The 55935-nt window shown below is 42.2% G+C and overlaps 2 protein-coding genes across 2 annotated transcripts; both read right to left on the bottom strand.

Moving 5' to 3' along the window:
- Nucleotides 1-4720: 4720 nt before the first annotated feature.
- LOC308670317 (ryncolin-3-like) lies at nt 4721-42326 on the bottom strand. The gene is made up of 16 exons (XM_081331787.1): nt 39112-42326; nt 37621-37758; nt 36993-37064; nt 36688-36723; nt 30101-30234; nt 29543-29672; nt 28568-28702; nt 27413-27658; nt 21273-21377; nt 14384-14521; nt 13542-13604; nt 12800-12835; nt 12035-12168; nt 10936-11065; nt 9948-10082; nt 4721-7409 (listed from the first exon to the last, which is right to left on the bottom strand). The coding sequence occupies exons 1-16, from the start codon at nt 39227-39229 to the stop codon at nt 7159-7161; spliced, it is 2001 nt and encodes a 666-aa protein (XP_081187913.1). The 5' UTR covers nt 39230-42326; the 3' UTR covers nt 4721-7158.
- Nucleotides 42327-44503: 2177 nt separating this feature from the next.
- On the bottom strand, nt 44504-53694 carry LOC308670258 (ryncolin-4-like; the record flags this gene model as incomplete). Its single annotated transcript, XM_081331660.1, has 6 exons — nt 44504-44754; nt 46532-46666; nt 47867-47996; nt 49891-50024; nt 53127-53229; nt 53650-53694. The coding sequence occupies 6 exons, from the start codon at nt 53692-53694 to the stop codon at nt 44504-44506; spliced, it is 798 nt and encodes a 265-aa protein (XP_081187786.1).
- Between the last annotated feature and the right edge of the window lie 2241 nt (nt 53695-55935).

Here is a 55935-nt window from a genome sequence, read left to right as displayed (position 1 = left end):
CTGCCAAACGTTAGCCTCAGTGGGACAAAATACCTCCTGAGATGTGTGCAAACCTGGTGGCCAACTACAAGAAACGTCTGTGATTGTCAACAAGGGTTTTGTCACCAATTACTAAGTCATGTTTCGTGAAGGGATCAAATACTTATTTCTCTCATCAAAATGCAAATCAATTTAAAACCTTTTTGAAATGTTTTTCTGGATTTTTTTGTTGTTATTCTGTCTCTCACTGTTAAAATAAACCTACCATTAAAATTATAGACTGATCATTTGTCAGTGGGCAAATGTATAAAATCAGCAGGGAATCAAAATTTTTTCCCCTCACTGTAATATTCATAAGGAAGGCCTACTTGAGACATGTCAAACACAAGGCCCGGGGGCCAGATCCGGCCCGCAAAGTGGTTTCATGTGGCCCACGAAGCCATCCTGGAAACAGTGAGGGAACGGCCCCACTGCCTTGGCCGACCCAGAGACCCTCCTTCTGCCAGAGACCCTCCTTCTGCCAGAAACCCTCAGATCTGTCCCACTCCTGCCCAGGCCCCCATAGGCACCCTTGATGCGAATGATGTAGAGCTGGCCACGCCCACCCAGTAGGCCATACACACGCTAGCCACACCCACCCAGTAGGCCACGCCCACCCTGGCCCCCTGAGGGCGACCGCAATGCTGATGCGGCCCTCAATGAAATTGAGTTTGACACCCCTGGACTTTGTTTTGCTTCAGCTCTGCCTTCTGTTCCTGGAAAGCTTTTTTTAAAAAAATATGTCTCAAATTTGCATATTTTTGTAATTAATATACAGTGGGACAAAAAAGTATTTAGTCAGCCACCAATTGTGCAAGTTCTCCCACTTAAAAAGATGAGAGAGGCCTGTAATTTTCATCATAGGTATATACCTCAACTATGAGACAAAATGGGGGGAAAGAATCCAGGAAATCACATTGTAGGATTTCTAATGAATTAATTCGTATATTCCTCGGTAAAATAAGTATTTGGTCACCTACAAACAAGCACGATTTCTTGCTCTCACAGACCTGTAACTTCTTCTAAGAGGCTCCTCTGTCCTCCACTCGTTACCTGTATGAATGGCACCTGGTTGAACTTGTTATCAGTATAAAAGACACCAGTCCACAACCTCAGTCACACTCCAAATTCCACTATGGCCAAGACCAAAGAGCTGTCGAAGGACACCAGAAACAAAACTGTAGACCTGCACCATGCTGGGAAGACTGAATTTGCAATAGGCAAGCAGCTTGGTGTGAAGAAATCAACCGTGGGAGCAATTATTAGAAAATGGAAGACATACAAGACCACTGATAATCTCCCTCGTTCTGGGGCTCCACACAAGATCTCACCCCGTGGGGTCAAAATGATCACAAGAACGGTGAGCAAAAATCCCAGAACCACACGGGGGGACCTAGTGAATGACCTGCAGAGAGCTGGGACCAAAGTAACAAAGGCTACCATCAGTAACACACTACGCCGCCAGGGACTCAAATCCTGCAGTGCCAGACGTGTCCCCCTGCTTAAGCCAGTACATGTCCGGGCCCGTCTGAAGTTTGCTAGAGAGCACTTGGATGATCCAGAACAGGATTGGGAGAATGTCAGATGGTCAGATGAAACCAAAGTAGAACTTTATGGTAAAAACTCAAACTCGTCGTGTTTGGAGGAGAAAGAATGCTGAGTTGCATCCAAAGAACACCATACCTACTGTGAAGCATGGGGGTGGAAACATGCTTTTGGGCTCTTTTTCTGCAAAGGGACCAGGACGACTGATCCGTGTAAAGGAAAGAATGAATGGGGCCATGTTTCGTGAGATTTTAAGTGAAAACCTCCTTCCATCAGCAAGGGCATTGAAGATGAAACGTGGCTGGGTCTTTCAACATGACAATGATCCCAAACACACCGCCCGGGCAACGAAGGAGTGGCTTGGTAAGAAGCATTTCAAGGTCCTGGAGTGGCCTAGCCAGTCTCCAGATCTCAACCCCAGAGAAAACCTTTGGAGGGAGTTGAAAGTCCGTGTAGCCCAGCGACAGCCCCAAAACATCACTGCTCTAGAGGAGATCTGCATGGAGCAATGGGCCAAAATACCAGCAACAGTGTGTGCAAACCTTGTGAAGACTTACAGAAAACGTTTGACCTCTGTCATTGCCAACAAAGGGTATATAACCAAGTATTGAGATGAACTTTTGTTATTGACCAAATATTTATTTTCCACCATAATTTGCAAATCAATTTGTTAGAAATCCTACAATGTGATTTCCTGGATTCTTTCCCCCCATTTTGTCTCTCATAGTTGAGGTATACCTATGATGAAAATTACAGGCCTCTCTCATCTTTTTAAGTGGGAGAACTTGCACAATTGGTAGCTGACTAAATACTTTTTTCTCCCACTGTAGAGAACCCCAATATTTACTTCTATCATGAATAATGCATACTGGTTTTTCAAAATAAAAACTTGGACTTGCTGTTATGAATTTTCAAATTTTAGTTTTAATAATGCAAGCTTCTGGGAATAGCAAATATTGACATTTTCTTCTTCATGACCATGTTCCCAAAGCTTTTTTTTATCATTTAATGTAACTGTCCAGATTGCCCATAACCCAACAAATTGGGAAAAAGCCGCCAGCAAAAATCACTGTGAATCCAATGGCGTTTTCCTGTAAATTGAAAAAAAATGTGTGTTAATTATATACCTGCAGCATACGAAAGATAACAGATGCTCATTAGGGGAGAAATGTGACTCTTTAGCTGTTCATTTCTAGTGTATATATGAAATCTTATGGGCTGTGTGCAAACTTCTAAAAATTACTGTACATGAGATTAATTTATAATTCATATAGCAAATAATTTATGGCATATACAATATTCATTATAATCTTAATGATCCTCAGTTTTCTCAGTAGTACTAATTCCTGTAGATTCCTTGAGGTAATTTTACAGAATACAGTCTAGAAATACTTTCTAATTAGGTTCCATCTATTACATTACACTTATTTCTTGCAGCAAACAACACAATGGCAATATAAATCTCAGATGTGTTACAGCCTATTTAAAATGTATACAGTTAGTACTTTGCTGCAGGGAAATCTTGAACAACATGAAAAATAATTCTCATGTTTGCTGCAAATAATTAAAATTTGGTCTTGAAACAGAGTAAGAATTCTTCACAATTAAGACTCTTACCAGTTTCTTGTGAAATGAAAAAGATGGGATATATGATGAGAATGTAGAAGATTGAAACTGAAAAAGGCCACCATCTAGCCTACTCTCATAAAATTCTTTATGAAACATGTACAAGTGTGCCGAGTGGAAGAATTCCAAACTAAGAAATCATAATGTTTTTTAAACAACTAGCTCAAACCACTCATCCTATTCTTCATGGTCATTTCATCTGTTACATGGCAGCCTCTGGGGAAATACAGATTAGTACAACATTGGGCAAGGGGGGGGGAAGATATACGGTAATGCCTCAGATTGTAAAATGTCGGGTATAAACACTGTCTTAAAGTGACAAGCAATTAACAGAGTTAACTGCTGAGAGCAAATCTCAGATATTTAATGAAATTTCAGGGGGAAAATAATGGTGTGTGTGTGTGTTTGTTTGAGGGGACAGTTAATCTCTCCTGCCTTCATATTGCGACCTCTGATTTTAGTAAGCAAAGTGAGTGCAAGAGTGCAGACAGGATTTAAGGCTTATATCTGTTGGATTTTCATCAACCATCCATAAGACCTTCTGTAATTATATGGTACCCATGTAACTACAGAGGAGGTGGTAAAGGTCATCTGCCTAATATCATAGGCATTGGAACGACCATTTTTCCTTTTAAAAATAAGGCATAAAAAAGGCACGTGACACTGTCCTTGGGAGCATTTCCTCTTTTACCTCATATTTCAGTCCGTCCGGAATAAGAGGTACAATATACGGCCTCGTATATTAATTAAATGTAATAATTAAAATGTAATACTTAAAATGACTAATTAAAATGTAACCCTTTGACCCGTGTTCCTTTCGGACGTTCTCTAGCACTGGCCTAGCCAGGGGACTGATTTCAGATGCGACTGAGCTCTTCAGAAACCCACTCCTGAAGGCGAGAGTCATTGCGGGGGAGGGGGGGAGGGGGCTGGAAGCATTAAAGAAAAATTAACTCTCACCAAGAAACTGTTTCCTGGCTTGGTGGACATCTTTGCCCTTGGGAGGATCTGGCTCCTCACGGTGCCGTTCAGCAACCGCAGCCCCTTCTGGAAAGCCAGCATTGCTGCGCCGGTGGCTGCCTGTCACCCTCTTGGAGAGAAAACGCGCGGACGGCCTCGCCCTTGACCCGCAGCAGCGCCGACAGAAACCGCGCCTCGGCCTATGCTGGGAAGGTCTGCGCAAGGTCGGTAGGGCGGGGCGGGGGGGGGAAGAGAGAGAGAGAGAGAGAGAGAGAGAGAGAGAGAGAGATTGCCGTAGGCTAGCCGAGAGCAGCGCCGCCCGCAGGTGCTTCCCTCGGAGCGCGGAAGATGTGACGACAGCACACGCGCTGCGGAAGAGGAGCACCCGGAAGGGAGGGGTCGGGTTGAAGAGACTAGTCCAGGGGTAGGCAACCTCGGCTCTTTTCTGACTCATGGACTTCAACTCCCAGAATTCCTGAGTCAGCTGACTCAGGAATTCTGGGAGTTGAAGTCCATGAGTCAGAAAAGAGCCGAGGTTGCCTACCCCTGGACTAGGCAAAAGTGCGCAGGCGGGGTGGCGCTTTCGGAGCAGCGGAGAAAGGAAGGCGTGCTAGATTTTCATGAATGATTGAATGAAACTTTATTGTCAAAGTACAACCATGTATACATTGAGATTGGCTGAGCCTCCCTTCGTGCCCTCCCCCCACCATAACTCTTAGTGACAACAAACCCACCATCTTGTTACATCTTGTTTTCTTTTCCCATCGCGTTCTAGATTAGAAAAGGATAGAGCTGGAAGGACCTTGGAGGTCTTCTAGTCCAGCCCCCTGCTCAAGCAGGAGACCCTACCATTTCAGACCAGCGATTGTCCAGTCTCTTCTTAAAAACCTCCAGTGATGAAGCACCCATAGTTTCTGAAGTCAAGCTGTTCTACTGGTTAATTGTTCTCACAGATAGGATTGTCACTGTGAAATAGTCACTGTGAGTCCAAAGAGTGAAAGATGGAATAGCCAGGGCTTTTTTTCTCATAGAACACTCAGAATGGAGTTCGGCACCTTTTTTGGATGGAACCTTGTAGAGTAGGCAAGGTGGGTTGCATGACATGTGTGAGTTCCGGCACCTTTTTCTTTTACAAAAAAAGCACTGAGAATAGCCATTCCTGAAAACGAGCTTATTCAGGTAAGAGAAAATGCCTTGAAATAGCCGGATGATTAAAAACAGGACTTCACACACTACAAGGCTCTAGTCACAATATTGTTTGATCACTAGGGTGGGGGAGGGCTCACCTCATGCCTAAATATGTACAGGGAGTCCTTGATTGGCAATTGCAATTGGGACCAGAATTTCCATCACTGACTGATGTGGTCGTAAAATGTAACCGCATTGCTTAGCAACAGCAATCCTTGTTGTCCCAGTTGCCATCCATTAACTGGATCCTAGGGTCAAGCTACTTCCTGCCAGCTTCCCACAACCAAAGTCAGTGGGGAATCTGGCAGGAAGGTAATTAAAAGAGTATTGCAGTGTGGGTTTAATGTTGCACACAATGCATGAGAAGAATGTTCACAGAAATTTACAAAATGAGGTATCCAAATATGAACATTAGGATGTCATGACATCCCCATGTAATATGGCAAAGAAACAACAAAATTTGAACATTAGGAATTCCATTTATTTCCAAATAATATTTAATAAGTTGTACATCCAAAGATGACAAATGAATTGTTCCTTTTCACCATTACTGTGATATTAAGTGGAGATGTGCCTTATAAAATACAGTGCCAGTGGCAGGGAAACTGAACTGCAGGTATCCAGATAGCTTTGAATTGGTCACAGCACTATAACTGCTGGGAATTTGGCTTCAGCATCCTCTTAAAGTCCCCTCTCCTCACTGCACTACACAAAGCAATGCAGAGGTGATAGTACTAATAGTACTAATAATTGCAGTAAAGGTAAAGGTAAAGGTTCCCCCGCACATGCGTGCTAGTCGTTTCTGACTCTAGGGGCCGGTGCTCATCTCCGTTTCAAAGCCGAAGAGCCAGCGCTTGTCCGAGGACGTCTCCGTGGTTAATAATTGCAGTAGGATCCTGTTATGATGTGCTTCTGAAGATTTGATAAAAAATACCAATAAAGAAAAAAATCTGCTTGCTGTTTTCGGATTGTGAGAATCAAGTTGATATTTTTAGTAGAATAAGATCCATGTATCTTACATGTTTTCAAGAATGAGTATGGATATTTCCTTTGGTGTTCCCCTTTCCAAGTTGCAATACAGAAAAATAAACTATTTCGAAAGAAAAAAAAATCTGTTCACAGATTGTTGGTTTAACTATCTCAATTAAAATGCATCTCTCTTGGGTGATATCTGTGTTTGGAGAAACTGTCAAGATTCAGTTCCTTCCATACAATACTTTCCCTTCTTTCCTAAAATGATCTATTAGTTAAAAGTAACATCCTCAGGTTGCAAAGCCTCACACAGCTCAACTCTAGTGGATCAATAATGCTCATTTGCTCTCAGTTTTATGGTGATACGAAGTAGCCTTATATCAGAACCCCAGTAATGGGAAGATTTTGTAAGAGTACTAAATATTTCATGTAATTGAAAGATTATATCACTGTTTTAAGGTTTTTCTGGAATACCCGATACATCCAGGGATGATACAATAACTGCTTTGCATTTATAATGCGAGGATTCTAGACATTCAATCAAAATTTGTTAGGCTAGTGGCCTTCCTTAAGATAACAGTGGATAACATCCCAAATTGAAGATGCTAAATTCTCAAGCAAGAGACATCTTGTACCCTCCATCGAAAAACTAGGTTTTTTCCTTTCAGATACCTTTAATTCCCAAATGCATCCCCCCACCACTTATTTTTATTTATAAATACATATACAATTGTTTGGATAGCCACTATTTAGCCTTCTTTTTTCAGGAAGAGAATTCAGGAAGATATTCAAGTGCTAATTCATTCAGCAAGTCAGAGTTGAATAATTCCAAATATATTGATATTTCACCTATTGAGGTCTAATTTTCATGTCCACATATTTGTAGGAATAATGATGCCCCCTCCCAGTACGCCAGTTGATGCCATCAGCATAAGAGGTATGTTCCCCTTTGTGATACAGGCCATTCAGGTTGGAAGAGTGGCAGGCACCATACCACCAGCCTCCCTTGTAATTTGCAGCACAACTTGCGGGTTCATAGGTATCATTGTCTTTGTCTTTTGTAGAGAATGCCAGGCCCTTATGTCCTGAGAAAGAATCACCTGAGTGAAGATAATCAGAGGAGAAAGTCAATGATTTACTGTATTGTTGCTTTCAGTCACAGTGCTACAACAGTGAAAAATGCATATTCTCTGCTAGGAAGAATTTGGCAGGAAATCAAATATAATAGAATGCATGACTTATATGCAGAAATTCCCAAGACAGTCTATCACATTACTAGGTAGGAATTCCTTATACTTTGCTTAACCATGGTTTATTAAATAAACCCCAATTGATGAATCATGTCACATGCCAAACTACTAACCATGGTTTACAAACACAGCTAGACTTCATAATATCCTAACTAAAAAACCAGCCAACATAGAACAATGTAATAAGATCACCAGACACTATTATATGAGAAATATATAAATTATATATAATTTGTATACAGGGGAAAGTTACAAAAACTATCCATATGGTGTTGCAACAACAACTTGCACCTGAACATCAGCAAGACGAAAGAGATGGTGCCAGACTTCCGGAGGAAAAAGGAGGAACCTGCCCCACTTTACATCGGGGGGGGGGACAGTGTGGAGAGAGTTTCCTCCTTTAAATTTCTGGGAGTCTACCTCTGTGAAGATCTTACTTGGAAAGTTAATACAACTCAGGTGGCCAGAAAGGCCCAACAGAGACTTCACTTTTTCAGGGTCTTGCGGAAGATCAGGGTAGAACAACAGCTAATGACCCTCTTTTACCGGTCTACTATAGAGAGCGTCCTCTCGTACTGTATTTTGGTTTGGTATGCTGGTCTGACAGCCGCGGATAGGAAAGCATTACAGAGGGTGGTGAGCACAGTACAAGACATTGTGGGCTGTCCCCTGACACCACTGGATGACATTGCCAGGGCTCGCTGCCTTGGAAGAGTGAGGAAAATTCTCAGGGATGACTCACAACCTGGACGGTATCTCTTTACTCTCCTACCATTGGGTAGGAGATATAGGAGTATAGCCAGCCATACCAACAGGCTGAAAAACAGCCTTTATCCATGGGCTGTTAGGCTTTTGAACGGGAAATAATTTTATAAACTTTATGCATGATTGACTAGCGAGGCCGGTGTGTTGTGCAATTAGCTCACATGGTGTAATAAGATGGAGGGTTTGTGTCACTTTGAGTTGGGGGTGGGGGCACAAAGGGAGGCTCAGCCAATCTCAATGTATACATGGTTGTACTTTGACAATAAAGGTTCATTCATTCAAAGCATGTTTAAAATTCTAGATGCAGGTCTAGAGCTTATTCATTCATGATTAAAGATCAAAAATGAGAAAGAGTCAAATATATACCACGGTTAGCAGAGATTCATTTAAAAAATACAGTATGAAACAAAATAATGCAAAATAATAGAAAAGCAATGTTAAGGCCAAATTTAAACCTTTTTCTTCCTGGTGGCAAAGTGCAACACAACAAATTCAGCTCCTTTCATAGATGTATGAATGGATCGATCTTTTAACAGAAAATAAACTATTTCTGCTTCATGACAGATAGCCAGTTCTGCATGGAGCTTAAGGACCAGTCTTGAAACAAAAAAACCTGAATTCTAGTTACACCTTTGGCACAATGACAGGGCCAGTCTCTCTCTCTCTTTCTTTCTTTCTTTCTTTCTTTCTTTCTTTCTTTCTTTCTTTCTTTCTTTCTTTCTTTCTTTCTTTCTTTCTTTCTTTCTTTCTTTCTTTCTTTCTTTCTTTCTTTCTTTCTTTCTTTCTTTCTTTCTTTTTCTCTCTCTCCCCACCCCCACCCCATCCCACCTCAGGAAGCTAGCACAGGCAAACCACTTCTGAAATCTTGCCAAGAAAATTTCAGGGACTTGTCCACATGGTTGCCAGGAGTCAAAATGGATTCAATAGCATAAAGTTGGTTAGTTCATTAGGCCAACCTAAATGGTAAAGAAGGAATTGTTCATTTGGAGCACTTCTTGTCCTAAAAGGTCAGGGCAGCAATACACACGCAATACAATTAATCTTCATTTAGCAGTTGTCTCAGACAGCAATCATTCACAGTTACAATAAAGATTAAAAAGTAACTTTGTAACCAGTGTCCACATTTATCACTTTTACAGGTCTTCTAAAGCAAAGGAAAGCTGAAGTAAGATCATAAGCACAGTTATAGTTTCACTTAGCAACCACTTTGCTTAACAACTGAATTGCTGGTCCCAATTATTGCTAAGTGAGGACTACGTGTAAAATGAACATAGACATAATTGTTTCAAGAAAAGGACTCTTGATTTGTTTAAAGGATGAGAGAAATCCATGAAGTGTAATATTATATGTGATAGTAGCAAAATAATGCGTTTTTTTTCACCATCACTGGAAATTCTAAAATTCACTTATCAAAAATAATGTATATCTTATGAATAGAAGTGGAAGACAAAACCATAAAAATGTTTTATATATTCATATGGTGCCTTGAGGTTCATATGACTTGACTAAATGCCTTCAGAAAATCAACTGCTATATGACAGATGTTTAACTGTCTTAAGATAATTGTATTTTATGATCTATACCAAGATACTGAAATAAAGAGGAAATCTTTGTATTACTTACCCATGTTACCATCCAAATGGGAGCCCAAACTTAGCTTGTAGTTTTCACTTTCATTTGCGATTCTGAAACTGGAATATGTTGCAAAAGTTGTGGAACCATTGAAATCTTCCACATCAATTCGTAGTTGATGTGTACCTGAACACCGAAGGGGTAAATGTTATTAGAGAATGAATACTAGAGATACAGAAATCCTTGAAGGGAAGCATATTGATCATTGCAGCAGACTTCCATTCCACCAGGACATGACCACAGTGGAATTGTGAACCATGTCCATCCAAAAGCAATGATAACCAACAACATGGAGGAACAGAATCCAGGAGCACAAGAGTTGGCCCAGGAAAATTAAACCACTGTCCTGAAGTCACAATCTTTGTCTGGCCGTTTTGCACAATTAGCCAGAAAACGATCCATGCATTGCCACTTTTTCCTTTGCTTTCACAAAGCCAATATTTTTAAATAACTTTCTACTTACATATGGTGAGTAAGGCAGCAAGGAGGGATACAGATTGCTGCTGGGGTGTCCTAGTTCTATATATAAATATATTAGCCAGGGACTGTGCATGTGTGTGTGAGAGTGTGTATAAAAGATAGTGATGGGCCCTCATGAGAAAGAAAACAACTTTCTCTTTTTCCCTATTTTTAAGCATTTTATTCCTGATGTTATTTATTAACTGCCTTGGGGAATCATGCTACATAAAGCTCTGAACAAATTTGCAAATTACAGAAAAAAGTTTATTTTTCTCAGATTTCGTTTAAGAATTTGGAATGTACTTTATGGAAGGAACTAGAGGTTAAGTCTTATGGACCAACAGGAACAGATCAGAGTCTTTCTTTTATGCATATTGTGTCCCTGTGATGCAAAGAGAGTCTCTGGTAATATTAGAGACTTAAAGGATTGATATTCATCTTTCCTTATAAATTAATTCAGATAAAGATAAGCATTGTCTGTGTATCAAACTGAGCATCAGGTAGGAGATTTTGGACTTACCAGAACTGGTGAGAAGATGGATCTTATCATTGCCCAACCAGAATTCTGATTCTTGCCTCCCAAATCCTTTCTTGTATGATTCCCAGTCACGATAGAAATTGACAGACCCATCCTGCCGCTTCTGGAAGACCTGGTTGAGAGAGAGAATCTGCTTTCTTAATTTTATACCATTTCCATTTGGGTCTCTCATACTGGCTTAGTAAGTTCTTATCTTACTAGGCTACTTGTTTAAAAGTAAAGCATTGTGGCAGGGTGACTGCTTAATTAAAAAGTTGTTTGGAAGCACTAGTACCCATATTATCTGGACCTAAAATGCAGTGTGAAAGGCCACCTACACTCTCATCTGTATGCAGGACAAAAAAAAAAAGAAAGCAAAAAAAAAACTGAGGTGGAATAGGGATTGCCTATTTTTCTCTAGTCTAGAATAAGGATTGCCTTCTCTTCTCTGCAGAGCTTTTGGAGATGTATGCCGAGGAAGGGGCGACCCAAGGTCTCCTGAACTCTGCTTCAGGCAGGTAGAAGGGAGATTCCTATGATTTCCTCCAAAGCTCCTGAGGGCAAGACAAGAACTAACAGATGGAGAATGATCAAAGAGAAGATCCCACCTAGAACTAAGGAGAAATTTCCTGTCAGTGAGAACTATTAATCAGTGGAACAGCTTGCTTCCAGAAGTTGGGGTTGCTGCGTCACCAAAGGTTTTTAAGAAGAGACTGGACAACCATTTGTCTGGCTGGCTCAGGAATTCTGGGAGTTGAAGTCCACCAGTCATAAAAGAGCCACGGTTGCCTACCCCTGGCATAGGGCCTCCTGCTTGAGCAGACAGTTTGATTAGAAGCCCTCCAAGGCCCCTTCCAACTCTGTTATTCTGTATTCTGTGTTCTGTACATAGGTTCTCTAACCTGGCCCCCTCCAGATGTGCTGGACAGCAACTCTTGGAATTCTTAGCTAGCATGACAACAGCTGGGAATCCTAGATACTGTCACCCCAATAGATCAAGAGGGAGCCGGGCTAGAAAAAGCTGGGAGCCTTTGAATATTATTAATGAGTTAAAATATTTTTCCTGTTTTCATTATGTTGGAAGCAAACATCTCTTACTTACCAACCAGCCCCCTCCATCTACTTCCATGTCACAGAAAACCACCATCTCTTTCCCTGTGACTGGATAGATGGTGTACCAGCCACTGAGGGTCTCTCCATGTTCACGGAGCTGCTTGCAGTTCCTGGCTCTTGCCTCTGAGAGAAGAATTGGGGGTTGGGGGGTGGAAATGTGTGCATCAGTTCAGATTCTCTCTGTACTGAAAATATATGTGGTGGGACGATTACGGGTCTCATGCAAGAACCTCCAGTGAAATTAGCATAATCCCTACTGTAAGAGAATGGATATTCCTTGGTATGCAATAATATTTTTTTAAATGAAGAAAATATTTATAAAATTTATATGCCCTCCATCTCATATCCAACAACTCTGGGCAGCTTACAACATATAGGTATAGATGGATCCTCCAAGACCTGAATAAGACATACATTATTTGAATATGTAGCAGCTTTCTCCAAACTAGAGCCATTAATTATCAGGGGAGGGGGGATTATGGGAGGTGTAGTCCAACATTCTTAGAAGACACAGGTTGGGAAAAGCTGATAGGTGCAGATGAAATGCATCACAGTGATCCTTAAATTGTGATCAGAGAATTTGTACTGTTCCAAACATCTGTTCTAGCCCGTTCAGGCTATTTTACATTTATTATCCTGAGTGATAAAGGGCAGACAGAGGGAGATCAAGAAGAAGATGAAGTTATTTTTGCCAATTATCTGGGGAAGGTTGAAGTGGCTGAGTAAGCAAGGGGAGAATGCTTAGACAACATACCTTCCTGCTGACAGCCTTCTAAGCGGCAGGGTTCTCCTGTGGAAAGCGGGGGGAAAACTGCTTTTGAGCTGAACAGACTCAGGGCTCTCCAAGTAAAAAGAAAATGTGAACACGAGAACTATTTCACAAACTCTGAATACAGGTAGTCCTCAACTTACAACCATTCATTCAATGGCCATTCGGAGTTACAACGGCACTGAAAAAAGCATCTTACGTCTGTTCTTCCCATTACAACCATAGCAGTATCCCTGCAGTCACACGATCAAAATTCTGAAGTTTGGCAACCGGCTCGTGTTTACAATGGTTGTAGTGTCCCAGGATCTTGTGATCCCCCTTGGCAACTTTCTGACAGACAAAGCCACTGGGGAAGCCAAATTTACTTGACAATCATGTTACTAACTTACAACAACTGCAGCGATTCACTTAACGACTGTGGCAAGAAAGGTCATAAAATGGGACAAAACTTGCTTAACAACTGTCTTGCTTGGCAATGGAAATGTTGGACTCAATTGTGGTCATAAGTCGAGGACTCTCTGTATAACAACCCTTCTTTTTATGCAAGTTTGTTATCTTTTTTCTTGCTCAGAGGAATAGAGGTATAGAAAATAGGCTGCGAAGAGCTTGTCTTGCAAAGTGATCGCCAAAGTAGAAGCATGAGTGAGAATATTTGTTTGGAAGCCAAGAGGTTTGGGATTTCCATATATCTCCCTCATTAAAAAATGGATTTCTGGAGATATGTTACCTTTGTCTCCTTTCTCTCCCTTTGGTCCAGCTTTTCCAGGTATCCCAGCAGAGCCCTTTTCACCTAAGGAGAACAGAACAATGCTTCTTAAAAGAACATCTGTAGCATACCAAGAGCTTTCCAAATCTTGTCCTGGTAAAAACCAAGGTCATCACACAGGGTTCTCTCTTTCAGTTTGCAAAAAGGAGGCAACAACCCCTTTTTTATAAACAGGAAATCTACCTACACACTTTCCACATAATGGAAGCATGTATAACTATTCTGAACTTGCATTGTTTTTCAGGTTTTCCTCATCTTTCTGAAGCACTGCAAAGACCATAACATCTTGCTAGGAAAGAACTGACTAACCCCTGGAAAGGAAGAAAGCTGGTGGGCATAAGAATAGTTCCTTTAACAGAATGACACATTCCATCCTCCCCCCAAAAGGACAGAAGTTCCAACTATAGGAGCACTCCCAACTGCTACTACTGTACAGTCATCGGCATTTTTAAAATCCCCTTCCCGACCTGAAATGCAATCTTATTAGTATGGCACCCTCCCTTCCTAGCTGGAATTTGAAGGGTGGGGCATGGTGTTCATCCCTCTGCCTGTAACCTTAATGATGCTTGCCCCAATATCCTTTCTTCTAGACCAGGGGTAGGCAACCTTGGCTCTTTTATGACTCATGGACTTCAACTCCCAGAATTCCTGAGTCAGCATAGCTGACTCCATGAGTCATAAAAGAGCCGAGGTTGCCTACCCCTGTTCTAGACAGTCCAGGCTATGAATTTCCTAGTAATAGAACAAATAAGCTGCTAGATCTCCTTGGCACCAATCGTCAACAGAGGTAGGCATCAACTTACCTGGGGGTCCCTGAGGTCCTGACTCACCCTTGGACCCAGGAAGTCCATTTGTTCCGGGCACACCTGGAATCCCAGGTATCCCTGCCTGGCCCTGGAGTACAGTCTTGTCATGCCCACATTGTGCTAAGCTCTTCAGCTCTGGAATAGAAGAAAGAGCAGAAACTGAGTGAAAAACTAGAGAGAAGCAAGAAGGTTTTTCCCAGAGTCTAACAAGTCACACTAAATCAAGGTGGCCGTAGTTTGGTTGCTAGAATACCAGGATGATGCAGTAGATAATATTGGATTTCTAACGTAGGGAATTCTGGACAAGTTCACTCTTTTTTTTTAACTGAGCCTTCACAAGCTTTTAAAGCCTGCATTTTTTTTAACTGCTAGAGGAAGGGTGAGAAGGGCAGGAGAAAGAAGAATAATGACATGTACAGGATACTCTTAGGAAACAATCCCTGACACATGTACACATTTTCCTTTCAAATATTCTAGTTGATTACCTTACACACTTTATATAGGGGGAAATCAAGTATTTCCACAAAAGTGCAGTTCACCAGGAGCCCAGAAAATATTTGTTCTCTAACGAATCCATCTATACATATAAAAATCAGACTTCTTTCTTCTCATTTACATTTTTGAATGTATATTTAAAACTTGTTAGCTAAATTCTTAGATAATGCATAGGTTATACATTCGTTACATTTAAAAACACACACATGTGAGTTACTGTGTCTTTAGTGATTTATTTATCTGTCAATTATTGGCAGATTTCACGCAATTTTCACAAAATGCGTAATTAGGCACCTCTTTCACTGCAGTCTCGGGCCCCATCCAGCCTAGGTACAGTAGCATGTTTCCTCTCCAATCTGCATCAAGCAATCTTATCAGCTGCTTCATGAGCCACCCACATTCCCTGCAACCAGTCAATGGCAGAATGCTAAAAAGCAAGGACCCTGGTGGGACCCTAACCCTCTTCCATTCCAGTATATGCTTCTTGCAGCAAGTAGAATGGCAGAGCCCCATCTCGGGGCTGTGGGGGAGTAGTGGCAATGAACCAGGGTAACTTTGAGTCAAAATGGGACAATTTGCCATGGCTAACTTGCCATGGCTGACTCACCGTGGCTGACTTGCTGCGGGCGACTAGCCCCAGCTGACCTGCTGCAGGAGAATTCAATGTGGGACAACTCAAGAGAGAGACAAGAAGATTGCAGCTCACCCCTGCCTCAAGGACGTCTAATCTGAGAAAGATAGAAGCCAAAGCAAGACACCAGACCCTCTGCAATTCACTTGTCTCTCTCTTGCCTTATTCTGTGTTGATTGGTTCCATGGTGAGTTACCCCATGAGTTGCCCACAGCGAGTTGTCCCATAGTGAGTTGCCAACAGTGACTAAGCCATGGTGAGTTGGCCTTGGCAAGTTGTCCTAGACCCACCAGGAGTTGAGGGAGCTGTGTTTCTGCTAGTGAGGAACTCCAGCAACTATGAAAATCATTCAAAACTGTCTTTATTGTGCTTATTTTAGAGTATGAGCTACTTCCAAACTTATTGACTCAACACATGAAGCCCAGCTGGATTAGCTCTGTTCTTGGATCAGTTCAGCTTTTATGCATGAAAGATGCTTTTGACACAAAGCATCTGATTAGGAGAATCTTTTCAGGCTGGGAAGCACTATATGCTACAGAATAGAGCACAGATGTTTTTATAAGACATGCCTTTTTGGCCAAAGACAAACTCCACTGGTCAATGCTGGTGATGACCTATAAAGCCCTAAATCCTCACATCCTCCTAATTAATTAATTATGGGACTGCCTTCCCCTGGATTTGCTCGGACTCTTATGCCTCGTTTTTGTTATACCAGCATGGACTTGTTCACCCACAAGGGTGCCCCCCCTTCCTGGGTGCGACCCGCCTTTGTTGCCACTTTTAATCTTGATGAAGGGCCCGATTGTTGGGACCCTGAGAGATGGCTGGGCAGGGGCAGGGGCCTCCGATATAAATTTAATAAGAGGCCCCTGGTTAGTTTTTTAGTTAATTTTTTTGTGGGCTTAGGGAGGGGGGCGGGAATTTCTTATGGTTGTTTGGAAATGGGGGGGTAGTCCATCAACCGTTGTTCAGGCCAGGTCCGGGATTGGTCGCATGGGGGGGCGGGGGTCGGTTGCCTCCGGAGCTCTGGAGCGGGTCGTGGGATTACCTATTCCCACGATGTTAGGGAATGGCAGCAGGTGTACGAACAGAGGGCCGTATCGACATCCGGGAGGGCCTCTCCACTGTTTACAAGCGGTGAGGCGCTCCGACCCTCTGCTTCTGCCCCGGGGTCCCGGGAGCGAGGATGTGCAGCCACCTGAGCTCCGGTTGGTGTACTTCAGGGGTCTTCAAACTTGGCCCTTTTATGACTTGTGGACTTCAACTCCCAGAATTCTTCAGCCAGGCATGCTGGCTGAGGAATTCTGGGAGTTGAAGTCCACAAGTCATAAAAGGGCCAAGTTTGAAGACCCCTGGTGTACTTGAATGCCAGGTCCATTGTTAATAAGGCTCCTCTTGTCCGGGATCTGGTCGAGGCATGCTGGCTGAGGAATTCTGGGAGTTGAAGTCCACAAGTCATAAAAGGGCCAAGTTTGAAGACCCCTGGTGTACTTGAATGCCAGGTCCATTGTTAATAAGGCTCCTCTTGTCTGGGATCTGGTCGAGGGTGAGCACGCGGACCTGGCTTGCATCACAGAGACTTGGTTGGGCCCAGAGGGTGGCATTCCTCTGGTTGATCTTTGCCCACCAGGTTTCCGGGTGCTACACCGGCCTCGGGCTCAGGGTAGGGGCGGGGGAGTGGCGTTAGTTATGAGGGAGACCTTGTGTCCGCGGGAGGCCACCGTTCCCCAGATAGTCGGGTGTGAGTCTCTCTTCCTGAGATGTGGTACTGGGGCGCAGTTGGGCTTGCTGCTGGTGTATCTTTCGCCTAGTCACGTAGCAGCAGCCCTGCCTGAGCTTCTCGACATCCTCTCCAGGTTGGTGATTGAGTTCCCCAAACTTAAAGTTTTGGGTGACTTCAATCTACCATCCCTGGGAGGATCAGCTGAGTTAGCTCGGGAGTTCATGGCTTCCATGACGGCCATGGACCTGACGCAAGTAATTCATGGACCGACTCATGTGGGAGGCCACACCCTTGACTTGGTTTTCTTATCTGGACAGTGGTTAGATGATCTTGGTGGGGGCTCCCCAATTGTTATGCCCCTGTCATGGACCGATCATCATCTCCTACGGCTGGTCTTCCATTTTGCCACTCCCCGCCGTGGGTGTGTGGAGCCAATTAGATGGTACTGCCCCAGGCTTTTAATGGACCCTGATAGGTTCCAGGCAGCGCTGGGGTCCCCACGTGCCTCCGTTGCTCACAACTCGGCGGATGCCTTAGTGGAAGCCTGGGAAAGGGCAGCCACGGAGGCACTTGACTGAGTTGTACCCTTGCGGCCCCTGACCCAGCGCAGATCCCAGCGAGCTCCATGGTTTTCCGTGGAGCTTCGGGAGATGAAGCGTCGGAGACGGGGCCTAGAGAGCTGTTGGAGATCCAGCCGATCCGAATCCGACCGATTGCAACTAAGAACCTATATTAGGTCCTATCTCGCAGCGATAAGGGCGGCGAGGTCTAATCACTTTGCTACCCTTATCGCGTCCACAGATAACCGCCCGTCCGTCCTGTTTAGGGTGACCCGCTCCCTCCTTAATCAGGAGGTGAGAGAGGAACCCTTGCAGGGTTGTGCCGAGGAGTTTAGTCAACATCTGTCGGACAAAATCGCTCGGATTTGGACCGGTCTGGACTCTGACTGGGCAGAGTCTGATGATCAGGACGCGGGCGGTCTTGTTGATATTATCTGGGAGGAGTTTGATTTTGTGACTCCGGAGAAAGTGGACAGGATTATGGGGAGGTTGAGCTCCACCACATGTTTATTGGACCCATGCCCTTCCTGGCTGGTTTATGCGGCTCGGGAGGGGACACGAGGCTGGTTCCAGGCAGTTATATCTGCCTCTTTGAGTGAGGGCAGTTTCCCTGCCGTCTTGAAGGAGGCGGTGGTGAGACCTCTCCTCAAGAAGCCTGCCTTGGACCCAGCTGTGTTAAATAACTTTCGTCTGGTCTCCAACCTTCGCTTTCTTGCGAAGGTTGTTGAGAGTGTGGTGGCGCATCAGCTCCCTCTGGTCCTGGATGAAGCGGATTATCTAGACCCGTACCAATCGGGTTTCAGGCCCGGGTACAGCACGGAGACGGCATTGGTCGCTCTGGTGAATGATCTCTGGAGGGTTCGGGACAGGGGACATTCCTCTGTCCTAGTCCTATTAGACCTCTCAGCGGCGTTCGATACCATCGACCATGGTATCCTGCTGCGGCGTCTCAGGGGATTGGGAGTGGGAGGCACAGTTTTTCAGTGGTTCTCCTCCTATCTCCTGGTACGTTCACAGTCGGTGTTGGCAGGGGGGCAGAGGTCGGCCTCGAGGCCTCTCGCTTGTGGAGTTCCTCAGGGGTCGGTCCTCTCGCCTCTCCTGTTCAACATCTACATGAAACCGCTGGGTGAGATCATTCGTGGTTTTGGAGTTGGGTATCATCAGTATGCTGATGATACCCAACTTTTTATTTCGACCGCAAACCACCCCAGTGATGCCCTCGACGTGATGTCCCATTGCCTGGAAGCGGTTCGGGTCTGGATGGGGAGGAACAGACTTCAACTCAACCCTGACAAGACTGAATGGCTGTGCATACCAGCATCCCGGGATATTCAGAATATTCCATCTCTTTCTATGGGGGGTGAGCTATTACCCCCCGTAGATAGGGCTCGCAACTTGGGAGTCCTCCTAGATTCACGGCTTACTTTGGAAGATCACATAGTGGCCGTGACTAGGGGGGGCTTCGCCCAGGTTCGCCTGGTGCGCCAGTTGCGGCCCTATCTAGACTGGGATGCCCTGTTTACGGTCACTCATGTGCTCGTGACCTCTCGTTTGGACTACAACGCTCTCTACATGGGGCTCCCCTTGAGGACCACTCGGAGGCTCCAACTGGTACAGAATGCAGCCGCGAGAGTTGTGTTGGGAGTCTCCTGATACTCTCATGTTACACCTCTGCTCCGTGAGCTGCATTGGCTCTCAGTTGTCTTCCGGGTGAGATTCAAGGTACTGGTAATGGTGTTCAAGGCCCTACATGGCATGGGTCCGGAGTACCTTAGGGATCACCTGCTGCCGGCATCAACTTCCCTCCGCCCCGTGCGTTCCCACAGAGAGGGCCTCCTCAGGGTGCCACCGGTCAGAGAATGTTGTCTGGTGGCCCCCAGGGGGAGGTCCTTCTCTGTGGGTGCTCCAGATTTATGGAATCGGTTGCCGGTCGAGCTCTGGATGGCGCCTGACCTTTGCTCCTTCCAACGCGATCTGAAAACGCACTTATTCGAACAAGCCGGCCTGGCCTGATGGGGGTTGGGTTGGGATTTTTATTGTCGCTTTTAATACATGTATTTACTGTTTTAGCTTGGGCATTGTATTTAATTCTTTTTTAACTTTTGTATTTTTGTATTTTTATATGTTTGCCCTGTTCACTGCCCTGAGTCCTTCGGGAGAAGGGCGGTATATAAATAAAATTAATAATAATAATAATAATAAATGGCATGGGTCCGGGTTATTTACAGGAGTACCTTTTGCCGGCGTTAACTTCCCATCGTCCTGTGCGCTCCGACAGAGAGGGCCTCCTCAGGGTGCCGTCGGTCAGGGAATGTCGACCGGCAGCCCCCAGGGGGAGAGCATTCTCTGTGGGTGCACCTGCCCTTTGGAATCAGCTTCCTGTTGAGTTCCGGATGGCTCCCGACCTTCGCTCTTTTCGCCGCGATCTGAAGACATGGCCATTTGAACTTGCTGGCCTGGACTGAGGGACTGGGATTTTAGATCTTAAATTTTAAAAATTTTAAATTTTAGAATGTGTTTTATTGTTTAGGGCTATTTGGTTTAATTTCATTTTAATTTTTGTATATTATGTGTTGTTCATAGTGTTTTAATTGCCCTGTACACCGCCCCGAGTCCCTTGGGAGGTATATAAATAAAAAAAAAATTCTTTCCCAATCCATTAAACCCTTCTCCTAGAATTGCTCTAGCTTCACTAAAGCTTCTACTACGGGTCTGCTAACTTTGCTCTTTAAACATCGATTCCTCCCTCTGACCAATAACAAAGCAGAAAATGGCCACTAAACAATGTCTTCCCCACATTGGTGCATTTGTTACAATTAGGAAAAAAAATAAAAAACAAAATTAGCCATTGTCTGGAGCTCTGGCAAATCCTCCAGCAGCACTTTCCCTAAAGGGAGGGGGAAGTCCCAGGAGCTGGAAGGTGGATGGAGTTCCCACTAATGATGATGTGCCCTACAAGTCTTCCCAGTTGCAATGTATGGCAGTGAAAGCTGGACCATAAGAAAGGCTGAGCGCCAAAGAATTGAGGCCTTTGAACTATGGTGCTGGAGAAGTCCCTTGGACTGTGAGTCCCTTGGACTGCAAGGCGATCAAACTGGTCAGTCCTAGAGGAGATCAACCCTGACTGCTCTTTAGAAGGCCAGATCCTGAAGCTGAAACTCAAATACTTTGGCCCCCTAATGAGAAGGAAGGACTCACTGGAGATGAGCCTAATGCTGGGAAAGGTTGAGGGCAAGAGAAGAAGAGGACGTCAGAGAATGAGGTGGCTGGATGGAGTCACTGAAGCAGTAGGTGTGAGCTTAAATGGACTCCAGAACATGGTAGAGGACAGGAAGGCCTGGAGGAACGTTGTCCGTGGGGTCGCGATGGGTTGGACACGACTTCGCAACTAACAACAACACAGTTTTGAGGGAAGCCCTCTAGACCAATCTATCTTAATTAACTAGCTCAACACAGAAAGGACCAGTTGAGACTCACGTGCACAGCAGTTGGTTTCTGTCTCCTCCTGTGTGGATAGTCCTCTCTGTGCAGACAGAGCAATCAGGAATATGAAGCAAAAGCCAATCCAAGTTGTCATCTTGCCTCAGAGAACCTAGTTTGCTGTCCTTTTAATATGTCTTTGAGCTGGTCTATGGGATTAAGTGTTCTTGTATATGTAGCAATGCCCATTAGTTCTGTAAACAGAGAGATGTGGAAATAATAGAATTTCCTTGCAAAAGTACAGGAAGAAACTATGTTGAAAGTCTCCTTTTGCAACACCTGCTTTCACAAATCTTGGCACCATTCACAATATTTACAGAGGAGGGACGGAGCTCTAGAAATAACAGAAATCCTTGCAATGCATTGCTTTCCCCACCCTTTGTCCTTTGTTGAGCATTTTCTGTGGAACAATGTGGATCTTTTAAAAACTGTTATCAGAGGGAGAGAAGAAACATGAGTGAGCTGAACTTTGGGTAAACAAATACTTCGGCCTGATAAGGCTGATGGTATGTAACAAACGACTAAAAATTAATAGGTGTTCATTAATCTCTTCTGCAATTTTCATATGTTCTTATGGATTATAAATGCATTTTACACCTAGACAAGTATGAGTATAGGCTAAATTGCTTTTTTAAAATATACAGAGTGAAAGAAAGGCTGTAGAGTAATATCTAGAACAGAGGTCCCCAGCCTTTTGGGCACCAGGGACCGGTTCCGTGGAGAAAAGTTTTTCCGCGGACCGGAGAGTGCCTGGGTTTGTGTGCTGCCTGCATCCCACGGATGGGGCTTTGCTTGTTTGTGCAGACCGGTTGCCGATCTAGAAAGTAGATTAATATCTATCAGGCTTTTGTCCAAAAGCAATGTATGCTAGCCTAGCCAGTCTTGCCATAAAAACAGAACAAATTAAAAATAAAAAAATTCTCTTTTTTTTAAATAAATAAATAAATAAATAAAAATCTCTTGTAATGGTATGTGAGAAAGATCTTGGGACAGTAGGTGAAGGGATGTTGCCAAGGGACAGCATAGCCTGCAGCAAGATAGCGGGCAGAGCAAGAGGCTCAGAAGAGATCCTCCCTAGTTTCTCAGTTGTAAAGGAGATGGGTGGGAGAGAGAATTGTCCTTTTGTAATACGTGACATCATGCTTTACAACCACATCACTTCGCAATGGAAATTCTGATCCAAATTGCCATTGGTACCTTTCCCTGCTATTACTGTGGAAAGGTGAAGCTTGCGTTCTCTAACAGTCAGTTAAGACGACAGTCTTCTTTTCACACCTCCAATTTATTTATTTTTCCCCATTCCAGGTAATGGTTAGTTTTCTTCTCACTTCAACTGCAACCTCTGTGTAATTGGTACTTGAGGATGAGGGGTAAATGGGGGGACGGAAACATGCAATTGAAATCCCACATCTTTTTAATTTTTAAAGTGTCATTTGAAATTGGATAACAATATCAATTTTGAATGAATGGATAAATAAATTTGCCATGAACATACTTTAAAATGGGTGCAGCTTTGATTGTGCAGCCATGGTTGCCAAGTTGACATTTTGATTCCATTGGGACACGGGACAAAATGACAATGTGCCAAATGTTTTATTAATAATGGTAAAGGAAAATAAATAAAGGTTATTCTTTTATAAATTGTATAAAATGTAACACCAATGAATTGTATCAAATGTAACACCAAGATGTGGGACTATCTATTTCCTGCTCAGGCAGAGGACTCACAAATGGTAATCAACCAAGTCTTTTTTTTTGAAATATTAAAAAGCTTCAAAGAAGATAGGAACATCCCAAGGTTACAAGTAAACAAGATAAGATAGTGACTGATGTAAGGAAGGTGTTACAATAAGTCTTTTGAAGTGTTAAAAAGCTTCAAAGAGGATCTTTTAGAAATGTAAATGACTTCAAAGACTAACTTAAGTTTCTTGGGGGGGGGGCATGTATCGAGAAAAGAAAGTATAAATGCCTGGTTTGAAACTTGCTCAGTGCGCTCTTTGAACCCAGTCCAATTTGGGAAGGGTCTAAGAGGCCGCGTTTGCAAACGCTTTTTTTCTTTATTATTTTCAATTTTCTTTTCAATAAATCTTTGTTTTTGTTAACCAGACTTGTCTTTGAGTTCTGAGCATAAAATTTTGGGTTTTTAAATCTCACAATGGTTTGTTTTGTTTTCTCTGGGTTAGGGATTGGGAGAGATAAAAGCAGTGGTGGGATTCAGTTGGTTCGCACTGGTTCAGCAGAACTGTTAGCTAATTTTTGCTGCATTCAGAGAACCAGCTGGCTTACAGAAGTCCAGTGTAGGCTTCAGAGGCCTGGAGCAGGCTTTCCAGGCATAGAACTGCCCACTGGAAGTGCATGGATGCCACTTCTAGAAGTCCATTCTAGGCTTTGGAGGCCCAGAGGAGGCCTCCCAAGGCCTAGAATGGCCCACCGCAAATGCTTGGATGCCACTTCCAGAAGTCCGTTCTAGGCCTTGGAGGCCCAGGCCTGCATCAAATAAGAGAACCGGTTGTTCAGGTATTTGAATTCCACCACTGGATAAAAGTATGCAGTGAGAAAGGAATGTGCCTCCGGTCATCTGCCTTATCTCTGGGCGGAAGGAAGATAGCATGAAGAGACCTAACAACCTTGAGAGCGGTGCCTTATCGGTTCATTCCCACAACAATTTGACATCTTTGGATTGGCTCTATTCGAACCGACCGGATGGACAGTTGGGGTGAGGTTTTTGATTCCTAATTTGAATGTATTGCTTTCTGCAGGAAACCCTCAGATCCTGCCTTACTTTCCTGTAGTCAGCAACCCCAATAAAAGTTCCTGTTGAAATGCTACACATTCCAAGAGTTCTGCTTCCTTGGGAGGATTAGCTGAGGCAGCTCCTTACACTTTATAATCTTAGAAGAAAACATCAGAAGTCATTCTTTGTATATATTCGTGGGTTTTTTCTTTATACTTTTTTTACACTTCTGTCCCTGTTCTTGTTTTACTCTTTATCATTTCTTTTGATCATTAATTTATGTTGTTTTTAATGTTTATGCTTTGTAAAATGCAGCAAAATTATTTGGAAAAAAGAGTTGCCTTGCTAAGGTGAAAGTTCAAGTGAAGCCCCTTTGAAGCTGTTTTATAAAGTCAGAGTCCACCATCAAACAGAAACTGCTGTGTTGCTTGACTTACTTCCTCCAGAGCTTCCTCTGTTGTATGACTTATTCTACCTCAGTTTCCTCCATATCTGCAATACCAGGCAAATTTCTAAGCAGCGGTTCCATATGCCCACAGAATTATTCTCTTTGGAAATGCTCTACATTTCAAATTCTGTTTATACAGATCAGATTCGGCCATTTGTAACCTGTGGCACATGTTATTCATTTTGTCTTCTGAATTCTTTGTTCCATAACATGCAGTGATTATATCTAGTCATAACACTATTGAAATGAGCTGATAAGATGCTGCTTTAATTCACTTCACTAATCCTAACAATCAAAATATATTTACTTCTTGATCAAAGTCAAAGAGCAAAAAAAATCCATTTTTGTTGCTTCTGTCTGTTACATCCAAATCTACATCACAGTTTAGCGGCATCTCGTCTGTAATGATGATTTAACCATTCCCATTTTCAGAGGACTCAGGCAGAGCTGTATCCTTGTTCTTTAGTCAACTTCTATATAAATGACATCATTATGGTTCTTTCTAAACTAGAATTTTACCCCTTGCCCACCATCCTAGATCTATCTTCTTGTAAAGAAGGTTGAAATCATCTTCTTAAGTTGGCACCTTATCCGTAACTCAAGTGGGCCTAGGTGCTTTAGTGTTTTATTCTTCCAGGAATTTCTTGAAATCAATTACTCAAAAATGAAGTTTCCGTTTTTCTCTAGAATGCACTTTAACTCCTCCATTACAAGGGGAAATCAATTTAAAAAACAAGTGGTTCTAGTTAAGAACTTCAAGTAACTTGGTTACCTTTACCCACTGAAATAACCAAATGAGTGAGCTTTCTATTAGAGCTCAAAAAGTTGCTAACATAGTCTTCCTGGCAATAATAACATCTCTGCAGCAATAAAATTGTACAAAGCAAAGATTTTGAGTCTATTGCTATGTAGTCCACAACTTTGTTTTTATAAGACTGTCTCTACTCTAGAAACTGCTCAGTCTAAGTTCCTCAAAGCCAAACTCTGGGTCCTTTGGCCAACTTCAAATGCTATTGTTTGGCTAGAGTTTGGCTGAATTTCTCTTGGGACCTACCTGAGACTTTGCCATCTCAGGTTTTGGCTGAAACAAATCTTTTATTGGAAAGATTTATTTCTTCTCTGAGAAAGCAAATTAATTCTGATCTAGCTGATTACTGTATGTTTTTTCACCCAGGCAATTCTGTTAATTTATCTCAACCCAAATAAAATGTTAACTAGTCTTAAATAGAGAATCTGGGATTTAGATCTATGAAATAAGAAGGTGAAAATCATTCATCTCTATTACGGTGCAATTGTAAATTATCCATGGACAATTCCTACCCACCTGTGCATATCCTATGCAATTCACATTCATCTTCATAGGATACTTTTTAACTTGGTTGAATAGATGCACTACTATAAAGGAACACAGGAACACATTTGCTATAAACAAATGTATTAGTGTCTTGTGTAACAATTATATGTGTTTGGCTCAAATACAGGCACAGAGTCAGTAATTGTATTATTTCTCTGGGGCTATAGATTCTTACTAAGTTGCATACAAAATCAACTATACTGTACACCGAATTTCTGTACCAAAACATAACAATGCAGATAATTCAATTATTCCAGCAATTATTGATATTCATATCGATGCCGCCACCACCATCATCGTCATCCTGGCTTAAATGAATGCATCAATTTGAGGGGGACACAGCCCCACAATTTTTGACAATCACTAACGTGTACATGACATAATTTATAAATGTGTAAAAAATAGAAACAAACATGGCTGTGCTATTTTAGCAAAATAAAAGTTAGTATAAAATCATAAGAATTGGCTGTAAAATTCCATCCTAGAATTTTACATCCAGAAAGAATTCTGTGAAAGTTCACACATGGGATATGAAAAGAGCACTCTGGAGCTGTGTGATCTCAGGATCAATTATGGAGAGAGGGTTCTTCATTATGTAGGACAAAACAGCACGTCTGACTAACCTTCAAGGGATTACAGTCATACTCTGGAGATTCAAACACTCTGTTGCCAGCCATTAGGGATTAGAGACAAGCTCATTTCCTTCTGGAGGCATTTCCCTTCAGCGTTAAACTGCATTGTATGTGTTGAAAACACTTTCCAAAAGGCTGCAACTTTTGTAAAACACCAGGTCCTGCATAAAAATGATCATACAGATACAGTAAAATGCCACAGAAATAAGTCAGATCAATTTATGTGAGTTAGACTTCTGATTCAGTGTGAAATAGAAGGCTGAATCTGTAGCTGAAAAGAAGTGAATTTTTTCCCTTACAAGTTGATTCTCAAGTTTGATCTGAGTTACTTTCCACAGATTTCCTTTACTATGAAAAACAGTGACACAGCTGTGTCAGATATTGCTTCTGTGAACTTAGTTGTTTAAGGCAGGGGTCTTCAAACTTGGTCCTTTTATGACTTATGGACTTCAACTCCTAGAATTCCTCAGCCAGCAATGCTGGCTGAGAAATTCTGGGAATTGAAGTCCTCAAGTCATAAAAGGGCCAAGTTTGCAGACCCCTGGTTTAAGGCAATAGGTTTATGAAAACCTTCCAAGGATGCTTTACTAAGACAGAGGTCCAATTAATCCTGTTACTGAAGTTGATTCGTAAGGCATAGGCACACAAATGAGTAGAAACTATTGTGTTACTTTACCTACTTATGGATTATAGATCAATAAATGTCAGCTTTGTAGGACATTGAGGAACACCTTTTTCCTCAGAAAAAAAACAGAGGATGAAGAAGTAAAAATTTTTGAACCCCATCCCCATGTAAATAGAAAAGGGATTACAAGAAGAGAGAACAGTCCAATGAACACACGAAGGAGCAGTTTCAAAGATTTGCTGCATTTATTTTTTTCCCCAGAAGAGAATATAGAAGAATAGTAATTGCTAGTACCGGTACATTTTGGGTCACATTGAAGAATCTGTCAAACTGTGGTTTCATTTACTGTGGTCTAATTTTCATATCCGCATACTTGTAAGAATAATGGTACCCCTTTGCAGCAGCCCAGTTGATGCCATCAGCAAAAGAGGTATGCTCCCCTTTGTGATACAGGCCATTCAGGTTGGAAGAGTGGCATTTAGCATACCACCAGGCTCCTTTAAAACTTTCGGCACAATTTGCATCATAGATATCATTGTCTCTTTCTTTGGTAGAGAATGCTTGGCCATTGTGTCCTGAGAAAGAATCACCTAAAGGAGGAATTCACAGGGAAGCACTAAGTTCATCTCTTCCAGGAATACAAACCTGCTGGGTATTTCACCACTGAAAAATGTTCCTAAGTCACTAAGAATTAGAAAGGGATTAAATATAAATGATAGAGCATCTGGTTTATTTGCACAATTTCCCAAATTTGAACTTTGGCATCACTAGCCAGCCTAGTCAAGATGATGCAATGTGTTTGTCAATGGCTTTACCTGTTTCTTGAAGCCATGGCTTGCTTACACCACCCTGAGGTCCATCTAACAGGCCACGTTATAAATCATGACTGATAAACTGAATGCTTGAACCCCATTAACACATTAAGCCAAGGAATGGATAGGTTCCCTGAATCTGGGATTGTGTTTGCTCCGTGGACCCAATGGAAGGGCTGTTTCTTCATATTCACACTCCCATATTATCCCTCTGATAAGCTAGAAAGGAATTAGGCAGCCCCCTGATTTAAATTGTTTCTGCGTTCTGTATCAGGTCATGCAATATTATTATGCAGTCAGATGTTTAAATTGGAATTGGCATTTTTATCCACCTGTCGATTCCTTCTGAAGGGCCTAATATAGGCAGATACTGATGTTTGATTGTGTTACAGTTATTGTTGCGAGATGTAAGCTGTTCCAAGTAAATGTGCCTTTACAACTGTCCATGCCAGTGGTGTTCAAGTGGTGGTACTTGAATAGGTACCAAAGCACTTGTTACTATTGCTACTATCTTTGCTTTCTTTTACCACAGATGTTCTATTTCTGCTTGCATTTTGTTATCTTCTCCAGTTTTTCTATTATTAAATTTATTTGCTGCCCATCTCACTATTTGAACCAACTATTTATGTTTATTATATTCACCGTAAGAAGGTACTCAAATGCAGAGGGATTTTCTCTATTACTCACCCATGTTACCATTCAAATAGGAACCCAATATTAATTTGTAATTTTCACTTTCATTTGCGATTCTGAAACTGGAATATGTTGCAAACGTTCTGGAACCATTGAAATCTTCCAGATCAATCCTCAGCTGCTGTGCTCCTGAATACCAAAGGATAAATATTATTGGAGAATTACTAGAGGTGCAGAAATCTTTGAAGGGAAGCCTGCTAATCATTGTGGTAGACTTTCATTCTACATGGACATGATCATAGTGGAATTATGATCCATGTCCATTCAAAAGCAATGATGAGTGATCAAGATAGAGGAACAGAATCACAGGAGCACAAAGGATGTCCGAGGGGGATTAAACCCCTGTTTCACCTGAGTTTTTCCAGTCTTTTTACACAATTAGAAAGTGATCCTCCGCACTGCCACTTTTTTTCTTTACCTTTTACAAAGACAATCATTTAATAACTTTTTCCCTACAAATGATGGAAAAGACAGTGAGGAGGGATACAGATGATTTCTCGGTGTCTTGGTTCCACACATGTTTTCAAAAAGAGAATTAATGGACCCCCAGAGAAAGAAGGTAACTTTCTTCTTTTTTTCCTGATTCTAACATTTTATTCTTCAGCTAGTAATCAACCCTCTTGGGGAATCATGCTGCATAAAGCTCCAAGACCATTTCCAAATTACAGGAAAGAACATCTGTTTTTCCCAGATTTGATTTATGAATTTGGAATGTATCATTCATCTCTATGGAAGGAAATGGAAGTTACGTCTCATGGACTGACACAAACAGATCAGAGTGTTTGCTTTATGCTTACTCTGTTCCTGTAATGCAAAGAGAGCCTCTGGTACTATTGAAGGGCTGACTCTGGAAAGATTGATACTCATCTTTCCTTAAAAATTAATTCTGATCAAGATAAGCAATGTCTATATGAATGGATTTAAAATATCAAATTGAGCATCATGTAGAAGAGGAGATTTGGGGCTTACCAGAGCTGGTGAGAAGATGGATCTTATCATTGCCCAACCAGAATTCTGATTCTTGCCTCCCAAATCCTTTCTTGTATGATTCCCAGTCACGGTAGAAATCGACAGATCCATCCTGCCGCCTCTGGAAGAGCTGGTGGAGAGAAAGGGAGTGATACCTCAGCATCTGCTTGATGGAGAAGCTGTTTTCCTAATCTTATGCCATTTCTGAAGTGGGGGAATGGCTTTCAGCCTTGAATAGAATGATGACTCCTCTTCTAAGTCATAATTAGGGAGCAACTCCTTGGGACTGTCTTTGTGCCTTCAGTTCTCTACTGTCGTAGGCTCAAGTCCCTTGGGAATCTCATTCAGCCCTGGGGCTGCAAGTTGTCCATCACTAATCTATTCAGATGAGAGAAGACTGATGGATCCCTCAACAACTGCTATTATTTTATAACAAAAATGACAACACGGAGCCTACTTGTTTAAAAGATTAATTATAGTAATATGGGATTTCTTGCTATTCTGATGCATACAAGTAGATAATTACCTCTACCTCCTCCTTCTTGGGCTCCCACTTACCAACCAGCCTCCTCCATCTGTCTCCATGTCACAGAAAAACAGCATTGGGTTCCCCTTGGTTGGGTAGATTGTGTACCAGCCACTCAGGGTCTCCCCACGTTCCAGGAGGTCTTTGCAGTTTCTGGCTTCTGTCTCTGGAGGAAGAATAGGGAGGGTTAGATGGGGCAGTTCCGGCAAAATATATGTCTGGGACAGATGTTGACCTTTGTGGAGGATTCCCAAGTGTGAAATCACTATAATGTCTGTTGTAGGAATATGAATGCTTATTGTAATGCAATGAATTCATGGAGATCCCTTGTAAAAAGTTTACATAACAGTTTACATACAGCAAGATAATTCCAGGGGAAAGGAGCAGACATCTTTGGAACTATTGCTTGCTGAGGATGATGGGAGTCTGAGTCTCACTGGGGAATATTGATACATGCAAATGACAAGTGTCATTATGATCCTCAACCTGTGGTTCAGGGCTTTTTTTCTCATTGAATGCTCAGAACGGAGTTCCAGCACCTTTTTTGGATGGAACCTTGTAGGGTAGGCAAGGCTGGTTGTATAACATGTGTGAGTTCCGGCACCTTTTTCTTTTACAAAAAAAGCACTGCTGTGGTTAATGTCAAAACCCATTCCTATTTTATTTCATTTCATTTGTATTTCATCCCACCTCTCCTGGGTTTTGCCATGCTTCCAAGGGGGAGGGGGGATGTGCCTGCAGGGCATTGCTTTCACTTCCTCCCCCTCACTACAATGCAATCCCTTATTTTGTTTATTGGGGCTGTATCCTGTTTCCTGCATTATCTGTCTGTCTCTCTCTGAACTCTATCTTTTAAACTGTCAATTGAGAACAAAGGAAGAGATAGGGATCTAACCTCAGTGCCTGGATTTTGTCTACACTACCAGAGAAAAGTGATCCATTCTACCAGAATGTAGCAGGTAGCCAGATCATATGCCACACAGGGTTTTCAAGGAAGCAACCAGAGTTTTGAAGCTAGCTGACAGCCAATGCAACTCTCATATCTGTGGTCACATACAGACATGATGAGATGGGCCCATTACTGCTTCTACCATTCTATTTTGAACCAATTGTAGCTTAGAGGCAGTCTTCAAGGGTAGCCCTATGTAGACTGCCTTAAAGAAGTTCAATCATAAAGTGATCATGAGTGATCACCTGCAAGGATTACTGGTCAAGGAAAGGACACAACTGTCTTACAATATACTGTATACCTGTGCAAATGGTACAGCTATTCTTCTGATGCTTCCATCTACCTGTTGTTAAATGTATTATCTCATATTCCCCTATTCATTCTGAATCCTTCCAGTTTAATTGCTATTTTTCTCTATATATGAGGATGTAATCTCTTCTGAAGGATTTTCAACAGTATCTTTTGAATTTCTTCTTTTGTACAGTATATTTGATAACATGTTACTTTTTCCAAGACCATGAAAAGCCTTTCATTTTAAGATTAAGAAATTATATATTCCCACATTAAATGTAAAGTATTGCACAGTCTCAGAACTCATCACTTTACATATTTACTGACAATCTGTAAAGATACATAAAATACAGCTTATCACATAGTTTAGTAAGTTTTTGTAATTTTAATTTCAGGTATTTGGGTAGAAAATAATCAGATAGGAAGAAAGAGTCATCAGCTCTTATCACTTGCTTATATTAATTCCACCTGCTTACATTAATAATTTTTACTGCTTGTATACCTGATTGACTGCCAACAATTTCTGTAAAAAGTTCTAGAAATAACAACCTGGTGAGAGTATTGAGACTATGAAGCCTGTTTAGAACTGTAATAGAGTGGAGCTAAAAGAAAGGTGTTTTCCCAACTTGATTTATTCACTCCATTAAATGACTAAGAGTACTGTACACTATATCCATTAAGACAGAGAGGCTGCTGCAGATGATGGAGATTGTGGTTGGCACAAATAGGCACAAATAGGAACGTGCCAGGTGAGAAGAAAATGATTGGCAGGTTTTAGGCATTCTTAGCTTAGTTATGAATACCTGGCAAGGCTGACACTAGCAAAGCAAGCTTTCTGCATCTGATGCTTCTATTTTTCTTGGCCTTCAGCTCCCAGAATCATCCAGTTACTATCTGAGTGAAAAGCTGAATCAACCAATGCTGTGGATAAGGACGGCGAAGTCTAACTACTTTGCCGCCCTTATCACGTCCGCAGATAATCGCCCGGCCGCCCTGTTTAGGGTGACTCGCTCCCTCCTTAATCAGGAGGTGAGAGAGGATCCCTTGCAGGGACGAGCCGAGGAGTTTAGTCATCATCTGGCGGACAAAATCGCTCGGATCCGGACCGGCTTGGACTCTGACTGGGCAGAGTCTAATGTGGAGGAATCAGGCGGTCTTGAGCACGTTATCTGGAATGAGTTCGACCCTGTTTCCCCTGATGATGTGGACAGGATCATGGGGAGACTGAGCACCACCACCTGTTTGTTGGATCCGTGCCCCTCCTGGCTAGCTTATGCGGCTCGGGAAGGAACACGAGGCTGGTTCCATGCAGTAATAACTGCTTCCTTGAAGGAGGGTGTCTTTCCTGCCGCCTTGAAGGAGGCGGTGGTGAGACCCCTTCTCAAGAAGCCTGCTTTGGACCCGGCTGTTTTAAACAACTACCGTCCAGTCTCCAACCTTCGCTTTCTGGCGAAGGTTGTTGAGAGTGTGGTGGCGCATCAGCTCCCTCTGTTCCTGGAGGAAACTGATTATCTGGACCCGTACCAATCGGGCTTCAGGCCCGGACACAGCACGGAGACGGCATTGGTCGCGCTGGTGAATGATCTCTGGAGGGCTAGGGACAGGGGTTGCTCCTCTGTCCTGGTCCTATTAGATCTCTCAGCGGCGTTCGATACCATCGACCATGGTATCTTACTGCGGCGTCTCAGGGGGCTGGGAGTGGGAGGCACCGTTTTACGGTGGTTCTCCTCCTACCTCCAGGGCTGCTCGCAGTCGGTGTTGACAGGAGGGCAGAGATCCGCCCCGAGGTCTCTCATTTGTGGAGTCCCTCAGGGGTCGGTTCTCTCGCCTCTCCTGTTCAACATCTATATGAAGCCGCTGGGCGAGATCATTCGTGGTTTTGGGGTGGGGTATCATCAGTACGCTGATGATACCCAACTTTTTCTTTCCACCCCGAACCAACCCAGTGATGCCCTCTCCGTGATGTCCCGGTGCCTGGAGGCGGTTCAGGTCTGGATGGGGAGAAACAGGCTTCGTCTCAATCCCGCCAAGACTGAGTGGCTGTGCATATCGGCATCTCGGGTTAACCAAGTTATTCCATCCTTAATGATGGGGGGTGAGGTGTTACCCCCCCGTCGATAGGGCTCGCAACTTGGGCGTCCTCCTGGATTCACGGCTCAATTTCGAAGACCATATAGGAGCCGTGACCAGGGGGGCTTTTGCCCAGGTTCGCCTGGTGCGCCAGTTGCGTCCCTATCTGGACCGAGACGCCCTACGCACAGTTACTCATGCGCTTGTGACCTCCCGTTTGGACTACTGTAACGCTCTCTACATGGGGCTGCCCTTGAAGACCACTCGGAGGCTTCAACTGGTGCAGAATGCGGCCGCGCGAGTTGTAATGGGGGTTTCCCGATACTCCCATGTAACACCTCTACTCCGTGAGCTGCATTGGCTTCCGGTTGCCCTCCGGGTGAAATTCAAGGTGCTGGTTATCACCTATAAAGCCCTACATGGCCTAGGTCCGGGATATCTGAGGGAACACCTGCTGCCGGCATCAAATACCCTTCGCCCAGTGCGCTCCCACAGGGAGGGTCTGCTCAGGGTCCCGCCGGTAAGAGACTGCCGGCGGGTGACACCCAGGGATAGGGCCTTCTCGGTGGGAGCGCCTGCCCTCTGGAACCAGCTGCCGGTGGAGCTGAGAACTGCCCCCGACCTTCGATCATTCCGCCGGGGCCTGAAGACCTGGCTCTTCGAGCTCTCGGGCCCAGACTGAGGAGGAATTTTTAATTTGGGGTTCTTTTTAACTGACTACAGGGTTAATTTAATATTTTTTAATTTGGTTCTTAATTTTTGTATTTTGGATTTTTAATTCCCTGTAAACCGCCCTGAGTCCTCAGGGAATAGGGCGGTATATAAATATAACTAAATAAATAAAATAAATAAAATATAATTTACGTGGACTTCAGTAAGGCATTTAATAAAGTAGATCACAACCTACTACTTGATAAGATAGAAAAATGTGGGTTAGACAGCATCACCACCAGATGGATTCATAGCTGGCTGACCAGCCGTGCTCCGCGTGTGGTCCTCAATGGAACTGCATCTACATGGAGGGAAGTGTGTAGTGGGGTGCCCCAGGGTTCCGTTCTAGGCCCAGTGTTCTTCAACATCTTCATCAACGATTTGGATGAGGGGATAGATGGGGAACTCATCGAATTTGCAGACAATACCAAGCTGGCAGAAATACCCAACACTCCAGAAGACAGGCTTAAGTTACAGGAGGATCTGGGCTGACTTGAACATTGGGCACTATCTAACAAAATGCAATTCAATTGTGAAAAAGGTCAGGTTCTACACTTAGGCAAGAAAAACCAAATGTACAGGTATAGTACCTTGCTCAATAGTAGTAACTGTGAGAGGGATCTCGGAGTCCTAGTGGACAATCACTTAAATATGAGCCAGCAGTGTGCTGCAGCTACCAAAAAAGCTAACACAGTGCTAGGCTACATTAACAGAAGAATAGAATCAAGATCATGTGAAGTATTAATACCACTTTGCAATGCCTTGGTAAGGCCACACTTGGAATACTGCATCCAGTTTTGGTCACCATGATGTAAAAAAGATGTTGAGACTCTAGAAATAGTACAGAGAAGAGCAACAAAGATGATTAGAGTACTGGAGGCTAAAACATATAAGGAATTGGGTTTTTGTTGTTGTTAGCTGCGAAGTCGTGTCCGACCCATCACGACCCTATGGACAACGTTCCTCCAGGCCTTCCTGTCCTCTACCATCTTCTGGAGTCCATTTAAGCTCACGCCTACTGCTTCAGTGACTCCATCCAGCCACCTCATTCTCTGTCGTCCCCTTCTTCTATTGTCCTCGATCTTTCCCAGCATTAGGCTCTTCTCCAGTGAGTCCTTCCTTCTCATTAGGTGGCCAAAGTATTTGAGTTTTAGCTTCAGGATCTGGCCTTCTAAAGAGCAGTCAGGATTGATCTCCTATAGGACTGACCGGTTTGATCGCCTTGCAGTCCAAGGGACTCGCAGGAGTCTTCTCCAGCACCATAGTTCAAAGGCCTCAATTCTTTGGCACTCAGCCTTTCTTATGGTCCAACTTTCACTGCCATACATTGCAACTGGGAAGACCATAGCCTTGACTATACGCACTTTTGTTGACAGGGTGATGTCTCTGCTTTTTAGTGTGCTGTCTAGATTTGCCATGGCTTTCCTCCCCAGGAGCAAGCGTCTTTTAATTTCTTGGCTACAGTCCCCATCTGCAGTGATCTTGGAGCCCAGGAAAATAAAATCTGTCACTACTTCCATTTCTTCCCCATCTATTTGCCAGGAATTGAGAGGGCCAGATGCCATGATCTTGGTTTTCTTAATGTTAAGTTTCAACCCAAGTTTTGCACTCTCCTTCTTCACCCGCAACAAGAGGCTCTTTAGTTCTTCTTCACTTTCTGCCATTAGAGTGGTATCATCTGCGTATCTTAGGTTGTTGATATTTCTTCCGGCAATCTTAATTCCAACTTTTGATTCATCTAGCCCTGCCTTTCTCATGATGTGCTCTGCATATAAGTTAAATAGGCAGGGCGACAGTATACAGCCTTGCCGGACTCCTTTCCCAATTTTGAACCAATCAGTGGTTCCGTGTCCAGTTCTCACTGTTGCTTCTTGACCCGCATATAGGTTTCTCAAGAGACAAATAAGATGGTCTGGTACTCCCATCTCTTTAAGAACTTGCCACAGTTTGTTATGATCCACACAATCAAAGGCTTTAGCATAGTCAATGAAGCAGAAGTAGATGTTTTTCTGGAACTCCCTAGCTTTCTCCATGATCCAGCGTATGTTGGCAATTTGATCTCTAGTTCCTCTGCCTCTTCGAAATCCTGCCTGTACTTCTGGTAGTTCTCGATCCACATACTGCTGAAGTCTAGCTGGTAGGATTTTAAGCATGACTTTACTAGCATGAGAAATGAAAGGAATTGGGTATGTCTAGTTTAATGAAGAGAAGGACGAGGGGGGACATGATAGCAGTGTTCCAATATCTCAGGGGCTGCCACAAAGAAGAGGGAATCAAGCTATTCTCCAAAGCACCTGAAGGCAGGACCAAAAGCAATGGATGGAAACTAATCAAGGAGAGAAGCAACCTGAACTAAAGAGAAACTTTTTGATAGTTAGAACAATTAACCAGTGGAACAACCTGCCTCCAGAAGTGGTGAATGCTCCAACACTGGAAGTTTTTAAGAAGAGACTGGGCAGCCATTTGTCTGAAATGGTATAGGGTTTCCTGCCTGAGTAGGGTGTTGGACTAGATGACCTCCAAGGTCCCTTGCAACTTTATTATTATTAATAATAACCCAACAAGGAAGCTATTGAGAAAGAGGAAGAAGGGGCATACCTTTCACTTGGCAATTGTCTAAGCTGCAGGCATCTCCTGTAAGAAGAAGAAAAAAGGCAATTTCTTGTGCAGTGGATAAACAGAAAGTTTCCTAAGGCCCATACATAAGAACAGCCTGTTACATGCCAGTGTATTGCCCATTCCTCTTAGTGATGGACTGCTATTATCATTTGGTTTTATATTACAAACAGTTCAACCAAGGATGCCATGAAATAAAGTGCTATCTGTGACATACAGATGTGCCAGTGGCTCCCCTTTGATCCAGCTCTTGCACAACCTCTAATCTCAATCAATAGGTGCATTACCTTTGTCACCTTTGTCTCCTCTGTCTCCTTTCGGTCCAGCTTTTCCAGTTATCCCAGCAGAACCTCTTTCACCTGAAGAAAAAGAGAAAGAAGAATGAGAGGAGGAGAAAGACCAGCTTAGCAGCATTTAAATACATCTAGAAAAAGATTTTTGAAGCCAGACATTGCACTGATGAAAATTTTAGCTCAAAACTGTTGAGAGTCTGGATTTCTATGAAGTTATGCTGGATTTGTAGGTCAGTGACTAACAAATCCTTGATAACATTGCCGATTCTCCTGAAAGGAAAAAAAAAAGAAAACTTATGGGCATAAGAACAACTCAATCTAGTCCACCTGTCTTAAAAAAGTTCCCACAACACCAGAGAACCAAAGAATCATCTCCTGATTACTTCGCTAAGACACTGACCTTAAGAATCCTCTTACTGACTAAAGAACACACAGCTTTCATTTCCTATCTAACATTTGGGAGAAAGAGGATTGCTTTTGTCTCTCTGCTAGCAACTTACTTATCCTTTTCTAGGCAAGCAGCATGATTAATACAAAGCTTGCTTCCCACTGTTATAAGGAAAGACAGCAAATAAGCTGTTGTGAATACAGGGAATGACATCTTCAATGAGCATTTACTCACCTGGGGGCCCCTGAGGACCTGGGTCACCCTTTAGCCCTGGTGATCCATTTGTTCCTGGCACACCTGGAATTCCAGGTATCCCAGCCTGACCCTGGAGAATAATCTTGTCACTTCTGCATTGTGTTAACCCTTTCAGCTCTGTCATAGGGGAAAGAGCATAAAAAGGACACATCATGAAAAACAGAAGAGAAGCAGTATGGTCCCCTTATGGAGCAACAGGTTCACATTTAACCAAAATAGCCCGAGTGAGGTGCTAGAAAATCAGGGTGGAGCAGCAGGTAAGGTGAGTTGGGTGCCAAAGAGACACAAAAGTTCTTCCATTCATATTTTCCACACATAAACATTTCTGTTTCTGGGCTGTTGGAGAATCTGAGAATGAAATTAGGAGGCTATTCCTCAAGGACTCTTCTCTAACACAAGAGTGCATACTTCTTTTAAAAAAATCCTTGATTGGTTTTGACTCCCCCTTTTTTCCTTCCTTTTTCTTTTCTTTTCTCCCCCCCACCCTGCTTTTAAATGATTCTGGATTCTTGGCAACTGCTGGGCAAATCCTTGCTGCCTTCTTGGCAAGCTTTCTCAGAAGTGACTTGTCCTTACCTTCTTCTTAGAGCTGAGAGAGAATGACTGTTCCAGGGTCAGGTGACTTTGTGCCTAAAGCGGAACTAGAGCTCAGGGTCTCCCAATTTCTAGCCTGATTTTTAACCGCTACACCAAACCAGCTCTCATCTTCACCCTTTACACAGTATGAAACTACGGGCTTCCACATAAAGCACAGTTCATTAGGAGGCCCTGTCTGCATCTAGAAGATGTAGGATTAGACTTCCTTGTTCTCGTGTTTACCTATAAAACTCCTTAGGCAAATACTTAGGCACATGCTGCTTAGGCAAAGATCTTAATAATGTTTAACAGGTATCAAAACCCCAGCTAATATATGTTCCACATTTATAAAATGTCATCTGAAAATGACACTGTAGCCCAAGATCAATTCTCTGCTTTTATTTCTTTAAAAAGCAACTTATTGATCATTAAAAACTATCGTGAAGCTGAGGCTGCTTTTAAAGGAGCTCTTTCCCTTAAAGAGCATCACAACTCATTAACTTTCTCCAACCTTTAAATCCCACCAGCACCCTCAAGTAATGCTCAATCTTAAGACAGAACTTCACTGCAGCCAGAATCCATCCCTTACCTGTTCCCGAGTCATCTCTTTATCTGCAAAACTGCTAGTCAGCGGTGCCTAGATAGTAATAGCACTTAGACTTATATACGGATTTATAGTGCTTTACAGAACTCTCTTAAGCAGTTTACAGAGTCAGCATTGCCTCCAACAATTTGGGTCCTCATGCTCAGAGTAGAAGAAAGAATGTGAGGCAACTATTCCTTTCCCCATGAACTGGCTTTATCGGGAAACTAAGTACCAACATTCTGCTCCTGCACACAGACATCCCGCTCAGGCTAAGAACCAAGCTTAAAGATCACACAGCTGGAACTCACGTGCACAGCAAGTGGCTTCAGTGTCCTGGAGTCCTCCAGTACCATCATTTGAGACTTCTCCCTCCACAGAACTAGCAACCAGAAAAAAAATCAGGTGGAAACCAGCCCAAGGCTTCATCTTGCCTTGCCAGCTCTCTGTGTCTTTCTGAGCCAGAAGTGTGTGGTGTCTTGCCTCTTATATATATATATATGGAGGTCTTTTAATGATTGCCTCAAGAGAGAAATCAGGAAGTGCTTACATTTTCTGACTAAGGATAAATATGCCCATATCTTTTGCAATCTCTTTGTGCAACTTCAGCAATATTGTTAAGGAAAAAGGATACTCTTGAATGATGCAATGTTCATCACATTACCAAACTTTTCCTTATATTGAACAATGTGTGTGTTGTAGCCACATTGTATCAGAAAAAAAACATATTCGTTTAATCAATAATTCTATAAATCCCTACAGTTTTCCTGATTAGACAAGTTCCTGCATTCACTAAGCAATTGATATTGTTGTTTTAAGGGTAAGACATTTGGTCTTGGACTGGTTCTGAAGCACACTGTAGCACATCCATATCTTTCTGAGAAGGAATCCTTAAGCCAATCTTATCCTGCAAGAAATCCCTCTTTGATGATTAGCTGACCATATTCCTAGTTCACCAAGAGCAAATCACTGATTTTAGACAATTTTTTTTCCTAAAAGAAAAAAAAGCCATTTTTGTGTGTGCCACATACATACTTGCAGTAATTATAATGATGGAAATAAAAGTTTGCTAGGTTCCTGGGTTAACAATAACAGCCACAAAATAAAGCCTTTAACTTCTGGAGTAAAATTTTGATAACATCTTGAATTGCAAGAAAAATAAGTCATCCAATGATGGATAAAGTAAAATCAAATTACTCACTGAAACTATTAACAATTAAGCTGATTTTTTTTTACACATAATGTGGAGGCCAAAGTCACTGGAGAAGACTTTGCAGTTTGAAAAAAAATGCAAGTCAAAGAAGCGGCTAACAGAAGGGTAAGGTGGCTGTTCCTGAGGACAAAAGAATGTGATTATAAGAAGCTATTTCTAATAGTCAGAGAATCCTGCCAAAACGATGGCCATCAAGTAAAGGAAATACCAGAACAAGAAGCCTCTTGTCATCACATGGCATCATTTAAGTTCTGTAATCTGACCTGTGAAAACTTGTTTTGAAAAACAGCAGAGATATTTTAAAGTAAACAAACTCATTTAAAACTGGTAACCAAAAGTAATTCATTTCTGTTTCAGTTGAACATTTCCTGGCTATTTCAGGACATTATTTTGTGTCTCTTCAGCCAACATCAACAATAATCAGGGCTGGTTAGTGGTTAGTGAATGAAAGGATTCCCCTAAACAGCAGCTCTCAAATCACAAAATTAAAAGGGGAAAAAAACAATGGCAAAAATTATTTTAATTTCAACTTTCGTCCTGAGAAACTCTCACTTGTGAATTGCAGTCTCAAAATGGAAATGATGATTGTGCAAACCTTTAACAGAGTGTTTTGTTCCTTTAAACAAAACATCGAAGCAATGTGGTCCCCTTGATTCCTGTGATTTGAGTTGTTATTGCCAACTTTTATTTACTTTTTTCTGTCTCTGCTGTGTTGCTCAGTTTTTATTTAGTTAAGACAAGCTAAACAGTTTGTCTTTATTTAGTTAAGACAAACTCTTTTCATGCCTCCAGTTTTCTTCTTGCATTCCAGACAGTGACTATTTTCTTTTCACATTAATTGCAACCTATATGCAAATTGGTACTTGGGACCAGGGACATATAGGGCGTGGGGAAACACTACAAATGAAACCCCACCCTTTTTTTAACTTTTAAAGTGTCAGTCAGAGTTGTCTGACATAAAACAAATTTGACTGACTGAATGAATGAATAATTTGGCCTTGCAAACATCACTGCATGCTTTAAAAAAGCTGGAGCTTTGATAGTGCAGTCACGGTTGCCAAGTTGACATGTTCATCCCCCTTTGGGGACATGGGACAGACTGAGATGTGCCGAATGTTTTATTAATAATGGTTCACTCTGTTTTTTGGGGGTTAGGGATTGGGAGAGATAAAAGTATTATTGGACAGCCTAACTTTGAAGCCAAAATAAACTACACCCAAACCAATACAGAGCAAAACCAATACAGAGCAGCCAAACCAATACAGGGTCTGTGCAACCAGGGTCCAGTTGAGAAGACTTGTTCTATCAGGGACTCTGTCACAGGGAAGGTCCAAGCAACCAGGGCAGCCAGTCACAAGAAACTGATGTTCTTTGAAGCTTTGGAGCACCTTCTCAGCAGATCTTTTTGCTGAAGCTCATTTCCCTCATTTCCACCTAACAAGACTGCATTAGTTGTAGATGATATTCTCCATTTACTATTTAGATCAGGGGTGTCAAACTCAATTTCATTGAGGGCCGCATCAGCAATGCGGTTGCCCTCAAGGGGCTGGGTGGGTATGGCCATGGTGGGCGTGGCCTACTGGGTGGGCGTGGCTAGAGTGCATATGGCCTACTGGGTGGGCATGGCCAGCTCTACATTGTTCGCATCAAGAGTGCCTATGTGGGCCTGGGCAGGAGTGAGACAGATCTGAGGGTCTCTGGCAGAAGGAGGGTCTCTGGGCCAGGGCCAAGGCAGTGGGGGCCATTCCCTCACTGTTTCCAGGATGGCTTCGCGGGCCACATGAAACCATTTTGCAGGCCGGATCCAGCCCCCGGGCCTTGTGTTTGACACATCTGATTTAGATGGAGAATGTCATCTAGTACTAATGCAATCTTGTTAGGTGGATGAAACGTATCACTGAAGACCATAAAATATATTCTATTCTGGGGGAGAAAATTTACAGTTAATTTTATGAAACACAAGATTAGTTTCTCATCCTTTTCTCTTCATTTAAAAAAACAACAAAACAAATAGTGAACTGTCATTATTAAATCAAGCCTAGGAGATAGAGACCGTTCTGACCATGTCTGCAGATTTTTAAATGGATCTCTTGCTGCCATTATTTAGCTGCTGGAAATGCAGGAAAAGGAAGTGTTAAAGATTGTCAGTTTTCTAGCAATAGCTATAGTTTCCAGAAGGCAAGTGATACCCTCCCCTCATTATTTCATGTTTGCTTCTTTTCTTCAATGTATCTTAAATTTTGTATTTGTGTTTTCTCTGGGGCTGTAAATTCTTGCAGGATTCAATGTGGAACATGTATATTTTGTCAAGCCCCGCCGGCTTGCCAACCACCCGGGCCCCGACACCACCTCCGCCGCTCTCCACGCCGACACGGGGGAGCGGTTCCACCCCCCCAACAGACCGCCGTCTCCTGTGCTCACCTGCTTTCCGGGGCCGCAGCATCCTGCTACCGGCCAGCAGACGCCCATGCTGAGCAGCCGGCGTTGGGGCCGCCAGCCGCACCCACCCCCAGCCGGAAGAAGCGGCATCAAGCTCCCGCTGATCAGCTGATGGGCGCGGCCCCGCCCGACCAATGTGAGCGGTGCCGGGTCCCCGCCAAGCAGCTGACTGGTGCGCCCACAACCGAGTGGACGACGGACGCGCTCACAACTTACCGGGAAGAGCGGCTCCAGGCGCCCGTCAGTCAGCTGGTGGGCACACCTGCACTGGCCGAACTCCCAGTGCCCAGGCGGCTGGACCCGGAGCCGCGGGCTGCGCCTGCGCCCGGCCCCTGGAAACAGCACCAGCCATCCACCTACCGGCCGGCGGGCACATCACCGACAGAGCACCCTGTGAGCACTCAAACGCAGCCAGAGCTGGGACGAGTAAAGAACGATAGAGAAGCAGCCGGAAGGACTGACCTGCCGCAGGCAGCCACAGACGGGGGGGTGGCCATGCCCGCGCTGCCTCTCTCTCCGGCTGGGCGTTCGGGTGGACGCAGGGGGGATTACGCAGTTGCAATACCGGGATAGCCAGGGGGGCATATGGAGGCGGAAGGACAGAACTTACCTGAGGAAAGGCCCGGTGGGCCGCAGCAACGCACGCGGTGGGTGGTGGTTGTGCAGGGTGATGGGTGGGGCTTTTATGAGGAGGTGGGCGGATGCCGGCTTGCTCTGAAGGGGTGGGGTTAAGGTGTAACTGCATGATAAAAGAGCGTTGAGGCTGGATGCCTCAACGCTGACTTTTCCACGGTTTGTTTTGTGAGAGTTGAAGAATAAACCTTGTCACCCGTACCTTTGGTGTGTTCGTGATTCTTCGCTGAGGACGTCGTGACATATTTATCTTTATTGCTGTACATTCCTATCAAGTTGCATACTAAATCAGTTGTACACTGAATTCCTATGCCAAAATATAACAATGCTGATAATTTAATTATTCCAGCAACTGTTGATATCCATATCCATGCCACCACCATTAAACATGGGAATAAACATGGCTATGGTATTTTAGCAAAATTAAAACCATAAAATGATTGGCTATAAAATTCCATCCCAGTATTTTACATCCAAAAAAGATTCTGTGAAAGTTCACACATGGGATATAGAAAGATACTCTGGAGTTGTGTGATCTCAGGCTCAATTATAGAGAGAGGGTTCTTCGTTATGTAGAATAAAACATCACATCTGACTAGCCTTCAAGGCTTAGAGTCATATTTTGGAGATTCAAAGACTGTTATCAGCCCATATTAGGGATGAGAGACCGATTTGTTTTCCTTCTGGAAGCATTTCCTCTCAGTACTAAATTACGTTGTATGTGTGTTGAAAACACTTTCCCAAAGGTTGGAACTTTTTGTAAAGCACCAGGTCCTTCAGAAAAACATGTAATGATCATAACAGATATAGTAGATGCCCCAGAAACTAATCAGACTAATTTATTTAGTGAGTTAGACTTCCTATTCAGTGTGAATTAAATGGCTGAAAGGAAGTGAATTTTTCCCCTTACAAGTTGATTCTAAAGATTTGATCTAAGTTATATTCCTCAGATTTCCTTCACCATAAAAACACTGACACAGCTATCTCAGATATTGCTTTTACCAACTTAGTTATTTAAGGCAATTGGCTTATGAAAAGCTTCCAAGGGGTCCAAGTGAATCCTGTTGTTGAAGTTTATTCATAAAGCACAGACACACAAATGAGTAGGAACTGTTGTGTTATTATACTTACTTATAGATTATAGATCAATATACGTAAATGTCAGCTTTGCAAAATTTTCAGAAGCATTTTTCTCTTTCAAAGAATTTGCAAAATGGAGAAGCATTTGGACCCCATCCCCATATACATAAAAAAGAGAGTACTACAAGAGAGAACAGTCCAGTGAACACACAAAGGAACAGTTTTAAAGATTTATTGTATTTAATGTGCTTTTTCTGGAAGACAAAAGAGAAGAAGAAGAATCTGCTAGTACTTTTGGAGTGATGTCTGTTGAAAAATATGTTAAACTGTGGTTTCATTTACTGTGGTCTAATTTTCATATCTGCATACTTGTAAGAATATTGATAACCCTTCCCAGTATACCAGTTGATGCCATCAGCATAAGAGGTATGTTCCCCTTTGTGATACAGGCCATTCAGGTTGGAAGAGTGGCAGGCACCATACCACCAGCCTCCCTTGTAATTTGCAGCACAACTTGCGGGTTCAAAGGAATCGTTGTCTTTGTCTTTAGTAGAGAATCCCAGGCCATTATGTCCTGAGAAAGAATCACCTAAAAGGAGGAAACTAGAGGTAGCACTGAGTTCATATATTCCAGGAATGCAAACCTGCAGGATATTTTAGTAATGAAAAAAGCACCTTCTTCACTGAGAATTAGAAAGAGATTGAACATTCTTTATTTGCACAATATTGTAGATTTGAACTTTGGCATCACTAGCCAGCCCTGTCAAGATGATACAATGTGTTTCTGTTTCTTGAAATCATGGTTAGCTTAACCTGAGTTGTTGAATATACCACTGTGAGGTCCACCTAAGAGGCCACCTTATAGATAATGATTGATAAACCAGAATGGTTAATGTTAACACGTTAAGTCAAATTATGGACAACTTGACTGAGTCTGGGATCACATTTTATTTTCTGGACCAGTTGAAGGGTTATAATGAGCAGGATGGAAGTTTTATTTACCCTGCTCTTTGGGGAAGGTTTAAGAAATTATGTCACTGGGGGAAAAGGCATTTACTGCCGAGTTTCAATGGTGCATCAGCCATTGATTGTTCATTCCAACACTAATCCAAGGAAATAAGAAATATTTTTCTTACCATATAGGTCAACAATATGCATTAATTAATCAATTTCTATCCCACATTTTGAACCTGGTATCCTCCAAATGATTCAGACTTCACCAAAGTCAAGGTGATGCAATAAAATGATGTGTCAAAGTGCCATCTCTTATGGTAGGAAGAGAACTTTGGGGTTTCCTAATGAAATTGTCAGCCATTCCATTTGGCACATTCAGCCACAGAAACTCTGGGCTCTTTTAAATTATCAAGAGTCTAGCTTTATTGAAAGATCCATGTAGGTACAGCTGAAGCAAAGTCAGTTCTGAGATTGTCCCATGAAAACCCATATAAGTAAAACCCCTTGTCCCCCTCCGGGCCACCCACAGTTCATAGTTCACCGAGTTCAGTTATTTTGTTTTGGGAAAAGACTCTGTGCACTCCTCAAACATTTCATAACTTCAGTTTGGTGGCTAACATCTCATTGGCAATAGAAGACACTCTTGCATTCCAAAATTTCCCTTCCCCCCTTTGGAATTCACCCATTCGCCCTCACTTGATTTTTGGCAAACTATGAGCAACAGCAGGTGCAAATATGGAGTCAGGTTTGACAGAAATTAGTTTTGGGTTTGGTCAGGAAGAAGTAAAAGAAATATTCCTTTACTCAAATCACAATGTACTTAGCATTCATTATACAATATGGAAAGGAGAATGGCCACAACCTCTCATATATTTCTTTCCAAACCAATCTGTGGAAAATAACATTTTCACTGGCAATTGTGAAATGCAGCCATACTAAACTTGTGGTTCTCTTCATGCAACATCAGCAATGACAGCTACAGTAACATCCTTATTCGAACCCAGTGATGCTCAGTTGTTGGGACAAACCACCAAAAGTAGTTCATTCCTTCCTACGCTGCCTGATAGCCTATGAAGGCTTCTGCCCTAGCTAGAGATACCATATGAAAATAGTCTGTGGATCATATATTTTGAACTTATTAAAGTAAAAAATGAGGTGGGTAACCTGTCACTTCATCCCTCCCCAACATTCCATTTGGGGACAGTAGAATGAGTTGGAATGATGTTTGGGGTTCAGTTTTGCAGTTTGCAGAGGATATGTGGCCAAATCATTGTCCCTGTGATAGGCCAGAAAGCAATTAGGCAGATCCTGGCTTAAAATGTTTCTGCATTCTGCATCAGGTCAAGGGACATGTAGGTTACATCCATTGTCAGAAAGTACTCAAATAAAGAGGCATTCTCTGTATTACTCACCCATGTTGCCATCCAAATAGGAACCCAGAGTCAGCCTGTAGTTTTCACGTTCATTTGCAATTTTGAAACTGAAATATGTTGCAAAAGTTTTGGAACCATTAAAATCTTCCAGATCAATCCTCAGCTGCTGTGTTCCTGATTTTCAAAGGATAGATATTATTAGAGAATGAATACTAGAGATACAGAAGTCCATAAGGGAAGCATATTGATCATTGTAGTAGACTTTCATTCCACAAAAAACATGATCACAGTGGGATTATGAGCTATGTCCATTTGAAAACAATGCTAATTAACCAACATAGAAGGACAGAATCACATGCATTGGATGTTTCTGGACTTTGTGCACAATTAATCCAAAAGTGATGTTTTATCTTTTAATTAGTTAGGCAGTGAAGAGGGATGCAGATTGCTGCACGATGTCCTAGTTCCACTTTTTCGAAAACAGGAGAATTTATGATCCCCCAGAGAAGGAAGACAACTTTCTTCTTTTGTTCTGATTCTAATATTTTATTCTTCTGTTAGTGATCAACCCTCTTGGGGAATCATGCTGCATAAAGCTCCCAGACCATTTCCAAATTACAGGAAAGAACATCTGTTTTACCCAGATTTGATTTATGAATTTGGAATATACCATTCATCTGCTGGTGATGACCTATAAAGCCCTAAATGGCTTGGGTCCGGGATATCTGAGGGAACACCTGCTGCCGGCATCAAGCTCCCTTTGTCCTGTGCGCTCCCACAGGGAGGGTCTTCTCAGGGTACCACCGGTAAAAGATTGCCGGCAGATAATACCCAGGGGAGGGCCTTCTCTGTGGGTGTGCCTGCCCTTTGGAACCAGCTGCCCGTGGAGCTTAGGACTGCCCCTGACCTTCGCTCATTCCCCCGGGACCTGAAGACTTGGCTCTTTGAGCTTTCTGGCCTGGACTGAGAGTATTAAATGGGGTTTTAATTGGATTTTAATTGGGGTTTTATATTTATTCAAGGTCTAAATGTAATCATTTTAACTGTTCTTAATTTTTGTAATTTTTGTATTGTTATTTTAAAAACCTTGTGAACCGCCCTGAGTCCTACGGGAGAAGGGCGGTATATAAGTCTAATAAAGATAAAGATAAAGATCTCTATGGTAGGAAATGGAAGTTAAGTCTTATGGATTGACACTAACAGATCAGAGTGTTTGCTTAATGCAAAGAGAGCCTCTGGTACTAGGCTGACTCTGGAAAGATTGATACTCATCTTTCCTTAAAAGTTAATTCTGATCAAGATAATCAATGTCTATGTACATGGATTTAAAATATCAAATTGAGCATCATGTAGAAGAGGAGATTTGGGGCTTACCAGAGCTGGTGAGAAGATGGATCTTATCATTGCCCAACCAGAATTCTGATCCTTGCCTTCCAAATCCATTTTTGTATGATTCCCAGTCACGGTAGAAATTGACGGATCCATCCTGCCGCCTCTGGAAGAGCTGGTGGAGAAAAAGGGAGTGATACCTTAGCATCTGACCGGGTGCCACCGGTCAGAGAATGTCGACTGGTGGCCCCCAGGGGGAGATCCTTCTCTGTGGGCGCCCCGGAGCTATGGAACCAGTTACCGGTTGAGCTCCGGACGGCGCCCGATCTTCGCTCCTTTCGCCGCAATCTGAAAACATACTTGTTCGAGCAAGCCGGCCTGGCCTGAGGGGGGATTGGTGGGGTTTTTACTATTTTTATTGGGGTTTTTAGTATGTATTAACTGTATTTTTTAATTGGGCATGTATTTAATTACCTTTTATCTTTTGTAAATTTCTGTGTTTTATTCTTGCCCTGTACACCGCCCTGAGTCCTTCGGGAGAAGGGCGGTATAGAATTATTAATAAATTAAATTAAATTAAATTAAATCTGCTTGATGGAGAAGCTGTTTTCCTAATCTTACACCATTTCTGAAGTGGGGGAATGCCTTTCAGCCTGATTTTGCAAAAAGAACAGAATTGAATCTATGTCACAGTTAGGTAGCAATTGACACTGGATGTCACTGTATTTTGCTGCTTAAAAAGCTATTTTAATGTATCCCACCAGGCTCAAGGTTGACTCAGCCTTCCATCCTTCCGAGGTAGGTAAAATGAGGACCCAGCTTGTTGGGGGCAATAAGCTGACTTTGTAATAATGCCGCTTGGGAAGGGGCGAAAGCCCTAATAAGCAGGCATATACATAGAATGAAGGCTATTGCTAAGCACATTGATTTGTGCTTTAAATTGTAAGCCACCCTGAGTCTTCGGAGAAGGGCGGGATATAAATGGGATTTAAAAAAATGTCTCAAGTCTTGGAAATAGGTATATTTTATATCATCCCAAAGCCAAATGCGAAAAAAGCCCACAAAAAATTAACCTACTGCACACTGTGTTAAAAAAACCATCCCTGGTGTTCTCAGTTAAATGTTTTAAATCAATAAATCAATAAACACATCCAAAGTTTGTTCCCTATGCTGGATAGATCCATGAAGAACATGTCTAGTTTGGTGTGGCAATTAGAGCATTTTCTGTCGAGGAACAAAGAATCCTGCATAGATCCATGAAACTCAGTATGTAGGTTGACAGATGACTCACTCAGCCTAATTTATTTAATACAAAGATGTGATAAATTTATTGCTAGAGATGGTAATCCTGTCAGACCTTGGGAGGAGTGCAGGAGCGATGCAAATATGGATATTTCCAAGCTAGGCGAAAAAAATCAGAGACAGAGATGTCTGCTGGTGAAGTTACAAACAGTTAAGATGCCAACTTAACTTTTTGTTCCCTCCCCCAAGATCCCCTACTCAGACTGGAATAATAGATGAAAAGGAACTTCCCCTGCAAGTAATGAAGGCGGTGGTCGGTGTCTGGATGGCCCTGCAACTACCAATGATGGGCTCTCTTCTGATCTATCTTATTATCAAGAGAAGGGAAAGTGCAAATAAGGCTAGGCAGGGCTGTTCTTCTCCCTTGCTGGCTTCCTGAAGGAGGGCTCCCAATGGGCCACAAAGTGGGAAATACCAATCCCATATATGGAGAGAATTGGCAGCTGTGATAGCTCCATTTTAGGGCTTCCAGTCTGTTCAATCTCACAATAACAGGAAAGTGTACCTCCAAGCTGCCTTGCGCTCAAATCCCAAGAGGGTTTCATTAAGATTTGGGGCTGCAATTGTCCACCACTAGTCTCTTGACAAGAGAGAAGGCTGATGGGCCCCTCAACATCTGCTATTATTCTGCAACAAAAGTGGAGCATAGAGCCCACTTTATTGGGCTTCTTGCTCTTCTGTTTTGATATGTTCAAGTAGATAATTATCTCCTTCTCCTCCTCTTCTTCCTCCTCCTCCTCCTCCTCCCCTGGAGGGTTCCAGCTTACCAACCATCCTCCTCCATCTGTCTCCATGTCACAGAAAACCAGCATTGGTTTCCCCTTGGTTGGGTATATTCTGTACCAGCCAGTCAGGGTCTCCCCACTTTGCAGGAGGTCTTTGCAGTTTCTGGCTTCTGTCTCTAGAGAAAGAATGGGGAAGGTTGGGTGGGTCAATTCAGGCAAGTTCTGCTCTGAAAAAATATATCTGAGACAGATGTTGATCTTTGTGGAGGGTTCCCAACTGTGAAATAATCTCTCTTGTAAGAATATGAATGCTTATTGTAATGTAATGAACTCATGGAGATAACTTTTAAAAAGCGATTACACAAAACAAAGCATGATAATTACAGGGGAACAAGAGAACTAGAGAAGGCATCTCTAGTACTGTTGTGCTTGTTGGCTGAGGATGATGGGAGTTTGAGTTCCACCCTTAGAGGGTACATATTGTGAATGCTGATACATGGAAACAATATGTGCTGTATCATAGTGATCCTCAGCCTGTGGTTAATGGGTTTGTACTAGTCCAAAACCCATTCTTATTTGGCTACTAAAAAGTCTTTTCTTTTTCTTTTTTATAATATTTTATTAATTTTCCAATTTTACATTTAAGTATTTAAAAAGCAACATGGTGCCTGTGTTAATCAATAGTTCAATAAAAATAGTAAAAATCTCAAGTTACATCATCAAATATTTCCTCTCTTTTCCCCTTAACATTTACTGTCTCATATTTAAACTAATACAATTCTTATTATATCAACTCAATAAAAACATTATTATTACATTTATCAATAAATTTTACTTATATGTATCTTAATTATTTTTACATTCTATTTTCATAAACAATCCATATCCTGTTATTAATTTTTTCCCAATTTTTAGTTTCCCAATAATATTCCAATTTAACCTTTAATATTTATAATTTTCAGGCTTTAGGTAACCAAGATTTCCCTTATCTCAATTCATAACAGAATCTAATATCCAAAATACACATTTTATCTATTTGAATATAATCTTGTTCTATTTCCTAAAAATTATCTATTACCCACCATATTAAATCATCTACTTAATAATACAATATCCCCTTTAATAAATCAAAACCATTACCTGGGTTAATCAATAAATCAAACATATTCACAATAATTAATTTTTTTCTTTCAGGTCCCCTCTAAGAAATCAAAACCCCAATTTTCTTCAGCCTTATTCTGGCTTTCTTCCTTTGCCAACTAGGCTTCCATATCAGTGCTTTTAGATCATCAAATAGATCTCCCTGTATTATTATATATGTTATTTGAAATAAAGGAGACCATTTAATTGCCATTTTTGGAAGGACTAGCCCATTTGTATTCATAAAGTTATCTCCCTATTATTACAATTCTCCATAATTGCCCTGATATGTTTATCTTCCATTCAATCTGTTCTTCTTTCTCATTTTTTTCTGATTTATATAGAAAGTCTTTTCCATTTCTAGTGTTGTCACTCCCTTTTCTGGATTTTCCATTAACTATATTTGTTGGTCAATTGACTCCTCTGTCTTAATATCTGATTGTTCTACTTCTTCTGTTATCTTCTGCATTGTTAGTTCTTTGGTTATAGTCAAAGTTTGGTTTTGTGTATCTAAGATGTATCTTTTATGTTAGGACTTATTTTATCACAAGCTGAAAGAATGGTTTCAGCTGTATTGCTTTCAACATGGAAAGGATCTTTTCCTGGTCTTCATCCATCTCTTTCATGTGTTTATAAATAGTATTTATAGTAGAAATCGTTTGTCAAGCAAGATTTTATAGTCCAAGGTATTTCATCATCTCACACAGTAACCAATATTCCTCAAATAAAGAGATAGGCAATTCCCCACATATAACTCTGAAAGTCAGTAAAAGTTTACATTCACAGTTCAAGTAGGCCAGTTATGCTGCCCAGCTGTTCTCTTACAGCTGTTTCTCACAGGTGATGCCAAGGTCAGAAGAGTCTTATCTAAGGTCTGGGCTTTGAGCCAAGTTTCTTTTAGGAAATAACAAGTTGTAATACCAAATGTCATCACAAGATGTCACTGATGCCATTTAAGGTTTTTAAGTCCAAAATATTTATAATCCTTTTCCCAATTTTATTTCTTTTTTGTAGATAAAAGCAAAAGTCTCCAATAAAAGTATTAAAATTTTTGGTCCCCAAGTTTCAGGAACATATAAATCCAATTAGATTAAAGTTGTTCTTTTAGTGCTTTAATTCCCCTGGGTAGTCAGTCACCGCTATTCTTAGAGGGTGGGATAGAAATTCCCTTCCCTCTCTCCTGACAGGAGAAAGATTCTTCAGGCAGCTTTTACGGAAAAGAAAGAAAGTAGGGTAAAGAGAAGATCAGATCTCACCCAATTTAATCCACATTGCTTTCGAAGTGCTTGGTGGTAAGTTTGACTTCAGCGGTCTGCAGCCTAGTGATGGGCCATATTATTATAGCCTGTCTTTCCTCCACCGGTTTGGAGGGCTGCCCCAGATCAAGCAGAAGGGCTGCTGTCCTCCCGCAATTAAGTGGGGTCCCCTCCTTGCTCGTTGCCCCTACAGGGCAACTTTTGACCCTTTCCAGAATCCCCCAGTGGAGTGAAACTGAATGCAGAAAACAGAGCTCGCCTTCTACTGTCCGCGGCAGCTGCAATGGCAAACCGGAAGTCATCTTTTCTTTTTCTTCATCAGGTAAATATGTGAAACTAAGTAAAATTTAAAACTTGAAGATGTATATCTTTTAGAAAGCCCTCATTCCCGATTTTCAGGACTTACTAGTGATCTTACTAGGTCACCTTTTAAGTCTTTTTGTATAAGTGTTATTATTATGATTTGTTGCCCAGTCAGCCAGATGTTTACATTGGATTTGGTATTTTTATCCCCTTTTAGCCACTGAGGGCTCCTGCCTCTCTTGTTTTATTTTTTGCTAGGCAGCATCTCTTCCTCTTATCCTCACATTCAATCACAGCTTCCTACTCCAGTGGTTTCTGAGTGGTCCATATGTGTAGAGAGATGCTGTTCCAGATGGAGGGGACCATGACAGAGAAGGCATGCTTCCTAGGTCCTGTTAGAGCAGAACATTTAATAGGAAGGACCCACTAGTGGGTGGATAGACACAGTGGGAGAAAAGCTGTGCATCAGGTAACCAGGTGCTATGCCATGCAGGATTTTAAAGGGAACAGCCACTACTCTGAATTGCACCCAGATTCCAGCTGGCAACCAGTGCAGCTCTCAAAGCAGAGGTCACATACGGGCACCGGGAGACGTGCTGGTTACTGCTTGTGCTATTCCATCTTGAACCACTGTAGCTTCCAGGGCTGAGCTAACATATGTTCCATATGAGCAAAATGTCACCTGAAAATTATAGGTCAAGATTAATTCTGTTTTTACTGATTAAAAAGTAACTTATTGATTATTAAAAACTGCTTCTTTTAAAGGGGCTCCTTTCCCTCAAAGAGCATCACAACTCATTAACTTTCTCCAATGTTTAAATCCCATCATCATCCTCAAGAAATGCTTATGAAGCAGAACTTCACTACTGCCACATTCCATCCCTCACCTGTTCCTGAGCCATCTCTTTACCTGCAAAACTGCTAATCAGCAGTGTCTAGATTTCTCACAGTAGTTGTGAACAGAAGAAAGAATGTGAGGCAAGTATTCCTTTTCTCATGAACTGGCTTTATCAGGAAACTAAGTACCAACATTCTGTTCCTGCGCACAGACATCCCGCTCAGGCTAAGAACCAAGCTGAAAGATTACACAGCTGGAACTCACGTGCACAGCAAGTGGCTTCAGTGTCCTGGAGTCCTCCAGTACCATCATTCGAGACTTCTCCCTCCACAGAACTAGCAACCAGGAAAAAAATCAGGTGGAAACCAGCCCAAGGCTTCATCTTGCCTTGCCAGCTCTCTGTCTCTTTCTGAGCTAGAGGTGTGTGGTGTCTTGCCTCTTATATATATATGGAGGTCTTTTAATGATTGTATTAACAGAGAAATCAGGAATTGCTTACATGTTCTGCCTTAATATGCCCATATCTGATTGGCAATGACTGTTCAACCTCAGCAGAACTCATTATATCATAGTTCAATAGGATAATGAACAAATAATGACAACCCTGCACATATAGTTCATTAGGAGCCCATCCCATACAAGATGTTGAAGTAACCCCTCCTGCTCTCAAGGAGTTAAGTGACTGTATTTCAGAAAAATAAAACCTGCGTTTGCATGCTAGATGAGTGCCGTGTGAAATTTATAGCTCAAGATTGATTCTTTCTTGAATTATTAAAAAAATAAAGATATTAAAAATTATCCTAACATTATCTCCTTCGCTGTAGCCTCTGTAGTTTGACCAGGAATGATGTTTCCATTGTAATATGTGAAGAAGGAAATGACAGAAAGATGGAGAAAAAGCTCTTTAGGCTGAGAAGAAAAACACATGCAATATGATAAGATGGCCCAGTTTCTCTGCAGACACAGAGCAACTAAGAAAAGCATGTGGAAACCTCCTAGCCCTTTATTTTGCCCTGCAGAATTTCCAGACTCTCTGCCTGACACTCTGAACTTTGTAATGTTCGGCTTCTACACACACTGAGATAAGCAAATGTAGTTTCCCCCATTGACTTTGCTTGTCAGAAGCCTTCTGAGATCATAAATGGTGATCATGTGACTCTTGCATATTGCGACTGTCATAAATACATGCCAGTAGCCAGCAGAGCGGTGCAGTGATGGTTGTCTGATGATTGGTTATAAGTAACGTTTTCTAGTGTGCCGTCATAACTTTGAATGATCATCAGTTGAGGACTAAATGTATAACTTCTATTCACTCTGTAATTTGTGTTCACAAATGGTAATTTTTAGCCATAATAACAATTCACTATTTTATCTTCTATACATTTGTCAAATTCTTTTCTATCTGGGTTGCTAGCTATTTCCACATCCAAGGGAAGCAAACTCTGAAGCATAACCCCATCTACGCAAAGGAAGTCTGCCCCAAGTCTCCTCTCTAAGATGCATTGGATAATTTTAAGTCTAAGAGTAACAAAACATAAGTAAAAGGGTAAAGGGATGGAAGAGAAAAATGAGTTCAAGCACCCTTTTTCAGTTACAATAGAAGCAAATTAAGAAGGTTAAAGTGCAAATGCAAATAGTTCTGCTAAGGAGATTTAACTGAGGAAAGCAAAATGTTTACGGTATTTCACACTGGAAGCTTTCTTCTATTATCCCTTTTATTTTGGATTGTTCCAGGGTGCTAAAGGAGGCTGATCATTTTAAATAAATGTATTGCAGTGTTGTGCAAACTGGTGAGAAATTGCAGAAAAATATTGAATAACTGTATGTAAAATTATATATTTCATAAGAATTAAAGCAAAGAGTTCTTTACACCATTTGTATCTCCAGGTTTTATATGCTTCAGTAACATCCCATTGTGGCTTTCTTTAGCACCCCTTCAGAAACCAGATATAATCCTCACGGATGGCAATGGCAAGGCAATTAATTATGAATAAAACTTAGCTGAGCAGGGCAAGTAGTAAGTTCAGCAGTCCAAAGTCAAGCAAAAATATTTACAATGCCAGATCAAGGAAGAGAAAAGTTTATGATTAGTCAACAAGCCAGGTTCATAAATAATTAGATTTCAAGTGTCACAGTACACAAGGCAGGTGCTGGGGTCTACACATTTTTCATTAATCTTGTGGTTATCTAATCCTCAACACTATTAAACTTGCTCAAGAAAAACCCCATTCATGTTATCAAGGAACAAAGAGCTTCAGCACCTCTTCATCTTTTAATGCAGCACTGCCCTGCATGGTCATTTAGAGTTTGGACCATTTAGTTTTATTTCATTCTCCCCCCACCTTCACCCCAATTTCCCCAACAATCACTCTTCCAAGTCAGTCTTAAGGAAGAACAGACAAGAACAGCATCTATCTTAACAGCCAAAACACATTTAGACACATCGTGAATAAGTCACATTTTAGTCAAAATAAATTAGTATCTTTACAATTGAGTACCAAGCATCCTTAACTCCCCACACATATTTTAGCTTGCTATGTACAAGTAAAA

The sequence above is a fragment of the Vipera berus genome (genome assembly GCF_964194415.1).
Source record: "Vipera berus genome assembly, chromosome: 1".
NCBI lineage: Eukaryota > Metazoa > Chordata > Lepidosauria > Squamata > Viperidae > Vipera > Vipera berus.
Note: the sequence above shows the minus strand (reverse complement) of the source record. Positions and strands in the feature narration are given on the sequence as shown.

Coding starts and splice junctions, on each gene's coding strand:
- LOC308670317 (XM_081331787.1), bottom strand. CDS start 39,229: ATGAAGCCTTGGGCTGGTTTCCACCTGATTTTTTTTCTGGTTGCTAGT. Junction 37,759..39,111: donor TGAAGCCACTTGCTGTGCAC/GTGAGTTCCAGC, acceptor CCCCTATGACAG/AGCTGAAAGGGTTAACACAA. Junction 12,836..13,541: donor GGGAGAGAAAGGAGACAAAG/GTAACATATCTC, acceptor CGCTTTCCACAG/GAGAACCCTGCCGCTTAGAA.